The sequence below is a fragment of the Nelumbo nucifera genome, chromosome 8, assembly GCF_055504915.1.
Source record: "Nelumbo nucifera cultivar China Antique chromosome 8, China Antique-T2T, whole genome shotgun sequence".
NCBI lineage: Eukaryota > Viridiplantae > Streptophyta > Magnoliopsida > Proteales > Nelumbonaceae > Nelumbo > Nelumbo nucifera.
The window spans coordinates 4,920,126-4,981,297 of NC_142656.1; the positions used below are offsets into that span (position 1 = coordinate 4,920,126).

General features: G+C 38.4%; 2 protein-coding genes and 1 long non-coding RNA gene across 4 annotated transcripts; 1 reads left to right on the forward strand and 2 right to left on the reverse strand.

The window, feature by feature from the left end:
- The first annotated feature begins 3,965 nt into the window (after nucleotides 1–3,965).
- Nucleotides 3,966–44,083, forward strand: FTSH4 (FTSH protease 4). 2 transcript variants are annotated; one of them, XM_088892812.1, is made up of 8 exons: nucleotides 3,967–4,313; nucleotides 5,068–5,155; nucleotides 28,197–28,463; nucleotides 30,865–31,110; nucleotides 31,212–31,336; nucleotides 40,634–41,110; nucleotides 41,843–42,786; nucleotides 43,258–44,083. In XM_088892812.1, exons 1-7 carry the CDS (start codon nucleotides 4,287–4,289, stop codon nucleotides 42,770–42,772), a joined length of 2,160 nt encoding a protein of 719 aa, XP_088748938.1. In that variant the 5' UTR covers nucleotides 3,967–4,286; the 3' UTR covers nucleotides 42,773–42,786; nucleotides 43,258–44,083. The 2 variants fall into 2 exon arrangements, with proteins under 2 accessions (XP_010262088.1, XP_088748938.1); XM_010263786.3 differs by lacking the exon at nucleotides 43,258–44,083 and having other exon boundaries at nucleotides 3,966–4,313; nucleotides 41,843–43,013.
- Nucleotides 44,084–44,985: 902 nt separating this feature from the next.
- Nucleotides 44,986–47,269, reverse strand: LOC148789577 (uncharacterized). Its single transcript, XR_016079373.1, has 3 exons — nucleotides 46,445–47,269; nucleotides 46,097–46,223; nucleotides 44,986–46,009 (listed from the first exon to the last, which is right to left on the reverse strand). It is a non-coding gene; the product is annotated as an uncharacterized LOC148789577 (long non-coding RNA).
- Nucleotides 47,270–50,723: 3,454 nt separating this feature from the next.
- LOC104600698 (putative transcription factor bHLH041) lies at nucleotides 50,724–53,955 on the reverse strand. Its single transcript, XM_010263788.3, has 8 exons — nucleotides 53,685–53,955; nucleotides 53,491–53,613; nucleotides 53,297–53,402; nucleotides 53,159–53,173; nucleotides 52,997–53,062; nucleotides 52,165–52,869; nucleotides 51,653–52,039; nucleotides 50,724–51,237 (listed from the first exon to the last, which is right to left on the reverse strand). Exons 1-8 carry the CDS (start codon nucleotides 53,798–53,800, stop codon nucleotides 51,169–51,171), a joined length of 1,587 nt encoding a protein of 528 aa, XP_010262090.1. The 5' UTR covers nucleotides 53,801–53,955; the 3' UTR covers nucleotides 50,724–51,168.
- Between the last annotated feature and the right edge of the window lie 7,217 nt (nucleotides 53,956–61,172).

Sequence of the window (61,172 nt, forward strand, 5' to 3'; positions counted from 1 at the left end):
TTGCAAAAGAGAAACCAGAGCACTAAAATGACTAAATACAAAAAACAAGTGACAAAAGCAGAAGTCAGAAAAACGATACACTTAACAAACTTTTTGACTGAGCAAGACTACATAATCTTTCTTTTCTAAAATTTTTAGGGGGTGTTTTGTTTTTGAAAAAAAAGGGTCAAAATTTGTATTGTTTTTGCTGACATGGCAGCTGTTTTTATTTTAAAAAACAAAGCCAACCATGTTTTCCAGTTCCCACTTAGGGGGCATTCTTTTTTTGGAATTTGAGAGGGGGAAAGTTGGTCAATGGGATTTTTGTTCCCATTGACCAAGAATCTCATGTTCTCTTTTCAGATTTATGTGGGGACTAGGGAAAGTTTATTTTCTTGGGTACCACTTACTCGAGTAAGTGATACCCATCTCCTAGGTGGGTAAATAACTTTCTCACATAGGGGGAAAGTTGCCAATCTTTAAATGAGACAAAAATGCCCCTTTTAATAATGGAATTTTATGGATAAAATGGTCATTGTCTTATTTACATGAGAAAAAAAAGAACATGGGTAAATGCACTTACCTGGGTAGGTGTTTTCCAGGAAAAACTTACCCAGGTAACTGCATTTACCCGGATAAGTAAGTTACCGAAAAGCGAACAAGGCCTTAGTATGAGGGTGTTTGTTTTCATGTCGTGGGCGTTTATTCAATAAACGCTGCCACATAGGTACCACTTCAGCAATTTCTCTCTTGCGCTTTCGTATGCATCGAAAATGATAAAAGTTAACTTTGGTTTTTGTGCATGCTAATCATTTGTGGAAGTTATTTTTTAAAGCTTCCACAAATAGTCAGCCGTTTTTTCACTATTACACTAATGTGGAGCCTAGTGGCGCCTTTTTGTCATAAATGGTTGTAATTATTACATTTCTCGGTTTTACCAACAAATAAAGTACAAATGTTTATTCAATAAATGTAAACGGAACCAAACACATTGTTGAGTTTCAACAATTTTTTCCCCCGGAATGATAGGTAATCAGGTTGGAACCTGATTTTTTAGCAGCTGACTTTCAACAAATCCTTTAGAAGCAAAGGGTGAACAACATAGTCTCTTTCCTTGTTTATATGGATAAATGTTGCTTCCAGCACCATACCTAATTTAATGATACATTTTATTGTAAAACACATTGTTTTCAAAACCGGAATGGATCGGACAGTCGGACCGGGAAAACTGGAACTAGTTCTATTTTGCCTCAAAACTGTTATTTCACCAAAAACTGTTGATTTGATTAGCAAACTACTGACCCAGGTGGTCGAACCATTCAATGATTTTGACCATTTTTTATTTTTTATTTTTTGTTAGAGTAGGCCGTCCATTCGGTTCGAACAATCGGACCATTCAACAACCGGACCCTGACTGATTCGATTTTAAAAACTTTTATAAAACAATCCATCGTTTTAAAGCATTTATTTTATTAGGTTGGAACCACATCAATGAGCATTTTTTGTGTGTTTAGGAAAAATAAGTCGAATAAGTGCTTATTCCAATTAGCCATTTTGAAGAAGTCAGACTTTTAGGCTTATTTAAGCGCTTTTCGAAAAAAATGATTATCGTGTTTTTGGTCCATCTTGACCTGCCACCTACTTTTCAAAATGCATATACAGATATACTATCCCTATTTGAAAGAAATGTTTTTTCGACCAAACAATCATAAATACTTATTAAGATAAATAAATACTTGTCCTATAAGCACGTACTTATCCTATAAGTACATCAAAACCAGGGCTAAGTGATAAGTTCGACCATTTATGCAATCTCTAACCCATTAGAGATCGGATCTGCTCCTCACATAGGGCGCTTCACACACACATCCAACCATGAGAACATTTCCCATACTTTTAAATTATTATTCACGGGAGATGTTCCCAATGCATGATAGATGTGCATGTGAGGTGCCCAAGTGTGAGGAGCAGATCCCGTTCCAACCCATTGACAATCACTCTCTAAAACCAATCGAGACCATCATTTTCTTAAGTCACAATTTTACTGCCATTGCTTCAGCTTTCTAGTCCAAAAAACCATATTCACCTGCTTACACCCTATTTGTTTCAAATAACATGCCAAAGTTGGGGCCTCGCTGCTATAGTGTTGAAAAATAAAAAGTTTTCACACTATAAGAGAAAAACCTTGGCCACTAGACCTGTTCATGGCCGTATTCGGCTTGACTTTTTGTCAAAATTTGAATAAACCCAGTGGGAAGCCCAAACCCAATATAATGTAAATTCATACCCATGTGAACATGTCTATCGGCCATTCACTTTCATGGGAGTTGACGTCATAAAATGGGATGCAAGCCAATACAAATGGAGGGGAGTGCATGGCTCACAGTTCATTTCATTTATATTATATAAACGGGATGCTTGCCTTAAGTTCCACTTATGTCATAAAAATTAAATCATATACAATAAATCTTATATATGATTACTACTTACAAACAAGCATAGCACATGTTGCTGTCTAATGTAAGGAGGAGAAAAAATAAGCTTGTGGATGAGGGTAGATTTGGCCCTCCAATGATATTATAACACCTTGTCACGGGGGTAGTTCTACAGCGGAAAAAACTCATGCGGCGTCCAGGCCAAGGTAGGCCAGGACAAGCCGTGATGCGCTTAGAGGCTAGGAGTTGCCCGTTGGGATGGCTCCACCAAAGTCAGTTGCACTGGATCATGACCTCAAGTCCAATGGCCGGGGCACTCTTCTGGCTCAAACCGGTCCATGGGAGGCGCCGCTTACGTGTTAAAGGGGGACGACCATAAAGCCAAGCGACCATGCATTGGAGAGGTGACTTGGCACCGATGTGAATTGCTCCACCTAACCCACGAGGACTCCAGTATATAAAGACCTCACCCCCCAGGGGCAAAAGAAGGCAAATGCTAAGATATAAAAAGGGATGGCCTCTAAAAGAGCAACAAAGCTCATTAAGGTAGCTCACCATCAAGGCAGCTCATCAAGATAGCTCACCACCAGGTAGCTCATCAAGGTAGCTCACCTCCAAGCAGCTCATCAAGGCAGCTCGGCACCAGGTAGTTCGCCACTAGGTAGCTCACCATCAGGGAGCTTCACTTCAGCCTTTGAGTCACCAACCACATGGGAGCAGACGAAATGATAAGGTACTTAAACAAAAAATTTGATATGTGACCGGAAATGGTAACATCACTTGTGAACCAAGACCATTTAATTTTATACATCTTTACTCCAAAGGCTGTGTTTGGTTGCAGTGCAAATTCACTTGCACTGATGCAAAATTATGGTAGTGCAAATGATTTGGCTGCTAGTTTTGATTTATTTTTTTTTTGTTTTAAATTTTATCTTATTTTGTTTGATTGCATTAAAAATGAATTAAAAAAGATATAAATCAGAATAAAATAAAATCTAAAACAAAATTAAAATAAAATTTGCATTTGCACTCCCATACATTTTGTATTACTACAAATAAAATTGCACTGCAACCAAATACTAAATTAAGATGGAAGTATATAAATCTAAATGTATTCGTCATATTTTTATATTTCTATCTTTACTTGTGACATACTGAACATGCCATATAGGGTCAACGGTTCAACAAGATGTACCATTGACCGAGTCAAGGGATTTTTGTAAAATAACGGGTTGAAGGTTGATCCGAACCGGTACTCTGACCAGATTATTAAAATATCGGTCTGATCAATCGGTTCAACAGCGAGTCGGAAAAAAATATGATTACGGTGTATGGCGCTAAAAAAAGTAGGATGTGCCCTAATCACTAAGTAAATAATCAGACGGTAATTATCAAATTTATAAGCAAGGAACAGGTATTTCAGTATTTCACTCAAAAAATGTGAGGTGCCCAGCAACACTACGCGTCGTTTAAATTTTGGAACAGAGTCGCCGTTTGTGTTGTTGAATAACAAATAAATAAAAATTATTAAACAAAAGGCATTTTCTATGATGCCGGAATGGCGAGGTACCAAATAGCTAAAAGAACTTTGACCAATCGCTCGGCCATCACAATTCACAACCCTACCTGAATTTTGATTAATACCAGTTGAATAATACCGGTTGATTGGCCAACAATTTTAAGTTATTGTACATTTTCGGTATCATAGACAAAATAAAATATCTTTCAATTTCATCAAGTCGAGGTTAAGATTTTCACGAAATCCGTCGTTTCTTTTCTTTTTCCTTCTTTCTTCATTTCTCCTGTCTTCAATTACCTGTCTACGCCATACGCAGAGAGGCGAAGAGATTTTCGTTGGTCTCTTAAGAGGAGATGGCTTGGAGGCGCCTTCTCACGCAGGTCAGTTCAATTTTCTTGTTAAGTCCGAATTAAAAGATTTATGAGTTGTTTTCTTTTTGTTTCCACTTCTCATTTGTTTGATGGGTTCTTTGACAGTGAATCTCAGAATCCTCTTCTCTTATTTTTTTTATTTCATCTTCTTATCAATGTTTCAAGAACCCTAGTTTTGACATCTGTAAGTGTTTTTTGTTTTTTTTTTTTCCTATAAACCTATTTTGCTTTCCTTTCTTTCTTATTCAAATCGATACCTTATGGGTTTTCAGTCAAGGGAAAGTCGCAGCGTTTGTCTTGGGACGTAATATGTAACATTATCAGTTTGAATGGGGTGTTAGTGATTTTTCTATTTGATTCCCTGGCTGTGTACTTAGTGCTTAGTTTGATGCCGTGGTGATGTTTATTGGCTGTTCTCGATCAAGAAATGTGTGTTGCTGGTTCCTTTTCAATAGGCCCATCTGTTTGTTCTCTTTCACATGAGCATGGTAAATGAGCTATAGATAAAACATCCCTGGATAGAAAGTATGCTTATTGCCGAGAGTTTCACCCAAATCCAATGTTAGGGAGCATTAAAAATGTGAGGGAGATCCGGGGGCAGTGTGAGTTCAATTCCACTTTTACAATTACGAATAAACTTGTGAGGAAAACTGGTTTTGAAAACCACGTCAGTATCCAGATTCCAGACACTTTCATGAACCAGTTTATGTTTCTGTATTTATTCTATTCATCTGTTGTAATCCTGAACCGGTTACTGAAACAGGTTTCCAGGCAGCAACCAGAGTTGCAGCAATTCAGTTATCTCTATGCTAGACATAATCCCCTTGTACAGAAGCTTACTGGTGCTGGAGGTATGTTTATGTGGTGGGAAATTATTTGCGTTGCCATGTATTTTTTGTTTTAATTTTTAATCTCTTTGAAGGTAATGATTTTGTATATACCACTGCTTCTATCTGTTATTCTTCTTTCACAAATTGGAAGCATCCATATTCACTTCACTGAACTACCTTTGTTCAGTATGTGTTCAATTTTAATTTCTTATATCACGTTAAATGCTTTCAACTGGCACAGCTTTTACTCATAATTTTCAGATGGATTGAAGTTATTCTTCACTCATTTTATGCATTTTTTTTGCTACAATGTAGGTAATACCTCTAGTTGTGACTTCTTTTTATAAAGAAAGATGACAGGATTATAGTGTTAGAATCTAGAAGATGATTATGTAAATTGATGTTACAAAGTGTATGGATATGACCCCCTCCAAAAAGTAAAAAGAAAACTGAAATATGTAGTAATAGAGATACCTTTTGAGAAAAAAAGACCCATTGATGCCTGATCTAGGAAGTCTGTTCACAATAGAGTTTACCTCCCTGGTAAGAGTTGAGAGTCTTGGGTTCATTTTCTAAGCGCAGAGTCTATAATCAATCCCATCATCTAGACCAAAACATAAGCGATTTTTTTTTGAGAAAATGATAGCTTTCATGAAAAAACAGAGGATGTACAAAACACCAGCCAGAACAAACCCAAAACCCAAAAAATGAAATTACCAAGGATTTACTAAGGCATTGAGGATTCACTATGCAAAAAATTCCTCCCCACTCCAGGGTTAGCTAAATAGTTGGCCATTCTATTCAGCTTCCTAGTAATCCATCTAAAATGACAAAAACAGAGGGATTTCATAAAGAAGAAGCTGAATCTCCAAGGTCCATCTTTTAAATCCTTCATCCAAGTTGATGACCATTTTTGAATCTCCTTCCACCACCAAATCAGTGAGATTCAAATTAACTGCAGCTCTCAAACCCACAAGCAAGGCACAAATTTCTTCTTTTGCTGAGTCTATTATACGAATTGGCCCACTAAATGCCCAAAGCAGTTCACCATTAGTTTTAATAATTTTACACCCAATCCCAGCCTGGCCCTTGTGGCTCAATACTATTCTGCAACTGCCATCAAAATGAAGAATGATGTCCACTGGAGGTCTGGGAGAAAGGCTGGGGGGACTAGAGGGCACGGAGCAAGAGGAGTTTAGAACCTGCCATAGATTTTTGTCCAAGTCTCCAAAAGAAATGTCTCTAAACCAGTGATTTAAAAGGCGTGCCTGAGGCATGCCTAGGCGCATAGGTGATGCACATTTTAGGGTAGGCGCCTCACCTAGGTCCTAGGCGCAACCCTTTCAAAAGGCGCACACCTGGTGCGCCTTGTGCCTTAGCCCAGGCGTGCGCCTTTCGAAGCTTTGAGAACCCTCGATTTGGTAATGTTGTTCATTCATTCATCCTAATAAATATCTTCTTAAAAAGCAATTTAAACTATAAAATCATTATTTTTTTGTGTGGGAACTAAGAATTTAAGACCTAAGGTGGACTTGTTTGGGCTTGCCTCGAGGGGTGTGGCGCAAAGGCGGCTCGTAGAATCAGGAACGTAATATGTTTTACATTACATTAGCTACTTGAAGTAATGCAATTGAGAAAAAAAGAGATTGTGGGTTTTGTATGCTTGACTTTATTTTTAAATTCTCATTTGAATATGCTTTACATGTTATATTTATGTATTTTAATTTTAGATAATAGGTTTTTTAAAGCATTTATTTTAAAATTTAAGTTTATTTTTTATTGATATTATGTTCAATAATCTTTTGATTTTTTACCTTTTTCTAACACTGTTCTAAACAACTTGTGATCTTTCAACCAGCCATTGATTAGGAAAATGATTCTCGCTTTCAAGTCTTCCAAGGGAGAGCATTTCCCTTCAAAAGCTCTTTTACTTCTCTCCTCCTAGATGCTCTAGATTACAGCATGAGTCACCACCTTCCCAAACAATCTATCTCTATTTTCCAACCTACAACCCGGCCTTGTTTGAGAAAATCTTCAACTTCAAGAGGTGGAGCCCAGGAGAAAGAGCTATTACAGAAGAGGTTGAGGAAAAATTGCCAAAGGCTATGATCTACATCTACTTCACAATTGATAAGAAGAGGACCACGAGATTCTCCTTCCTTTAGGCATAATAAACACATGTGAGGGGCCAAATATAGATGACCTATTCTCTTCCTTAAGATTTTGTCAAAAGTATTTATGTTGCCTCTAACTGCCTCCCATATAAAGAAGCAAACTCTAGGGGGAGCCATGGAGGGCCAAATTCTCTTAAAAGGAAAAGAGGAGTTAATGGACCCTACCACCAACCTTATATAAAAGGTTGTTAAGAAGCTCTGGGACAATAAAGACACCGAAGAGAGAGGAAAGGAGGGAGGAGATGGGTTGAGATTCGGTGTTAATTAGAGATCTACAAATGTTGAAATTGAAGGAGAGGCCTTGTTCTCCTCTAGAGATGTTTGATGAGACGAGGGCATCCTTATCTTGGGAGAGTCTAAAGAGGTCGGGGAAAGAGAGACAAAGGGGTTGTTGTCCTAGCCAAAGGTCTATCTAGAATTTTCTGCAATTACCGTTTCCTACAATATATCTCAAGAAGGGCACAAAAAGATCAAAGTGTGAGACAATACCTCTTTCCAAGGGCTGAAGGTGGAGGCTCTATTAAGAGATAAGTTGCTATCCTAACCATTTCTATTCCTTCAATATTTACTCCAAATGACATAAGCCCAAAGACTATCATGCTCCGGAGGGAATCTCCACAACCAATTACCCAAAAAGCAATATTTCTCTCCAAAAAGTGCCCCAAACCCAATCCTTCCTTTGGCTTCAGCTTGCACACCTCTTGCTAATTAATTAAATGGTCTCTCTTGTCACCTCCACCATCCCAGAGGAAGTCTCGTTGCGTTTTTTCAATTTGATTCTTGACTTTAATCGAAATCTTAAAGACAAACAAAAAGTGGGAACCAGTGATTTAAAAGGTGTGCCTAGGCACACAGGCGAGGCACACAGGCGCCTCGCCCAGGTCTGCACTCGGGGCCCGGCCACTAGGTTCAAAAAAAGCAAAAAATGTACAATTTTCAAATTGCTAATGTTGTTCATTCATTCATCTTGATAAAATATCTTCTTAAAAGGCAATTAAAATTATAAAATCATTATTTTTTGTGTGAGAATTAAGAATTTAAGACCCAGACATGGACTTGTTTGGGCTTGCCTCAAGGGGCGTGGCACAAAGGCGACTCTTAGAATCAGGAATGTAATATGTTTTACATCACATTAGCTACTTAAAGTAATGCAATTGAGGAGAAAAAGAGATTGTGGGTATTTACATGCTTGAAAATGTTTTATATGTTTGATTTTATTTTTAAATTTTCATTTGAATATGCTTTACATGTTATGTTTATGTAGTTTCATTTTAGATAATCGGTTTTTTTAACCATTAATTTTAAAATTTAAGTTTGTATTTCTTATTAATATTATGTTTAATATTTTTTTTTGCATTTTTGGATTTTTTTTTCCAATTTTTTAGCTTTTTTTTTTATTTTTTTTGTATTTTTGCGCCTTGCTTCAAAAAGGTGTGCACCTTGCCTTCGGTGCAAATTGGCCCTTGCGCTTTTAAAACACTGGTGGGAAGGCAAATTTGACAAGGTTGCCTTAATGAGTGTAAGCCTACCTTCTTTGGAAGGATAATTTCTCTTCCACACATCCAGTCTTCTTTCACATCTCTCAAGGTCAGGATACCAAAAACTAGTGGATCTTGGATTTCCACCCAAAGGCAGCCCAAATACTTAATTGGCTAGTTCTCCACTTTGCAATCTAGAATGCTTCTTAACTCTTCCAACTTTTCTTGAGAAAGATGAAGCCCCACGATGCTGCTTTTGGCCATGTTACATTTAAGACCCGTAACCTCCTCCAAGTATCCTTGAGAAGATCCATTAAAAAGAATAGTGAACCAAGCTGACTTGATGCAACCTTATATCCATCTAATCCATCTATCACCAAAACCTTTTAGCCTCAACCAGATTATAGAATAGGGATGGATTCTTGAATCCATAATACATATACAACTAGATTTTAGAATGCATGCTTTATGATCCTTACCAATTTAGTTGATTGATTATGATTCTATGAATCCCCAACTCATTGGTTAGTTGACCTATTAATTATTTTTGGTATTTTATCCTCAATGGTATAATCAGAATTTTAATGTTGTTCATATGCCTAGAATTTTTTTATCAATATGCCTGAAAATATTGAACTCATTGAAAAACATAGAAGTCACTGCTAGAGTTGAAAAAAAAAACTCTTATGTCTTATCAATAAGTCTGAAATCATCCAATAGTACAAAACATTATGCCCCAAGTTTTAGTTGAAAGTTAATCTCTTATTCTTCTCTCTGAACACAAAGGCATATGCTTGAGAAAGAGTCATACTTTCTCTAGAAAGGATGTGCTGTCTGACAATATCAAATTCAGGGTTTAGCCCAACCAACAACTCAAAAACTTTATTCTTCTCTACCAATTTTTGATAGGTTGTTGCATCCTTAGTGCTCTCTCAAACAATAGTCTCTAAGTGGTCTATCTCTTGCCAAAGTGTCTTCAACATAGAGAAATACATAGCAAGAGGTCTATCTCTTTGTTTTGTATTAATCACCTGGTTCCTCAACTGATAGGCTTTGGCTACATTTTGTTTTTGGGAATAGGTCTCAGTTATACCATCACAAATCTCCTTTGTAGTATTAGCCTACAAAAAGCTTTTACCAATGTGAGGTAACATAGAAGTTCACAGCCAAGACATCACCATGTAATTCTCTTGCACCCACTAGGAAGAATTTGTATCAGGCTTCTTTTCCTCCCCAGTAATGTACCCCAGTTTTCCATGAGCATCAGTAGCCATTTTGGCTGATTGTGCCCATTCTAAATAGTTTGTACCATCCAATTTAACTGTGGTAATAATCCCAGATCCCAAAGGATCACTAGCACTTCCTACACCTAGGCCTAGGTCACCTGCTGACTTCTGTTTAGCACTTCAACATATCAACTCAATCAGCTTAAAATAACAAAAGGATCAGGTGGAAACACTCCAAGATCAGATCAATCTCACAAAAAGAGAGCGCTTTTCCGGAAGAAGAAAACCCTACCTGGAGAGTAATCTCCCTTCCCACATATTGAGAGAAGAAGGAGAACAGGGTGTTGATCTCTCCAGGAGGCTCAGAAAAGCTCAGAAACTGAATCGACCCCTATAAAAACTCCAAGATGTCTAGAAAGGTTTGAGCGCCCAACACCAGGCCAAAAACAAAGAGTCCAACTTGACCAGGACTCTTCCATGCATTCCATTTCTTCCTGATTTTGATGTCAAACCACAAATCACCTTCTTGATGACTGAAATCCACAAGAAAAATCCAAGAACTGGGCAATCTAAAGCAGATTGATCAGCGTTCTATTCCCTCATGCAGTCGACTGATCTAGGACTGCATGGATCAGCCATAAGGAAGCCTGACTAGGCTCTGATACCATGTAGAAATCTATAGAAATTAAAAAACTATAGAAAGAAGAGAAAGAGATGAAAAGTTTTGTGAGAGAAGAGAAGAAGAAGGGAAAGGATGGAGAAAGGAAGAGAAGGCAATCTAATACGGCCACTCTCTTCCATTAGTATTTATACTTTTAAGTAAAAAATATGTACAATGACAGACATGCCCTTAATAGGGTGGCTGATGCAAACAACTTAAAAGAAACACAAAAAATCACTGTTCTAACAACTACTAAATAATGGGCTGTTGTTCCAACTTAGTAATTAAACAAATAATAAATAAAAAAAGCCAAAAAACTGTAACATCCTCAACAAAAATGTCATTTTTTTGTTGGATAATTAAGTGACATAATTTGTAGTTTATGGTTTATAATTAGCATGTAGCATGTAGGTGGTGTTTGTCATGACATCCTAAATGGACTTTTTCTTTATAAAAGGGCTTCTCCAGAACATAAGAAGCCAGAAGCTCAAATTTTTGGCTTCTTTTAAATGTGCCTTTTTAGCTATTTAGGGGTTAAAGAGTGCTTTTATGTTTTTTTTTAATCAAACACCATTTCCATGTGCTTTTGGCTTCTAATAATCAATAAGCCGCGGAGGCACTTATTAGAAGCCATCCCGAACACAGTCATAATTACATAACATGTACATACTACATAAATACGTGTCTGTGTATAAAACACCTGGAAAAACCTGGCTGCTTTATCATACTTAACTTACAAAGAGAGATCCATCTGCCCTTTAACTTTGATAAATGGATTGATAATAGTGGGAGGACTGAAATGTGCCTAATTTCTTATTACCTTATACAGAAAATGGCACTGGTCAATTAGTTATGTCCTGATTTTTTAAGGCAATTTTCCCCATCCAAAACAATAATATTATTTCGATTCTCCTAGATGTTTTCCCTTGAAGTAAATTATACATTAAACAACATATTGTTTATTAGTTTAATAATTGATTGACCTTATAAATTTGTACTATTGTTTCTCTCAAAGTAAATTGCAAAGTAAATGCCATTTTTCCGAAGAATACATATAATTGGTTCTCTCTCATTAATAAAATTTAAGGTTTATTGATAAAAAAGATTCCATATAACTGGGATCATGTTGGGTAATGGCCCCTTTGAGATGAGTCAGTCTTGTAGCCTTGTTGCTATTTATCTTGTTTCCTGTTTTTGATAGGAAACATTAACTTGCATGATTTATTTGAAGTCTTTAAGGAATTCTCAAACACACATATTGTTGGACCTAGAGTTAATGCAACTTTCTTGGCCTTGATCCCATAAAAACTTGATGCTAGCCATCCAAAGGACTTCTGTCCCATTAGTTTGGTTACTAGTGTCTACATTCTACTAGATAATTGCAAAAGTTCTATCGTTGAGGATAAAAGTAATATAAGGGGAGATTTCAATATTACCTGTTTTCTAGACGAAATGAATGGGAGTAGGGGAAGGGTCACTACAAGCATGAGAAAATTCAATGAGTTCATAGAGGCCTTTGAACTAAAAGATTTTCCTCTTGGGCACTCTAGTTTTACTTTGTCTAACCTTCAGGCTAATCCAATATTGGGAAGAGCACTGGATAGACTTGATGGAAAGAACCTTGCCTAGAATTACCTTAGATCATTGGCCAATATGCTTGTTTCAGAGGAGAATTGATGGGGGCCCATCCCTTTTTAGATTTGAAAACATGTGGCTTACCCACCTAAAATTTAAAGCTGAGGTTCGGGAGTGGTGGGATTCTCAGGCCCAACCTTCAATTTGGGAAGGCCAAAAGTTTCTAAAGAAATTGCAAATGGCCAAAGAGAAAATAAGAGTGGAACAAATTGAAACTTGGGAGATTGGAAGAAAAGAAAGCAAGATTGATTTCTTAGGTCGAGGAGATTGATAGGAAGGAATTGGAAGGATCCCTCTTTGATTGTGATTAGACCTGTTCACGGGTTGGGCTTTGGGCCCAACTTTACATTGTCTTGGGCTTGAGCTTTGGGTCAGGCCCATTAGGATTTTGACAAAAGCCAAGCCCAAGCCTGACCCATGAACAAGTCTAATAGTGATAGAGACATGAGATGGTCTTTGAAGGAGTTAGAGGCAACTCTCCTATAGGTAGGAGTACAAGTCGGGCGGGTTGGGTTGGGTTTATGGTCAACCTAGGTGCTGCCCTAAAATTTGATGCACTCAGATTGGACTCGGATTTTCCCAACCCGAGCCGAGGCCGCATTGTAATTTGATGCACTCGGATTGGACTCGGGCTTAGGCCGGGCTCGGGTTGGTCAATGAACCCAATCTAAAATTATACATATACAAATGTATTTATGCAAATATATATACATATATTCGTGTATATATGTAAATATGTATACAAATGTTATATATACAAATATGTATGTAATATATATGTATGTATGCAACATTTACATATATACACATATTATGTATAAATGTATATAGTTAGGTCGGGTTCGGGCTACCTAAGGGCTAGGCTCGAGCCCAGCCCGAAAAATAAAATAAAACCCAACTTCTTGGGCCCAAGCCTAGCCTGAGGACCAAAAATCCAAGCTTAGCTTGTGTAAAATTTAGGGCTGGGCCGCTTCGGGCTCGGTTTGGGCCCGCCCAAGTTGCACCCCTACCTACGGGAGGAAGTTTGCTAGAAGCAAAAATCCAAAGAGAAATGGATCAAGGAGGGCGATGGTAATACGAGATTCTTTCATGCCATTGAAAATGGTTAGAGAAGGAAGAGCCTAATCACTTCTTTAAGTTTGGGGGAGACTGTGATCATAGACCAAAATAAGATACCCATGACTTTTGTAGAACATTTTAGATCAATTTTTCAATGACCTTTGAATGAAAGATGGTCAATTGATGGCCTTGATTGGGAGGCTTGTTAGATAGTGTATGCCCTTAGCTTCAATCAGATTGATGTACTTATTGTCATTTATTGTAAATGAATAAAGTACATAATTGATTCATGTTATATTGGTGTGTTTCTGTGTAATACCCTTAAACTGGACACTTATGAGACTCGTGTTAGTTTAGAATATTCACAGTCGTCGGATAGATCTGGGGAGATTTATCTTGCCAAGGATGACACTGATGTGTCGCCAAGTTGGTTGGGTTGGCTTGTCTCAGCTGCTAGGGTGAGACCTGAGGTACATGCAGTGTGGGTTTTCTTGAAACCCAGAACTGGACCAATTTCCAGTATTGCCCTGGACCTTAGAGATAGATGGGCAAAATTGGAATGTTACACTTGACCCCTAGACTCGATTATGATACTGCACTAGGTGTCGAATTGGGCTGTCTTTGATATGCCAATCAGTGAGATCTTTAGAGGGGGTCAAAACCTGGGTATGTTGGTACTGTCCGAGAATTCACTTGAGTGGGTGATCATAGTGACAGGATCAACCCCTTTGTTGGACAAAGTGAATGATCGGGGAATGCACTCTTTCTGATGGAAACCTAAACTGCCGACAGTGGATTTCAAGTGTGTTTGAAATTTGTTTTGCAAAATATATTTATATAGAGATATACATATATATATATATTATGGTTTCAAATTGTTTGCAAAATGTTTTAATTCCCGGGATCCATGTGAGTAGAGAGTGCAACACCATTGAGGGTAATACCTGATGGGCTAATCTTGCATATGCTCACAGTCCTTGGGCCTTCATAAGATGGCTGGACCCAAGGACCATTTAGTGTAAATGTTGGGCCCATTAAGAGCCCATGGTGATGGACTTAGGGGTTCACTATGTCCTATAGTGAATTCGGCCAGGCCTTGTAACAGAGGCTGGATTGAACCCATGTGGCTGATGTGTAGATCAATGCTAGGGCCCCACGCCATACAAAGAGAGCCAAGTTAGCCAACATATTAAAGGGTAAGTGAACTTTGTGACTTAATGGGCATAAAGCCCATTTCGAACTGGGCTTAAGCCAGTTAATTAAAAGGGGGCAAAATCTGATTTATAACCTGATTAGGATTAGCTGAAGGATAAGATAAGTCTTATCCATTTGAGTGTCCAGATCCAAATATCAGATTTGGATCAAGAAACTCTCTCCTAATTGGATTAGGAGGCTGATCCAAAGTAGGCTATAAAGAGGGGGCGAATTCCTCAGTTTAGACACACTCAACAACCTGCAGAATTCTTAGTTCTTGCCGCCCCTACCCAGTTCGATTTCCACATTGGAGCTGATCAAGAAAGGTTCTTGATATTGTTTATTGCTGGAAGAAACAATTCAAAGTCGTGCTCACCAGCCCTTGTTTGATTCTTGTTGAAGAATTTAGGTTGTTGCTGAAGAACCATCCTGCTGATCCTGCCTCACCATATGCTATGTCATTTTCAGTAGAGGCGGGGTTTGGTCTTCTCTTTGGGCGTGAACACCTACGTTGGGAGTTATTGTTACTTCTTATCAGGTATATCTCTCTCTTTCCTTTTGGTTTCAGATCTGGTCTAGTTTTGATTCAAGAATGAACTTTGAAAATGCAGTTTTCTAAATCAGAGAATACGATTCCCGGATGGGAGAGAGAAATTTTTGAAATTTCGCCCAACCTTCCTGCAGGGTTCGACCATCCATATGATGGATCTCCCATCCCTTCAAGGTTTTGGGGAATGATCAAGTAGAGCTCCTAGAAAGAAGCTTTGAGGAGGAAATTAAGGAAGCCATTTTTTCAATGGATAGATCAAAAGCTCTAGGCCTTGATGGTTTCACAATGGCCTTTTATCAGGATTCTTTGGAGATAATTAAAGCTGATTTGGTTAGAGTCTTCAGGGAATTCCATGGATTTTGTCAGTTCAAGAATGAACTCTACTTTCATAGCTTTGGTCCCTAAGAAAATTGGTGCTGCTCACCCTAAGGATTTCCATCCTACCAGTCTAGTTACGAGCATTTACAAGATAATTGCTAAGGTCCTGTCCCTTAGAGTGTAGAACGTCATTCCCTTTATTATCTTTTAGTTTTAAAGGGCCTTTGTTCAGGATAGGCAATTTGTGGATCAAATTTTAATTGCTAATTAGTGTGTGGAGACCCAGAAGAGATTAAGGAAGAAAAGAGTAGTGGTTAAATTGGATATGGAGAAAAGCCTGCGATCTTGTGGATTGGGAGTTCTTAATTCATATCATGAGAAGCTGTGGCTTTTGATAGTTGTGATGTAAATGGATTAGAGGTTGCTTACAATCTAGTCACTACTCAATTCTTGTCAATGGTTCAGTGGTTGATTTTTTCGAAGGGTTTCAAGGTCTTAGACAAGGTGATCTACTTTCACCCTTCTTGCATACTTTGGTTGCTAAGGTTCTTAGTAAATTGATCTCTAGAGCCAATGGTTTGTGGTTGATTAAGGGCTGGTCAGTTGGGAGGGATGGAATTCAGGTAACTCATCTACAATTTGCAGACGATATCTTAGTTTTTTTTTTGTGATGGGGACTGTAGTGAGGGGGTGGAAAATTTGATGTTGGTAGTGAATCTCTTTGAGAGGGTTTCTAATTTGATGATCAATTGGGGTAAAAGTTTATTGGTTGACATTAATATGTAAAAAGATGTTTTAGGGGACTTGGTAGGCCATTTGGGATGTGAGAAAGGAAACTGGCCTATCAAGTATCTAGAGTTACCCCTTGGTGACAACCCCAATTCTTTGAGGTTTTGGACTCTAGTGGTGGAAAGGTTTGAAAAGAGATTAGCTGGGTGGAAGAGAAACTACATTTATCTGGGTGGGAGAATTACTTTGATCAAATCTACCTTAGCTAGTATTCCTGTCTACTATATGTCGGTTTTTAGAGTAAGCTGTTGTGAGAAAATTGGAAAAGATTATGAGAGATTTTTTTGTGGGAACCTGGGGAAGGGAAGAAAGATCATTTGCTGAGTTGGAAGGTGACAATATCAGAGAGAGAGAGAGAGCAACAATTTGGTGGGTGTGTCAAAAGTGATAGTTGACACCCAAGGAGTGATATTTATATTAATAAGATGGACAAATCTGCCATTAGTATACAAAAGATAGTGTACAACACAAACTACTGTACAAGAAAGAAAGTAAAAGTACAAAAATAGCCCTCATCTAACTCTCTTTATCTCTACAGACGAAGCTAAAGACAGAAGGAGATTGGGAATTTCAGAATGAAAAATATGGCTTTGTTGAGCAAATGGCTATGGAGATTCCCGTTAGAAAGTGAAAGGCTTTGGTTCAAAGTAGTAGCAAGTATTCATGGGCTGTCAAGTAATGGATGTGATGCTGGATGTCTTCATAGAGCTACTTTGGCTATCCCCTGGAAAGCTATCCATGATTGTCTTTCTACCTTCCTCAGTTGCATCAGGTATAACTTGGTTTCAGGTCAGAATATTAGGTTCTGGGAAGACATTTGGATTGGGGAGTCCCCTTTGATGGAGAACTTCCCCTCTCTTTATGCTCTTTCCAATCTCAAGGGTAAAGCTGTGTCTGAGTTCATTTGCCCCCCTCCTCATTCTAATTTAAACTGGAATTTGGGCTTCACTAGGAATCTCTGAGAGTCTGAAATCCCCTTAGTGTCTGCTTTGCTTCCTTTGCTAAATCATGTGGTTCTTGGGGATGGGGGTGTGGATAGTAGGGTTTGGACCCTCAATTCAGTTGGGTCCTTCACTTGGAACTCCTTTTTTTACTTCCTTGTATCTTCCTTACCCTCCCCTTCTCATACCTTTTCTATTAAGGAAATTTGGTGCTCATCCAACCCTCCTAGAGTTGGTGCTTTTTGCCGGGAAGTGTATCATGGCTGCATTAATACCTGTGACAAACTTCAAAAGAAGAGGCCAAACTGGTGTTTGTCCCCCTGACTGGTGCTGCTTATGCAAGCTTAACAGTGAGACTGGAGTTCATCTCCTTCTTTCCTGCCCATTTGTTGGTTGCAGTTGGATTCCTCCTGTTAACTTGGGGAGAGTTGTTTAGCCCTTCTGCTTGTGGCTGTCCCTACTAGGAGGGGCAGATTGATGTGGAAATGCACAAGGGCAGCAGTGGTTTGGACAGTTTGGGAGGAAAGAAACTCTAGAATTTTTGGGGAGAAGGAAAGAACCAAGGAGTCATTGATTGAGGTCATAACCCTAAGAGTTGCTCAATGGGCCAAGACCTCGGATCTTTTCTCAAATTTTAAAGTTGATGATTTCTTCAGATCTTGGGGGGCGATAGTTGCCTCTTCTACTAGAAGACAGATTGCAGTAGTGGATTGGTCACCTCCAGCTTGTGGCTGGTTGAAACTAAATTTTGATGGAGTTGGTTGGGCAACCCAGGTCCCTTTGGAATTGGAGGGGTGTTTAGGAACGAGGAAAGTAATATTTGTGCCTTATTTTCAGGTCCAGTTTTTTTTTTTTTTGGTATTTAATACAACACATTAACAATTCATAGAGGTAAGTGGTGTTAGCGGGATTTGTATTTTCAGGTCCAGTTGAGGAAAATTATTAGCTACAGCAGAATTTTTAGCTGCTGTCTATGGTGTTGAGAAAGCCAAGGAATTGGGTTTTGAAAGGTTAATCCTTGAAGGGTGTTCCAAAGTAGTGGTGGATTGGTAAAGAAAGGGGATGAAGTCTCTTGCCATCTAAGGAATGACCTTAGGAGGTACAAATGGCTTTCTAGGGACATGTCTATTCAAGTCCAATGGGTTGGAAGATCTGCCAATTGTTTGGTGTATGGTCTTGCTAAGCAAGAAGTGCAAAGACAGTCTATGTTTTAGGCTTAGTTGTAATGCTTGGGGTTTAGACATAGGGTGTCTATTTGTATCCTTGACAACTTCTTGTTGTACTTCATTATATTTTCTTAATGAATTCATTTTCTGAGTTGCTGAAAAAAAAAGGCATTTCTCCCCTCCCTCATCAGCCAGTTTCAAGGTGTAGGTACATGTTGATCACCACAACCGCAATAGCGTAGAAGGTGCTAAACCAATGCTATTGAGACACCTGTGACGAGTTCACAACTCGACACAAAGCTTCGACGAGATCAAAGCCTACACAGAGTTGTGTTGAGCTCAAAGCCTAAAACGAGCTTGCGATGAGCTCAGGGTCACCACGGACCTGCAAAAGACTCAAAGCTAAGGTGCCGAAGATGAATCCGAAGTTGCCAGGGATCTGCGATGAGCACAAAACCATCGCGAGCCTGCAATGAGCTCAGAGCCATCGCGAACTTGTGATGAGCTCACGACCATCACAGGTTAGTAACAAACGAAGAAACACGATGACTGGCCGATGTCACTCGTGACAAGATGCCCAATAAGATTAAAAGAGACACGTAAGACTAGTATTGACATCAACCATGCCACATCAGCTTAGGAGACTTGCAAAAGGAAGTAGCATACGTGTATTATGAGAATCCTCATATGAAAGGAAACCTCATGCTGGAGAGATCTCATAAAACACATGGCGAAACCTTAGTAGTGTCCCCCTGACAACTAACATCGAATCAAAGATTCCCATTCCAAGTGGGAGTCAAACTCTTTTGGCTCCTTCCTTTCGGGACCTCGAGATCTCTACCTATAAAGGGAGACGTAAATCATAACGAACTTAACATTCTACCAATTAGAGCCCTTAGCCTACCCTTTGCCCTCAACCTTCCTTCGTCGACCTCCGTACGTAGCCTTACCACCACACTTACACAGGGAGCATTTGTGCAAGGAAAACAAATAATTGATCAAATCCTAATAGCTAATGAATGTGTAGAGGGGATGAAGAGGTCTAGAAAGGAAGGATTTGTGTGTAACCTTACCCTATGCCATAGTGGACTTGAAATTTCTTATAGAAGTATTGCAACAACGAGGGTTTAGAGAAATATGGTGCAACTGGATGTTTGGTTGTGTACGATCTTGTCATTTCTCTATCCTTGTTAATTGAGTGGTGAAAGACTTTTTCCCCGCTTGCAGAGGGTTAAGGCAAGGTGATCCCTTCTCACCTTTCCTTTTTACTTTAGTGTTGAATATCTTTGGTAGACTTCTCTCTAAGGCAGATAGGGAAGATGAATTTAGTGGTTGGAGAGTGGGAAGAGATAATGTTCCAATTACTCATCTTCAGTTCGTAGATGATATCATACTACTCTATGAAGGGGGAGACATTAAGAGAGTGAGGAGATTGAAAGATTTGATTAAGAAGTTTGAAAAAGTATCAATTCTTAAAATCAACCTAGATAAAAGTTGCACAGTAGGGGTTAATATGGAGGAGAATGACCTGAACTTGGTAGCAAATTGCTTAGAATGTCATATCACCCCTTGGCCTTTGACCTATCTAGGGCTACCTCTAGGTGGCTAGGTGCAAACCTGAAGGAAAGCAACTTTTGGAACCCAGTTGTAGAAAGATGTAAAAAGAGATTGGCTGCTTGGAAGATAAATTATATCTCTTTGGGAGGTAGGATTACTCTGATAAGATCAACATTGGATAACTACCCATCTACTCCCTTTTCGTTTTTAGGTTTCCACCAAGGGAAGAAAAGAAACTGGAAAAAATTATGAGAGATTTCCTTTGAGAGCCGGAAGAGACCGTGAAAGGTCACTTAATAATTTGGGAGGTTGTGTGTAGAAGCAAGGAAGAGGGTGCTTTAGGTCTTGGGAATGTAAGAAAGAAGAATACAATTCTCTTAGGGAAATGGTTATGGAGAGGGCCTTTAGAAAGGGAAAATTTGTGGGTTGAGATAGTGGCTAGCATACATGAGAGATCGGAGAATGGTTGGGATGTTGGTGTATCATGAAGGGCTACCTTGGCAGCATCTTGGAAGGCAATCCATAGCCTCCTCCCTTAATTCCTCAGGTATATCAGGTATGATTTTTGCTTAGGGAATTTAATTTGTTTTTGGGAAGACATTTGGTTTGGTAACTGCATTTAAAGGTGTCCTTCCCTCTTTGTTTTCTATCTCTTTGTATAAAAATGAGGTGATCTCCAATTTTCTTGTCCTTACTTCTTTGCTTTTGAGTCTTAATTTGGATCTTGGGTTTCGACGGGGGTTGAGGGATGAGGAGGCCACTTGTTTGTCAGAGCTTCTACTTCTTCTTGATAATGTTTGCTTGGAGCTTTCTAAACCAGATAGAAGAATTTGGTGCCCAAGTCCTAAAGGTTTATTCTCTTGTGCATCCTTTTTTAAAGCTCTTTCTGGGCCCTCTTCCTTTTTATCCTTTCCTTGGAAAGAAGTTTGGTTTTATCCGATTCCCCTTAAAATTAAGGTTTTTTTTTTGGGAAGTGGCTCTTGGGAAAATTAACACTCTGTATTCATTGCAAAAGAAAAGACCTCTGTGTATTTCCCTGAATTGGTGCACTCTATGTAAATCTGATGGTGAATCTTGTTACCACTTACTAATCTCCTGCTCATTTGCTAAAGAAATCTGGGATTGGTTTTTCTCTTTGTTTGGGTGCAGGTGGAATATGCCAATGGGGATTAAAATGCTGTTTGATCAATCTACCTTTGTTTTTCCGAAGAGAAGGGGAAAAATAATGTGGAGGTGCACTAGAGCAGCAATAGTCTGGACATTATGGGAAGAAAGAAATGCCAGAACCTTCCAAGAGAAGGAAAGAAGTAAACAACAAATTATGGACTATGGAGTGTATAATGACCAAGGTTATACATTGGCTACAACTTTGGACCTAATCAAAGCTTTATCCTTTGATGATATTTAGAGGAATTGGAGTTTGGTAGCTTTTAGCTCAGTGCATAAAGTTAAAGCAATGATGGTTTGGACACCTCCAATTGAAGATTGTTTGAAATTAAACTTTGATGGGAGCAGTCAAGGCAACCTAGGTCCATCTGGAATAGGAGGGGTTATAAGAGACAAGGAAGGAAATTTAAGGGCCATCTTTTCATGACCAATGGGAAATGGAGCCCTACAAGGCACCTAGATTGCAAAAGAGTTAGCTGTGGAGAAATTGGTGATAGAAGGGGACTCCAAGGTGGTGGTGGGTTGGCTAAAAGACCCAGATTCAGTGATTTGGTGTTACAGAAATGAAATGAAGAAATTCAAATGGGTAACACAACATATGAATTTAAGTATTTAACTACACAATGGGTGGGAAGGGAGGCTAATGCACTTGCTGATTCTCTAGCTAATCAAGGGGAAACTAGGGATCAGATGTACTGGGCCCATTTGTAAATCTGTAGTATTTCTTTGTTAAAGAGGGGGGTTGCACCTCGCACCTCCCATTGGGATGCTTTTAACAGACTGCTATCCTTTGCTTCTAATGAAATTTAATGAATTTTATTTATAAAAAAATTATAGAATATTAGAATTACAGCTGTTACCTTCCTTAATAAGGTGGCCCCTCGTAACATAATAAAATTACAAACATGCCCAAAATAAAGTCTCCCTATTAACCCCTTTCTTTGCTAAAGCATCAGCCAAATCATTTGCTGACCTCCTAACCCAATTAAACTGTGCTCCAAGTTCCCTTGTCAAGTTCATTATTTCCCTTACACGCTGTCTAAGGGACCAAGTGCCCAAATTATTTGTTTGCATCAAGCCTACGACCAATTTTGAATTCCCCCCCACTTTATACTGTTAAAATCCCAATTGTTTAGCCAATTTGAGTCCTCGAAGGAGTGCCATTAGTTCTCTTAGTGAGTAACCCATCCCTGTTGGGCGAGAGAAAAGGGCCAAGACTGAACTTTATTAAAGATTATAAACAGATAAAAAGGAAGACATGGGGAGAGGTAAATACTCTTAATCCTCCCCAGCAAATGCTTAATTGCAACAAAGCCTTCCCACCCCTTGTTTTGCAAGTGTATCTGCAAAGGAATTAGCAGTCCTCTTTACCCACAATAGTTTTATTTGCATGTCCCTAGTCAACCACCTAAACTTCTTTTTTCATTGGCAAATTTCCATATTTCATTCTCCTCCCATTGCAGCCAGCTTATAACCAGTTTAGAGTTGCCTTTTTTTTTATCAATAACAGAAATCAATTTATTAATGGATAATAAAGTTACAAATCCGGGTAGAGGTAAAGAGGCTTAACTCTCCTGAAAAAGAAAAAAGAAAAGAGGATTACAATGCAGCCCAAAACATCTGTTCCCTTCCCACCCCTTGTTTCGCCAATGTATCCGCAAAAGTATTTGCAGTCCTCTTCACCCATTGAAAGAACTTCCATCCCCCTAGTTAACCAGCTTAGAACCAACTTTGAGTCTCCTTCAGCAATTAGCCTATTAATATTCATCTCCTTTGTTTTTTGTAAACCTTCCATTAAAGCACATATCTCAGCTTTGAGAGAGTCACCTTTTCCAATGGGGCCTGAAAACAAAGCAATCACCTTTCCATTCTCATCTTTGAACACCCCACCAACACTTGAGGGCCCAGGATTACCTTCACTACTGCCATCAAAATTTAATTTTACACACCATGGGCCTGGTGGAGGCCATAAGGGAGAGGCAACTGATGAAAGAGGAGCAGAATTTGCCACTTCTAGCCAACTATTCAGTAGCATAACTGTAGAGACTTCAGCCAATGCATCACCCTAACCAATATTACCTCAATGATACCTTCTTTGTTACTTGCCTTATCAGAAAAGGTCCTAGAGTTCCTCTCTTCCCATATAGTCCAGCAAATGGCAGCCCTCACACACCTCCACATAACCTTACCCCTTTTCTTAGGCCATTTAAGGAAAGGGGTGGCAAACAAGCTTCGTATGGTGGAGGGGTCCACCTGCAACCAAATAAAGAAATAAACCATTCCCATATATCAGAAACAAAAGGACAGGAAGTTAGTAAGTGGTAGGAGCTTTCACCATTAGCCTTGCAGAGGGTGCACTGATTTGGGGACAAGCACCAATTTGGTCTTTTCTTCTGGAGTAAATCACATGTGTTACATCTTTCAGGAATGCCTCCCAACAAAAAGCTCCAACCCTTGGAGGGATTGGCTTACCCCATATTTCTTTAACCGGGAAAGATTGGATAGAATTTTTGGTCTGTTGTGCCAAGGACTTAAAGAAAGAAGCACAAGGAAAAGCCTAGAGGGGGACAAAGTCCAAATTCTACTATCCCTTTTTGAAGAGTCCAAAACAACCCCAGTTTAGAGTTGCCTTCAACAATCAACTTTTTGATATTCAAAATTCAATTTATTGCAACCAACATACATTAGGGACTGAATTGGACATGCCACAGACTTAAAGGGAGCTGAATTAGCCACTTCCTTCCAATTCTTGAACAAATCATTTGGAGATATACACTTAAATAATTCTAAAGACATCACTAATGAACATAACATTGATGGTTTCAATGGTTAAAGCTCTACTTCTTTCCTTTCATAGTTTTCAAGGTGCTAAGGCGAGGCTAGGCGACAGGGGGGCGCCTTGTCGCCTACTCGCCTAGGCAGGCCTAGGCGATGGATTTCTTTAAGTAAAAACATGTATCCTATGGTAGTTCCCTAGGTTCCATAATCATATTTCTTTAATAAATATCCATAATTTTCATAAGAAAAGTATAAACTTCATGTTAAAGTATAGAAAATCAACATATTCATGAAAAGAAAAAGAAGAAAGAAAAGAAAATTAAAAAAATATAGGGGCTGAACCCCTATTTCTGTTATAGGGGTCGCCTTGACAACTATGTTTACTTTATAGAGAAAATTCTTTGGTTCCTTTCCTCCCATAGTGTTTATCAAATATCAGCCCTTGTGCACCTCCACAATACTCTATCCCTCTTCTTTGACCCCTTGACGGAAACATAAGTAAACAAACTTTGTACATTTGGTGGGTGGGGGGGGGGTTGAGGTTAATGAGCAACCTTAAGGATCTAATAACTAGTTTTGAGAGTGTCTCCAACCTTAAGGCAGTGTTTAGTTTGAAGGAAAAGGTAGAAAAACTTTACAAACCTTATATAGATTTCCTTGTCTTTCCCTTCCTTTCCCTACCTTTTCCTTCAAACCAAACATTGCCTAAAGTCAAAAAGAGTTGTGTTGTAGGTGTCAATTTGAAGGATAGTGAGGTTGACTCCATTGTTGCTTGCTTGGAGTGCTCTGTTGCCTCTTGGCCCATGACTTATTTGGGTTTACCTTTGGGTGGGAATCCCAAGGAAAATAGTTTTTGGAATCAAGTTGTGGAGAAATTTGTAAAAAGACTGGCAACATGGAAAAGGAATTACATTTACTTGGGGGGAAGGGTGACTTTGATCAGGGCCACGCTTACCAATCTTTCGATGTACTTCCTTTTTGTTTTTAGGATCCCCTCTAGGGAGGCTAGAAAATTGGAAAAGTTGATGAGGGATTTTTTGTGGGAAGTAGGTGGTGAAAAAAAGGACCATTTAATTAGTTGGGAGATAGTTAGTCGTAGCAAAAAGGGAGGGGAGCTAGGTTTAGGGAATTTGGTTATTAAAAATGAAGCCTTGTTGGGGAAATGGTTGTGGAGATGGCCGGTGGAGAGAGAGAGTTTGTGGCATAGGGTGGTGGTTAGCATTCATGATTGTTCTGACCCAGTTTGGGATGCTGGAGTATCTTGTCGGGCTACCCTATCAACTCCTTGGAAGGCAATACATGGCATTCTTCCCAAATTTCTCCAATATTGTAAGGTATGATGTTTTTTTGGGCAATCTAGTTCTTTTTTTGGGAAGATACCTGGGTGGGTAATTTGCTTCTCAAAGATCTTTTCCCCTCTCTTTACTCTCTTTCCCTTTATAAAAAAGAGCCTATTTTCTCTTTCCTCTCCCCTCCACCTTCCTCTTTCTTTGAATTGGGATTTTGGATTTCCTAGAGTTTTGCAGGAGGCTGAGCTTCCTTGTGTCACTGAGTTGTTTTCTTCTCTTGGCAATATTTGTTTAGACCCTTCTTCTTTTGATAAAAGAGTGTGGGCCCCTGATTCCCAAGGATCTTTTACTTGTGCTTCTTTTTTCAAATCCCTGTGTTCTAGTAATGTTCCTGGGTCTTTCCCTGTGTGAGAAGTTTTGTACCAAGCCTATTCCTCCCAAAATAGCTTTCTTTTGCTAGGAGGTGTATCATGGAAAGATTGATACTTTGGAAAACTTGCAAAAGAAAGGCCTTTTTTTGTGTCTATCCTCAAACTGGTGCATATTGTGTAAAACCCATAGTGAGGACTGCTACCACTTACTGATTTCCTGTCCCTTTGCTGCAGTTTTGTGGGATTGGATGTCTGATTTGTTTGGTTATAGGTGGATTCTGCCATTAGAAGTAAAATTGTTGTTTAGCTCGTCTACCTTTGTTGGCCAACAAGAAAAGGGAGGTGCATGTGGAAATGCCTCAAAGCAGCCATGCTGTGGACTATTTGGGAAGAATGGAATTCTAGAATCTTTCTTGACTAGGAGAGAACCCTTTCAGCAGTGAATGAGTGTATATTAACTAGAGCTATATATTGGTTAAGAACCCTAGACTCCTTTACTTCCTTTTCCTTCGCTGACTTTTGGAGAAGCTGGACTGTAATAGCTAATATGTCCTCTAAAAAAATTAAATCTGCAGTAGTTTAGGGACCTCCTCCGGAAGGTTTTATGAAACTGAATTTTGATGGGAGCAGCTAAGGCAATCCAGGATTGTCAAGGATTGGAGGAGTCTTGAGAATTGAGGAGAGCAATATATTTATTGTTTTCAGGCCCAGTGGGAGTAGGGGATTCTACAAGGGCTGAGCTGTTGGCTGCTGTACAAGGAATTCAGATTGCCAATCAACTTTGGGTAGAAAAATTACTGATTGAAGGGGACTCTAAGGTGATTGTGGGTTGGTTGCTGAACCCAAATTCAGTTACTTGGAGTCACAGGGATCTTACGAAAAAAATTAAATGGTTCAAGACACATGACAATTAGAGTCCAATGGGTGAGTAGGTTGGCAAATGCTTTCGCTGACTTTCTTGCCAAACAAGGGGTATCTAGGGAAGAGCTATTTTGGGCAACTTTGTAACTTTTTTCTTGTTTCTCTTGTTTCACTATAATGTTTAGGAGAGGCTGCACCTCACGCCTCTCCAAGGGATGCATGTAACAGCTTATCTTCTTTGATAAAAAAAGTGAAAGCAGTTCTTACCATTAGCTTTACAAAGAATGCACCAATTAGGAGATAAACGCCAATTAGTTCTTTTTCTTTGAAGATCACAAATGTTGCACCTTTTTAGTATAGCTTTCCAACAGAAAGCTCCTATCCTAGGAGGGATTGGTTTATTGTGTTTCCCTTCCTTAAGAAATATAATATAGGGATCTTCCTTATTCTATTATGATCACAATAAAATCATTGGATGATGGTTACTGATAGAAAACTTTTTTCAAATAAAAATAAGGTAAGGCTCATTGCATTTTTATTTGAAAACATATATCATCATTGGCATGGATGATGATGATGATGATATATAAAAATACAATGAGCCCCTTTACATGTTTGCATGTAGAAGGCTTAACTAGTATTGCCATGAAAACACTCTGATTTAAATGATTACTTTGGTCATTAATATCAGAGATATTTTATCTGTCTCTCTGTATATAGAAATTAGGCTGTGCATATAGATATTGTGTATCTGTCCCTCCCCAAATCTGCATTGGCAGGAGCCTAGTGCATTGGGCTGCCTTTTTATACAGATATTATTTAATTACCTTAGTGTTTCTTATTGTTGTCCTTCTTTTAAAAGTTTCTTAATGGTGTAGATCATTACCATAGTTTTCAAGGCGCCAAGGTGAGGCTAGGCGACAGGGGAGTGCCTTGCTGCCTAGTTGCCTAGGTGTCGCGTAGGCGATGGATTTTTTTAAGTAATAACATATATCCTAGGGTAGTTCCTTAGGTTCCATAACCATATTTCCTTAATAATTATCCATAATTTTCGTATGGAAGTATAGACTTCATGTTAAAGTATAGAAAATCAACATACTCATAAGTGAAAGAAGAAAGAAAAGAAAATTCAAAAATATGGGGGCTGAACCCCTATTTTGTTATAGGAAGCATTTTGCAATTTTGTGTTGAATAAACCCTAACAAATAAGAAAATAATAAAAAAATTAGTATATAAACACACAAAATGAATATTTTAGTTTAAAAATGTCTATTTTATATTTATAATCTCAAAAAATTAAGAATATAAAGGTATTTTATAAAACAATGCACAAAACTGCTTGGCGATTAGGCAAGGCAAGCCTCCAAGGGTGCCTTGTCGCCTAGGTGTTGCCTTGACAACTATGATCATTACTACTTTATGGAAATTGGAACTTATTTTCAATTGAATCCTGTCCTCCCACATATTATGAAGTAAATGGGATTTAATTTGCTTCCAAAAGGTGACTTTTTCTTCAAAGAAGGCAATCATGCTTTGATTTGTAACTGTAGATGGTTACCAAGATGTTTGAATCCCACTGCACAGATGCCTTAAGCTAATTCAGGATCAGGAATGGTTTTTTGTATAGGGCAAATACTTTGCCTTGTTAATAGCTGACTGGCTTCTTGGTTCTTTTTGTTTACCAAGGCTGCTTCTTTTGCTTGAGGTCTTTGAGTTGGTTATTTTTTCTTAAACCAGTTTTTTGGTGTTTCTTTATGAGTCATTTTAGCAAGATATCCACAACACATAATACTGTCACTGTGTTATGCTAGTTACCCTTCTCTGATGCCATTTTCATTGTGTCTGCAGGGAAGAGGCTTACATCATCTCTCCAAGAAAGATTTCAGTCAAGCTATGTTGGTAATTTAGCTCGCAGAGTACGTGATTCAGATGGAGGTAATGATGCCACACTACTGAAGGAGCTTTATCGGCGAAATGACCCAGAAGGAGTTATAAGACTTTTTGAAAGTCAGCCTTCGCTACATTCTCATCCATCAGCACTTGCTGAATATGTAAAGGCATTGGTGAAAGTTGATAGGCTTGGTGAAAGTGAACTGCTTAGGACATTGCAGAGAGGTGAGTGGAAAACATTACCGCGTTTTTGGTAACATGAATCTGAATCCTTGACATAGTTACACGTGTGATTGATTTTAGAAGATGGTCTGGGTTGTTACCTTTTATATGAATATATGTTCAACAAATGGTGTGCGTACTCTATGAACTGGTATAGCTACTTGGTTGCTTGTGATCTTTCTCTCTAGATGTCATAGGTAAATTGGTTTCAAATAGATGCTTTTAAAAGAGACCTAAAGGTTGTACTGTGATCATTGGATTCTCAAGATGCCTTGCATGGGAAGTGGTTTGAAGTAAGATTTTAGGTAAAGAATGGCAATAGTTTCATATGGGATTGGTCTTTAACCCAAAAAAAGGAAAAGATATGGGATGAGTTACCACCCAATATCCTACTGAACTTACTCCATCCCTTGCCTGGTCTACATAGAAAGGGGTAGGGCCTGAAGATCCTTGTTTTAATACTTTTTTATTGGGGTTTTAGGAAAAATATGTCAGCTACATGGGAAATGACGTACCAATAAACCTAATTTTTAACCCATCATTAGGAGCAGGGAGGAATGTGTACAAAATCCTCTTCCTTTGGCTTTCCTGTATACCTTATATAAGATTTGTTCAAATGGATGCCGAATTACTTATTAGTTATTAATTAACTTATCGTATCTGTGTTTCATAGCTTTGATTGGTGCATTTTTATCCTTATTCATGAGATTAGAGATTAGAGCTTTTGGTGAATGAAGGTTGATGAGGGCGGATTTGGCCCTCCAATGATATTGTGACACATGGCACCTCGGAACAACTTAGGCAACAACTTGCCTTAGCCAAGTTGATGGTGTCCCACCTGGCGGCCTGACCCAGACGCGAATTCGTGGCCTAGCCCAGGCACGACCTGGCGGCTTGGCCCTGGCGCGACGTGGCGGCCTAGCTCGGCCCAGTCAGCTCGTCACCTAACCTACCTAGATCGGCACAGTCAGTTCGGCACCTAACCTGCCTAGCTTGGCTCAGTTAACTCGGGACCTAATCTGCCCCCAACTCGGCCTGGTCAGCTCGGTATCCAGGTCCTCATCTAGCAAAAGTTCACTTCGGTCTCTAAGTCATCGACCACTTGGAAGCAGACCAAATGACGAGGTACTTGGCACCAAAAATTGATCCATCACAAAAAATTGATCCATCAAAGGTTATGTGACACATACTTTCCTTTTAAGTGATATCAGTATCAGGGTTCTATGTGTTTTGTTAGAGATAACGTTTCATGGCATAGAAAGAGGGCTTTATCGGTGTTCCTTTTCCTGACTAGTGACTTGGGTTGTATAGGGTGGATGTGTTTTGGGTGGGCCTTGGGATTTCATGATATGTTTTTTGTTTTAGTCCTGAGACCTTTTCGGCTTATTCTCTCCAAGTAAAGAATTCTAATCCCACTATTATGATAAAAAGGAAAGAATAAGGTTATGTGACTATTCATTGGAGAATTTCACCCCCTTCTCTCTCTCATACACACAGCCATGTTTACTTGAGTGCTGTCCAGTATTTTTATTGGTGTGCTTGAAGTCTTGGGCAAAGTTTCCACCCATGTTAGATGCAGGCCATGTGGCAAATATACAACATGGACATGGTGTTGGAGACAAAATATATTAAAAACTGAACACAGCCTCAGGGAACCCGTTTTGAAGTGTCCATGCTTCATAGGTTTCTACTTTTTGATCATTCTATGGATCATTCAATGAGATTGGCTTGGTCTGCTAACTTGAATGGGAGAGACAAGGTGAGGAAACAATGAAATATTTTTTTTTTGATAATTAGGAAACAATGAAATATTGATCTATGCTATTCTATTTTTCTGTTCAGGGAGTACCAGTTTGGTATCCTTTTTGTCAATGTTCAATCTTCAGTGAAGATAAAATTGGAATTTACATAATCCTGTCGGAACTGCTGTTGGAAAATCTAGAATCCATTTGCAAAAACAATTAACCTGCATTTTTTTTGTTTCAATAAAAATGTTTATTTTATAGGGGAGCTTTTAGGATTGATTTCTACAGGCCATCTCTACTAGGTTGGAACCCCTAGAACTTTATTATTGGTTATAGGTATCTTTTACAAAATGCTTAATTTTTTTAATGTAAGTTTGGATTGTTTTCTCTTACTGTAGCAGGAAGTTGGTCCTGGAGGTTTTTGTTTTCATCTTGTTAATTGCTTTTTATAGCTTGCTTCTTACAGGTTCTGTTATTGGTTTCACATGCAAAGAGAAATTTAATTTATTTTTGAACTTCTCTTTCTCCCTTTTTTCCTCTCTGGGTTTTTCTGTGACTCTGTCTTTGTTCTTTTTTTCCCTCTTCTTCTTTGCCCCTTTTGTCATGGTTTTTAATTGAAACCTTTTAGGATGACTAAACAAGAATAGCATTGCATGCAGGTATTACTGGAACTGTTAATTCAGCAAGGGAAGAAGAAGGTATCGGCAGCCTTTCAGCTTTGAGGAATGTTGGAAGGTCTACAAAAGAGGGAGTCCTTGGAACTGCTAGTGCACCCATTCATATGGTGACAGCAGAAGGTGGGCATTTCAAAGAGCAATTGTGGCGTACATTCCGTACTATTGCACTAGCCTTCCTTCTAATATCTGGTGTTGGAGCGCTGATAGAGGATAGAGGAATCAGTAAAGGTATTATAATTGCTTGCTGCTTCTTTTATTCTTATTTGAAGTAATTCAGATACTTTGAAATTCTATGATTTTTTTCCCTTTTGGTATTTTACTCTTTCCAGGGCTTGGACTAAATGAAGAGGTGCAACCTAGCATGGAATCAAACACAAAATTCAGTGATGTAAAGGGTGTTGATGAGGCCAAATCTGAGCTAGAAGAGATTGTTCATTATCTCCGGGATCCTAAGGTAACTGCTTTGTTGAATGAATGCATCAATTAGAATCCTGTGATCATGTAGTCAAGACGATGCCTAAGCTATCACCCTTTTCAAATTCATTGCCTAAGCACAAAACAAGCAGTCAACATTGTTGATTCTGACACTAGTAGTGGATGACTGGCTATCACCTAGTGATATGCATCATCTGCATACACAAACACACAACTTAGATGCTTTTTTTTTTCCAGAAAGTTGAGGGGCTGAACCTCTAATTTTTGTCATAGGAAAGCAAAAAAAGAAAAAAGAAAAGAAAAGAAAGGAATAATCAATATGTGTCATTCATCAAAAAAAATTATCAATATGTCTTGATTGGACAAAATTTTGAGTTCTTCCATTCATATCAGTTCAGGTTTTGAAGTCTTCGAGGGTTCAAGATGCTATACATGTTGACTGAACCCTAATAAATAAGAAAAATAATAAAAAGAAACTAGTATCGTAACTTAATAATTTTTTGAGGAAAGAATTACTTTTATTGCAAAAGAAATGGGAAGGATGTACAAAAGCTTTAGCAAGGCTGTCCACACACTATTAAGCTCTTAGAAAGGTCTTTCGAGATTAGATGTTTTCTCAAGGAAATTGTAAAGATCTCAGCAAGTGTTATTTGTAGTATCAACAAGAGTCAAATAGAATGATTTAGTTTAATAATGTTTGTTTTAATATTATAATCTCAAAAGCTTAAGAAAATAAAAGTATCCAAGAGCACTCTATAAAAAAATATCTTAGTGATTAAGCAAGGCATCCCTTCATGAGCACCTTATTGCTTAGGCATTGCCTTGACAACTATGATTAGAGGTAGTCTCTTTTTCATATAAAATAGGGGGTTCTTTAAGTGGTTGACCCAGAATACGGAAGTGAGGCTTTGGTGAGTGAAGAGAAGTGCTAATACATTTGCTGATGTACTTGCTAAACAAGGGGTGGGAAGGGGTAACATGGAGTTCGGGCAGCAGTTGACATGGAGAAGGTTTTTGAAGGCTGAAGCGAAAAATCTGATTTTCAAAAAGACTAAAGTGAGTGTAAAACCTTGTATTTTCTATTATTTTGCATGTATCTGATTTTCAAAAAGAATAACAAGGGAAAATTCTTGGTTCCGGTTGAGTGCTTTGGAGAAAAGAAAAGACAGTTTGGAAGGAGTACAAATACAAAATATGTAGAGTGTAAAACCTTGTATTTTTTATTATTTTGCATGTATTTGTACTGTACATATTTGTATTTGTACTCTTTCCAAACTGAGCCAAAGGGATTAATCTGGGCGGAGATTAACAATTTGTTGCAGGAGTTCTTGAGCTTGAAGAAGGAAGAGAGTCTTGGAACAACCCATAGTAGAAAAGGAGATTATTGCTTCTGAGAAAGAACAGGAAGCAACAGGTATGCTGGTTAATGCTTTCGGTGTTGGGAAATTGTCTTATAGAGAGGATAAGGCAGATTGGGGAAAGAAGATTGGGGGAGTGTTCAGGACTGAGGATGGGGTTATCACTGCCATGTTCTCAGGCCCAATTGGAGAAGGAGACTCTCTTAGGGCTGAGATTTCTGCAGCCCTAGAAGGTATCCAAAGAGCAAGAGATTTGAACATCAGATGTTTGGTCCTTGAAGGTGATTCAGAGGTGGTGATTAGGTGGCTAAAGGAAGAAAACAGTGGGTTGTGGAGTTATAACAATGAGAATAAAAAATTCAAATGACTGAGTAGGGATATTGTGGTGCATTACAGCTGGTGAAGAGGACTGCTAACTCATTTGCTGATGGGTTAGCCAAGCAAGGGGTGAATAGGGAATCTATATTTTGGGCTAACTTTTGACTTTCTTCCAATGTATTTGTTGGTGCGGAGTTAAGACATTTTACCTCCCCCCTTGTACATAAAGTTTCACATAGTTTCATATCATTAATAAAGTTTCTTGTTACTGATAAAAAAAGGCAGATTGGGGAAAGAAACTAATAGCAGTAGTAGAAAAGGAACCAGGGGCAGGAGCAGGACCTATGCCCAAGCTTTGACAGATGGAGCATTTAATGAGCCAAATGTTAAAAGATCTGGTAGAGTGGTGTAGAGTTTGAATAACATCAGGCCAAGTGTTGAGCTGGTTAAATCGATGAGGGTTGCGCCTGGTTCGCATAGTGACAGATGGAGCATTTAATGAGCCAAACGTTAAAAGATCTGGTAGAGTGGTGTAGAGTTTGAATAACATCAGGCCAAGTGTTGAGCTGGTTAAATCGATGAGGGTTGCGCCTGGTTCGCATAGTGGGGACGAGGGATTTTTGATAAATCATGTGGCAGCTGGGAGTGGCCCTTTAGACAAACCAAAGGCAGCTTGAAATGGGCCATTACCAAATGTTACAAGAAGTAAGATCGGGGCTGGGCCGAAGGAACACAGGAAATCAAGTGACTACTTAAGTGGTCACGTGACCAAGGCAGGGCCGAAGGTGATAGACCATTGTTTAGGTCTATCATCTTCCAGTTCAAGACCTGGTTCGAAGAAAGGTCAGTCAAACGCAACAGCGATGGGGATTTTCAACTGGAGACCGAGGCTAGGCTCCTATTCCACAACTCTGGAGCATACAAATCCAAAGTTTGATTGGCAGAAGGTTGATGAAGATGGTTTTGACTTAGAGTGGGTAAACTGTGAAGAAGAAAAGGAAGAAGATGATGCTTTCCTTGAGGAATCCAACATAGGAAGTGTGAGAAGTAGATGCTAGAAAAGCTCTTCTTTGGCGGACATAAACTTTGGAAGAGTTTGGGAATGGGAGGCAGTACTTCAGGTAAGGTGAACATCTTGGCCAAAACAGAGAAGAACCTGTCACAGGTCCAGAACAAGGTCAAGGTGTCTTGTAGATTGAGTACGTCGTCATCCAATTTGAATGGCAAAGAAACAGACATCCCCTTCTACCCAGTTAGTGCAACGCAGTTTGATCCTAAGGCTGTGTTTGTTTGTAGTGCAATTTTATTTGCACTAGTACAAATGCATGGGAGTGCAAATGTAAAAAAAATGCAAATTCTCATTTAGAGTTGTTTTGGATTTTACTTTATTTTGCTTCATGTCTTATTTTACTTCATTTGTATTGTAATCAAACAAAACAAGTTAAAATTTGAAACAAAAATGGGTCAGTATTTACACTTAAATCATTTGCACTACCATGATTTTGCATCAGTGCAAATTTATTTGCATTGCAACCAAATACAGCCTATCGGGAGACTTCCCCCCAGCAAACTCTCTTTGAACTTAGGCAGGATTGAAGACACTTCAGGTATTGGTGATTCTGGTATGGATTGTCATTTTTCTAGTTTTCCTTGCGTTTTTGGTGCTAATATCTCCCTTTCCTCAGTTGTTTTTTCGTCATAGCCTACAGGTGAAGTCGGTTCTCACCCAAAAATTGCCTGTCCTAGTGATTCACTAGAAGTAACAGCCTAACAGGGATGTTAGAGGATTTGGAGGCTTTGCATGAATTTGTGGAGGAAGGGGAAAGGATTTGTGGATTAATCTTGCAGCCCTTTAGACTTCTAGTAGAGGAGGAACTAGGGGCTAGGGGTGTTTACGGGTCGGGTTGGGTCGGTTTATTGGGGTTTTCCCAACCGACCCAACTTGGTCGGGTTACCTGAGGTGGAAACCAAAACCAACCCACTGATAGGCCAAACCGACCTGGTCGGTTTGAGTCGGGTTGGGTCGGTTTGGGTCGGTTTCGATTTTGCTCCTGTACAAAAGGACACCTAATTGAATTCTATTTGTAATTGCCTAATGGGTTGCCTATTTGGTGTAAAAGATTATAGTTAAGTAGGAAGTTACTCAAACTAGGAATTACCGAACTATTAGAAGACTAGTTCGGTTCGGGTTGGGTTGGTTTCAGTTTTCACACAATAAAACTGAAACTGACCCGATATATCGGTTTATATATTTGCCCAACCCGAAACTGACCGATACTGATGAAAACCCGACCGACTCGGGTTGGGTCGGTCCGGATTGATCAGTTTGGTCGGGTTGGGCATTCTTATGAACAGCCCTACTAGGGGCTAGCCTTGAAAAGGAATAGGAGGGTGGTATTCCAATTTCTAGTACTCGGGAAAGGGAAAGGGAAAGGGAGGGTGAAGGGACAACTACAGGTGAAAAAACATCAAAGAGGAAGAATAGGTGGAGTCAGAAAAAGAAAAGAGTTGTAGACCAAGAGAAACCTAAGAATAAGCTTGAAGGAGGGACACCTAAAAGGAGAAAGAAGAAATTTAGTGAAGTGGAGAAATTGAAATGTGAATTGGACTATGACAAGGGATGGTACTGGGAGAAAGAGAAGGTAGTTAGGTTAGCAAAAGGGGTCGTTAGGGTTTGACCATAAAGTTGTTTCTCAATGAAGATTATTAGTTGGAATGTAAGGGGCTTGGGGAGCTCTAGGAAAAGAAGAGTGATAAGGGAAGTCCTTAGAAAAGACAAGCCGGATGTTGTATTAATTCAAGAATCAAAAGTATTAGAAATGGACAGAAGATGGGTGAAAAGTATTTGATCAGCTAGAGGACTGAGTTGGGCTTTTGCACAGTCTTGGGGTGCCTTAGGGGGAATTCTTACAAGCTGGAAAATTGAGGAATTGGATTGTATAGAAGAATTAATTGGTAACTTTATGGTTATAATCAAGTTAAGAAGAAGAGATGATGGGCTGGAATGGGCTTTAACAAATGTTTATAGGCCAAACTCGTATAGTGAAAGGAAGGAGCTTTGGGAGGAGTTAGTAGATATAAGGGGATGTGGGAGGGTCTATGGTGCTTGGGAGGGGATTTCAATGTCATTAGGTTTGTCAATGAAGCAAATAAACCTAACCATAGGGTCGCCTAAAGTATGAGGAAGTTTTCAACTCTTTTTGTGGAATCTTTTGAATTGAGGGAGTTTTTAATGCTTGGGAGGGGATTTCACTATGGCATTTTATCAAGATTGCTGCGATATTTTAGGTAATGACTTGGTGGAGGTTTTCTTGGAGTTCTTTGAAAGAGGAAAAATAAATTTGGGTGCAAATGCTACTTTTATAGCCCTGATCCCCATGAAGGTGTCTGCAAGTCATCCTAAGGACTTTAGACCGGTTAGCTTGATTGGGAGTTTGTATGAGATCATCTTTAAATATCTTGCCCTAAAAATCAAGAAAGTTCTCCCCTCTTTAATCTCTCCGAACCAAGTCGATCATATCTTAATAGCCAAAGAATGTGTGGATTACAAAAAAAAAAAATAAAAGAAAAGGAGAGAAGGGTCTGATTTGTAAGCTTGACCTAGAAAAGACATACAACTTGGTGGATTGGGATTTCTTGCTAGAAGCGTTGAGGAACATAGGTTTCAAAGAGAGGTGGTGTAAATGGATTAAGGGTTGTAGTAGTATATTACCTCTTGCCACTTTTCAATCTTAGTAAATTGATTATCTAGGGACTTCTTTCCTGCTAAGAGGGGCTTGGACAAGGAGACCCGCTGTCACCTTTCCTCTTCACCTTAATAGTGGATGTTTTAAGTGTCTTGATTTCTAGGGCTGATTCAAGGAATCTAATCAAAGGATAAAGAGTTCGGTGGCAACAAGTGGTTGTCACTCACTTAGAATTTTTTGATGATATCATACTTTTTTGTGAAGGGGAACCAAAGGAGATGGATAATTTTAGATTGGTGATGACACACTTTGAGAGAGTCTCCAATTTCAAAGTCAATTGGAATAAGAGTTGTGTAGCGGGAGTAAACAAATGGGAAGACGAGTTGCAATTGGTGGCTAGGTCTTTAGGCTACGAGGTAAGTGGTTGGCCTTTGGTGTATTTAGGTTTGCCCTTGGGGGGAAATCCTAGATCAGAAAGATTTTGGTACCCAATTTTGGAAAACTTCACTAAGAAGCTAGCAGGGTGGAAGAGAAATTATATCTTGCTAGGGGGAAGAATCACATTAATCAAGTCCACTTTGGCCAACCTCCCAGTGTATCTTTTGTCTACCTTTAAATTACCTATAAAGGTTGCCAATAAGATAGAAAAGTTTATGAGTGATTTTTTGTGGGAACCCGGAGACTTAAAAAAGGACCATCTAGTGAAGTGGGAAGTAGTTTTTAGGAAAAAAGGAATCAGGGGTCTAGGCATTTGCAATATTAAATTAAGAAATGTAGCACTATTAGGGAAGTGATTGTGGAGGTTTCCCCTAGAGCAAGACAGTTTGTGGCACTTGGTGGTGGAAAGTATTACAGCATTGCAGCAAATGGATGGGATGCTGGTCTCGACCCTATGGCTTCTCATTTCTCCCCTTGGAAAGCCATTGCTGGAGGTAACAAACTTTTGTTTTGGCCTCCTCTTGCTCCTCTTGCTTCTCTTTTTTTTTAATGCCCTAATTCAGCCTTTTGTTGCACTTGTTTCTTTTCTTGCTAAAGAAGTGTGGTGTACCCTTGTTTCACCAAAGGTTAGGGCTTTTTGCTGGGAAGTGGCTCTCCAAAAGATCTTTACTATGGATGTACTTTAAAGAAAAAGGCCAGATTGGTGCCTTTCCTCACATGTTTGTTGCCCTTGCTTAAGAAATGGTGAGATAGTGACTCATCTTTTGATTTCTTGTCCTTTTGCTTTTTAGTTCTTACTTGTGGGATTGGTTCTCCTCTTTTTGGTTGTAGGTGGGATCCTCCCTTGTGTGTGCTGAACCTTTTTTACTCTAGCTTCTTCCAACAACCAAAGAAAAGAGGCAGGGTAATGTGGAGAATAACAAGAGCAATTGTCCTTTGGGCGATTTGGGAAGAGAGAAATAATAGGATTTTCCAAGGGCAAGAAAAATCCAAGGAAGCACTTGTTGAGGGCATTACCGTTAAGATTCTACATTGGCTAAAAGTGCAGTAACTTTTCAAGGACTTCTCCTCAGCTGATTTAATTAGAAGTTGGAGTTCTATAGCTGTTTCCTTTCTCTCTTCCCCTGTAGTTCAAGAGAGTTGGTCACCACAGCCTTAATCCAGGGTGAAATTAAATTTTGAGGGAAGCTCCTTAGGTAATCCAGGTCCTTTGGGAGTTGGGGGTGTTTTTAGAAATGAGGAAGGAAGAGTTTTGGCCCTGTTCATCGGGCCCGATTGGGGAGGGAGATTCCTTAAGGGTAGAAGCCTTGACCTTACTCCAAGGCCTGAGATTAGCAAAACAATGGGGAATGCAACACTTAGAAGTGGAAGGGGACTCCAAGCTGGTAATAGGGTGGATGCAATCTAGAAACCTGGGAGTGTGGCCACTTAGCCTCTAAGAGAGTTTGTAAACTTAGCAAGGGAGCTTGGGGTGCAATTTAAATGGGTAAGAAGGTCAGCAAATGGATGGCTGACGATTTACTCCAAGTGGAAGGAGACTCCTTTTAGGAACAATAATTGTCTTCTGTTGCTCTTCGGAACAATAGCTTCAATACAAGTGATATGATCGTATCTGCAGATTTTACCAAAAAAAGTATGACTGTAGAAGGGAAAAAAGTCAGGACAATTCAGGTTACTAAAATACCATTTGAGTCCTTCACACGTTAGTCTAGAAGAGCTCCAGCCTCAAATGGAGTGAAAAACAACTTTTCATGGAGAGAGAGAGAGAGAGAGACGTTTGAACTTTGGGTGAGCGAGGCTAAATTTTACTTATTAGAATAAAATTCTATTTATATACTTTTTTGTCTTCTAATACTAGACAACTATATATGCCAACACAGTAGGTTCGGGTCGGTTATTTTTGGTTTACAAACTTAACTGAACTGATTTCTTTCTTTTGTTTAATGAAATTTCTCTTTTTACTCTTCAAAAAAAAAAAAAAAACTGAAACCGATCATTTGGGTTATACTCATTGATGAACTGAAACCGACCCAAAAACTTTGAAAACCAGCCATATTGGATCAAGTCGGGCTGGTTTGGTGGTTTTTTTAACAGCCTAATGCTTATCAGTTCAAGTTTTGAAGTTTAAGAGGGTTCAAGGTAGTATACATGTTAATTGAACCCTAACAAATGAATAACATGTTTTTTTAACAGCCCTAGTATTTTTAACTTAAACTGAATAATTTAGTTTATAAATCTTAAAAAGTTAAGAATATAAATGTGTATCTAAGAGCACTGTGTAAAAAGTATCTTAGCGATTAAGCAAGGCGACCCTCCATGAGTGCCTTATTGCCTGCCTAGGCATTGCTTTTACAACTTTGGAAATAGTTCTTGGCATACCAAACACTTTACATGCATGTATATGGACACATCGAGGCATATGCATTTTTTTCCCTTAAAAGTGATTTATGTCTCTTTTTACATTTTTTGGTAATAAATGGAAAAGAAAATATACTGATAAAAGAAAGCAGTACATCTAATAGTGATGAGATATCACCAGAAAAACAAAGATACAAAATAGAGCGAAACAAACAAAAAGGAGACAATAGAAATAGAAAAAATAGATACATAAACCAAACAAAAGGAAGACTTTTAAGCCAGCTCCAGAATGCTCCAAAAACCAGAACCAAGGTCTCCTTATTACTTTATTTATTATATTTTAGCCTTTGTGCTCCTGCATGGTTATGTTAATTGTTAGTATGTGGATATATTTGGCATATTTTTCTGTATTATTTAGGCATTGTCCAGGCCATGCTTAAGTTCTTGATCTAGGAGGTCGAGATATGTCTTGGGTATCACCTAGTTGCCTTGACTACTACATTGCCTGCTAATTATGTCTAATTATTTAGAAGGTCTTGGACTGCATATGTGTCTTCACATGGTAAGCCACTGAAGCTGTAGAAGAGTCTATAACAGTTGAGTTGAATGTACTTCCAATTAATAATCTCGTACTTGTTTCTGAATTGATCTCTACTTAGCATATATAGTTTTCCATCTCTCTCTCTCTCTCTCTCTCTCTCTCCCTCTCCCTTGATTCATTCTCAGAGAAAGCCACATCCAGAGGACAGTTCTGTATAAAAAAGCTATTATTGATGTTTTATCCCAAGATATTTTCTTTTCTGGAACTTTCTGTGTAACCTTGAGGGACAATACCTTGTGAATTGGCATAAATAAGAAGAGACTTCAAAGATTGTTTTCCCTTCTAATACTCTTCCATAAAGGGTGTGTCATTGTCAAATTGAAACTACTGGTTCCTATAAGCACTCTGAGTCTTTGGTATTTTATGTTTTATACTTGTATTTAATTTTTCAATGACGAAATGTGAGAAATATTGTTTGTCTAGCACTCTGAATTATTTTATCTACCATTAAGGTGCTTAATTGAAATTAATTATTGAGTTCATTTCTCTATGCTTTAGAGCCTCTTGGCCATCCCAGAGGGTTCAGCTGTTCTTATTGTACAATTCTGTTATTGCAGCGCTTCACTCGTTTAGGAGGCAAGCTCCCAAAAGGTGTTTTGCTTGTTGGTCCACCTGGTACAGGTAAGACTATGTTGGCAAGAGCCATTGCAGGAGAAGCTGGAGTGCCTTTCTTCTCATGCAGTGGGAGTGAATTTGAGGAGATGTTTGTGGGTGTTGGAGCCAGGAGAGTGAGAGATCTTTTTGCTGCAGCTAAGAAGCGATCTCCCTGTATAATATTCATTGATGAGATAGATGCAATAGGAGGGAGTCGTAACCCTAAGGACCAACAGTACATGAAGATGACTTTGAACCAGTTGCTTGTTGAATTAGATGGCTTTAAACAAAATGAAGGGATTATTGTGATTGCTGCAACAAACTTCCCAGAATCATTGGACAAAGCACTAGTGAGACCTGGACGGTTTGACCGCCACATTGTTGTTCCAAATCCAGATGTGGAAGGACGGAGACAGATCATGGAATCCCACATGTCGAAGGTACTAAGATATACAATTTTATGTAGCACAAAAGACCTTGAGGACTGCATCAATTAGTAAACTGGTACATTCTTCTAACAGGTGTGGAAACCCAACATCTGAGAGGGTCCAGAATCTCCAGATTAGGTGATATACTGGAGCAAAGGAAAACCCATGTTTGGATGATGACAAGCATTTTGTTGATGCATACTTTGTGTGTGAGTGTGTGACAACATTTCCCTGTGTGTGGCACAGTTTGGTGTCTTGTTCTGCCACTATAGCAACTCTTGGCTCTTAGATTCACATAGAAAGATCAGCATGTTTTGTGATTTTTAGCTATTCAAACTTGAGCTTTCCATTCACAGCATGGACCTGTTGAATAACTGAAACAGTTCTTGTAATGAGCTGTACGGACAGTTGCAATGTCCATGTTGCAAATTAGAACAATTGAGTCAACCATGTGCCAAGTGAATAATTTTACTATTTTAATGGTCATCTTATCAGGTTGATTTTGTCTTTCTATCTGGACAGAGTTGTAAAGGCATTATCATGTTCTAGGCATGTGAGAACAGCAATAACATGCTTTACCAGCTGAACCAGCTGTTCCCTTTCTCTTCTAGGCATCACATTCATGAACTCGCTATATCTTTTAAGATCCAAGGAAATAAACTCCACCTTTTAGCTTCTTTCTCACCTGAATTACAAAGGAAATTAGATACAATATTGTCTTAAGTATCATTGGAAATTTTGCAGGTTCTTAAGGCAGACGATGTTGATTTGATGATCATTGCCAGGGGAACACCTGGATTTTCAGGTGCTGACCTTGCAAATTTGGTCAATATTGCTGCCCTCAAAGCAGCAATGGATGGGGCAAAAGCAGTGAGCATGGCTGATCTGGAGTATGCAAAGGACAAAATCATGATGGGAAGTGAGCGGAAATCGGCTGTAATATCTGAGGAGTCACGAAGGCTCACTGCATTCCATGAGGGTGGCCATGCCCTTGTTGCCATTCATACTGATGGGGCTCTTTCTGTTCACAAGGCAACAATTGTTCCACGAGGGATGTCTCTTGGAATGGTTGCCCAATTGCCAGACAAGGATGAAACAAGCATATCTCGCAAGCAGATGCTAGCTCGGTTGGATGTGTGCATGGGTGGCAGGGTAGCGGAGGAGCTCATCTTTGGAGAAAATGAAGTTACATCTGGTGCATCTTCGGATATCCAACAGGCAACATCTCTAGCTAGAGCTATGGTTACGAAGTATGGGATGAGCAAGGAGGTTGGGTTGGTTTCTCATGATTATGATGACAATGGAAAGAGCATGAGTACAGAGACGAGACTTCTTATTGAGAAGGAGGTGAGAGAATTCGTGGAGAGGGCCTACAACAATGCAAAATCTATTTTGACAACCCACAGCAAGGAGCTTCATGCACTAGCCAATGCCCTCCTTGAGCATGAAACATTGACGGGGAGTCAGATTAAGGCTCTGCTTGCCCAAGTAAACTCCCAGCAGCAACATCATCATCAGCAGCTGCAACAGCAACCTGTTTCTCAGGACAGTTCACAGTCTGCACCTGTCCCACCTGCTGGACCAAATGCAGCAGCATCAGCTGCGGCAGCAGCAGCAGCTGCTGCTGCGACGGCTGCTGCGAAGGCCAAAGGCATTGCTCCTGTTGGATCTTAAGTAGAAGTGGGCTGGTAAGATCTTGGTTGACCCTTTTCTATATATTGGATTTACTGTGCATATAGCAATTTAACCTACAGGTTCCTTTCGAGAAAGAAAAATGGAAAGCTTTAAAACTGTATGTGCTGCCAATGCAGTTCCATTAATGTAATTTTCATTCCATGAGTGTTAGCTGTTAAGAAGAACGCAATGTGTAGAAATTAATGGCAGTAACATTACCATGTTAGTATTTCTGAGTCAACCACCATGAAACTAGAAAGTTTTAGGCAGAATCCATTGTCATCTATAGTATATGCTATTGCTGACACAGCCAAAACCAGAATACCTGCAACCTTCCGTCCCCTTAAATTGATGCTTGCCTTTTCAAGTTTGTATTTTCTTTTAGACCCTGGAACTTGTCCTACCTGCTTAGACGTATGGTCTAGAACTGGTTATTTTCATCAGTATTGGTCTGTTAACGTTTATTTTTTTTTTTTATGCAAAAGAAAGAGATCTTCATCAACTGTTCGTAGAAAGAGTTGCATGATTAGATCGTCTAGTTCATATTGGATACGTAACTGCCCCATGCATGACATGTAAGCAAAAAAATGGGCAGCTTGGTTGTGCTGTCAATTAATATGTACAAAATTTATAGACAAAAAGTCAGATCTAGCATGTCTTAGACTGCAGCGATGAAGTTGATCCACCCAATGCTTCGCTGGTCGATCTGTATTCACAAGGTCTATTAGGTCTGCGTTATCATAAAAGACTAGAAGATGCCTGATGTTGTTCGAGCTTGCGGCTTTGAAGCCCATTAAAAGGGCTTGTATTTTGACATCATAACTGTTGATGGCCCAGCATGGGCCGCCTCCTGCAATTTGGAATGCATCAGTGGTGTTCTTGATGATGAATCCTCGTCCTGCACTTCCTGTAACTGGATTAAAAGAGCCATCAATAAACATGGAGGGGATGGATGAGTCGAGTGGTAATGCATGATGAGGGGAGAGGTGTGATAGCGATCTGATGCAAGGTGAATCATCTTGAAAACAGTGCTGTAGAGCCTTTTGCACTACCATTAGTGGTTCGGTGGTGGTGCTCTCGAAGAGTAACTTGTTGCGTGCTTTCCAAATGTAGTAGGTGATCAAGCTAAACTTGCTTAGACATGATGAGGCTTGTTCTTTATCAAACTGATTTTTCATTGCAATGTACCAACCTAATATGATGATGTGAGCTGGTTGAGCTGTAAGTGAACTGGGGTCGAATCCAATTTGAGAGCTCCACCAGACTGCTCTTGCATGGTGACATTGAAAGAATAAGTGAAAGATTGTCTCTTATCTTTCCTTGCAGAAACTATAGAGCTGATCTGGGCCTCTTAACCACTTTTGACATTTATCCATCGTGAGTAGTCTGTCCCATAATAATTTCCAAAGAAATAATTGGAAGCGATAGGGAACCTTGAGTTTTCATAATATTTTCCAATTGAAATGAATGGTTGGGGTTGAACTTTCTGCATAGCTATATAGCTGGTATGCTGATTTAACGGTTGTGATTGCCTCATGTTATGGGGCATTTCGATTAGGGAAAATTACCTTGGTCGTTTTTTTTTGAAAGATGAGATTTTTAAGGAAGAGGAAGCAAAGAAGGAACAAGCACCCAAAAACTTACCTTGATCTGCTTTAACCGTTGAAAATAGCATGTTGTTGTTTCTCAAGAAAGACAGATGCCATTTTTTTAAAAGGGCGAAGATGTTCTTATCTACTTGATTTTGTTTTCCGAAAATATCCAATGAAAGTAGTTTTTAATGACAAAATTACCCTTCAACTTAAACGTCTTATTACCCAAAGGAAGATTCTTAGACTTTAGACATCTTCCACGGTAGGTGCTTTTGCTATTCCAATGTATTGTAATACAGAACCGTCGGACAAGATTGATGCGATCAACCAAAGCACTCCGTGTTATTTGACAAGCTATTTTTGGCATAGGCCTCTCTCTCTCTCTCTCTCTAAACAAACACGCATAAATAGTTAACATATTAATGAACCAGCCCTCAGTTGGTCATAGATCTTTCTCTCGGGGATATGCATTTTTGTGTGTTGCATACTGCTTTATGTAGATGCACATAGCCTTTCTTTCATTTCCACTGAAGAAATAGCTACATGTAAGATCCCCAGAGCAGGACCTCATGTTCAGAGATTTGAAGATGACGACTTCGGAGGAAAAAAAAGCAGTGGAATTCTATCCATCGATGAAAGCATAGGTACATGCACATTTTTAAGGGCGAGAACATTGGAGGTCCCAAGAAAACCTTGACTAGTGCAAAGAACTAAAGCATTGCTACTAAGCTCATGAATCAAATGAATGGGGGATCACGAAACAGAGAAATATTGCTGATTGAGATTCACTGGAGGATTGTAGTTGTAATCTAGACCTCTTTTATCTAGTCAAAATGTCAAATTAAGCCAACGGAACACCAAATGTGCTGATTAACTCTCTACCCATCAACTCAAGTTCTATGAAGGGTAGTCTCGTGCTCAGATGAGTTACTATATTTTCATCCTCTCCAGAACAAGGATATGCTAAATCTATTTGCGTTGCAAAGCTAATGAAATTCTTGTTTTCTCCTCCTCCTCCTCCTCATCATCATAGATAAACAACGTATAATGGTTGACAATAAATACGAACCTCCATGGCTCCTTCCTAACGTTCTCCTAGATCTGAGTTCAACCTACAGTAAACTATACAAGTTGTATTCTCTACCTATGTAATTATCAACCATATTGTACAAAGAACCTGTCAATCCACAATAAGGGAAGAACATATCAGCAATCAAATTTCAAAGCATCAATCAAATGTCATAAGTGGGTTTAGCATACGTGGGGTTTTGGGACAATATATTCAGAAAACCAATTATAAATTTCCCTAAATAATAAGAGTTGGTTTCAATTGTTTTAAATGATAATAACCGACGTGACATGTCTACCAAACAAAAAAAAAAAAAGAGTTTCAATAGAACTAATTCTTAATACGTGAATTTTGTGTATCAAGAATATTAATGCGATGAGCCTTATCGGCAATTATTGTTAAACTGAGTTTTGGATTCATCCACAGCCTTTACATGGTGATTGTTTTGAAGAAAACCTGCAATTGTTGCAAAATATTCCAAGTAACCAAATCAGCAACAGATCCTTTCTTCATTTCAGAGGAGTATTAAGCTCCATAACAATCTCATCTGAGACTGATTGTCGCTGTAAGCAATACCTAAAAAGTAAGAACAAGATGAAAAAACAATGGAGAGGAGGGAATCTTGAAGAAGAGACTGGGTTGTTGTTGTCATTCAAAATTTACCTAATTTTCATAAATCTGGATTGCTAGAATGGAGCTTTGTCCGGGATGTTGAATGTTGAAGTGAAGAATCCATCTTCAGGCGGTGCCAAATTACATCATGGGCTCGTCCATCCTTCCATGCTCCACTCTAAAAAAGTTAGAACAAAACCAGGTTTGTTTGGATATCAGCTTCTGTGGGCATAAATCCAGATCAAATTTAAAACAAAGCTCTACATGCCTTCATTTCTGAATGGATAGAATCCAAGTTAAAAGAATTAAACAAAGAGGAAAAGCAGGTTTTCATCGCCAAGTTCTTTGTCCTCTTCAGACTTATTTGGGATGTGGGGAATGCAACTTTGCATAACAAACCTGTTTTGAATCCAGTTCAGCCGATAGAAACTATGCATCGTTTCTTGCCAGCGAGCCCGGTTTTTCAGAACTCTCACCCATGTTTCATGCATTCTCATATAAACACATCAACAAAATACAGACTATTCATTGATGGTTCGTTCATATCAACATCTGTAATGACAAGAATGGGAGCAGAAATTCAATCAGCAGATGATGTTACGATATTCTCAGGAAGCAGAAGAGTTGCAGCATCCAATTCACTCCAAGCTGAATGGTGGGCCCTCCTACATGGCATACAATATGCCCACCATCTGAGTTTAAAATCTCTATCCATCTTTTCTGACTCAGAAAGCTTAGTCAACAACTTCTACAGGGACGATGAAGATGACTGACTATCCAGCCTATAAAGCAGAAAGCTCTATATCTGTTGCCTTTTTTTGATATAGTTTGTGTAAACCATGTAAATAGAAACATGAATAAGCTGCTCATGAACTAGCATATAATGCATGTAAATATAACATAACAGTAGAAAATGAGAGCAGCCCAAGACCCTCTTGTAATGAAGTTTCTTGATCAATGCCAGCTTTCTGAGTTCTTTTGGCAAAAACAAATAAATAAATAAGTGGGGCAGGGTTTAGGAACAAAATTTGGAACCAAAAACCTCCTGGTAATATTTCATTTTCGTTATTCCAACTGCATTGAATAGGTTCAGAATCTGGTGTCAGGACTTCTTTTTGAATCAAGCTACTACTGAAATTAAAGGATGATTTATTTATGGGAGCTGGTTTGCCACTTGAGTCATTTAGCATGACTCCCTAAATAATTTTTCTAGTGGCAAGATGGTTAGAAGCTCCAAATTAAGAAGCTCACTTGCCCCTCTCTGTACCTATCTATTCATGGTGTAGTTCCAGACTGAAAAACTTGGTCACATGCCCACAATAAGGGCTTGTTTTTTGTGTATGTTTGTCTTTAAAAAAAATTAGAACTTCGATCTGTTAATATTAGTTGAAATCTGGAAAGAAAAGAAGAATGATGTGGACTAAGGATTCAGAAAAGTAATTAATCCATAAGGTCCTCTACCTGGTGGATGGCTTGGATTAGGGTAGGTGGCATTGGAAAACACTTATAACCTGATTATAAAACATTTTTCGTTTGCTTATTTAGTGGTTAATTGGTTCCTTGTAGAAAGTAAATTTGAAAGAAGTGGGTTTTGACTCATAACATCAGTATGTGCTGGCGCCTGGCGGCTTTTATGTTGAATTGCAGTAGTTATGGTTCTCTCTCTCACACACACAGCAATTCTATGTGCAATTAATACTAATGAGAATCCCTGACATTTGTGGCCTGGATTTAGTAGAAGAGATAGAAAATGAAAAGTTAAAAAAAAATTAAAAAAAGAAGAAGAAAAGAAGCGGCCTGTAATGGACCGAGAAAGGTGTAGTTATTCTGGTCAATGGTCAATGAAGGTGGATACTAATTCCTCTCACTCTCTCTGAGGCAACTAATGGTTATAACTTTGAACTGATTACTAGTGGTGCTGCTAAACGGTTGACTTTAGATGCTATTTTGCAAGGTTTTTAAAACCGATTCGGAGGTTCGGTTCTCGGGTTGAATAGTTTGATTGTTTAAATTGAATTGTTAGTTCGTTCTGATAATAAAATAAAAAATAAAAAAAATAAAAATAAAAAAGGTTAAAATCGTTTGAATGGTTCAAACAATTAATCGTCTAAGTCAGTGATTTGTTGACCAAAATCAACGATTTTTTAGAAAAATCTAATTTTAGAAAAAAATAAATCAATTCCCAATTTTTCCGATCCAACCATCCGATCTGATCCAATTTTAAAGACCATACTATTTTGGGTTCCAGGTTCGGAGGTTCCTGCCCTTTACCTTTAGGCTGTGTCTTGTGGAAGAAAATAATGAGAGAAATAAAAAATTGTGGGGCAAAGTTTCCTTACTTTCCTTGAACCTTCTATTTCTTTTTAATTTTTCATCAAGCCAAACATATACTTAGGTTTGATAGTTGAATTCATGTTACTTCTTTTGTTTGCAGGGGCCGGTGGATGGATCCCTTCTAGAAGATTCTCCAACACAGAAAGGGTATCCGTATTTGTGAGGCTGTGATGACATCTTCTCTATGAGTGGGACCTACAAATTCTCACGCTACAATACAAGGGATCATTGTCTTTGGTAGAAAGTTGGAACAACCTTACAATGCATATATATTAGTTTTTTTGTGTTAACTCCACAAATTGGAGTAAGAATAATAAGTCAAAATTGCCGGTCTTTGGCCAATTTATGAAGCTGACATGGCATGTTATTATTGGCTCAACTTCCTCCGGTTCCTCATGTGGTGTAACATGACCAGTCCACTACTAACTACTGTAGATGTTTTGAATTCTTTTCTTCATCTGAAAGACTGCTGTTTTGTAGTGCTTTTTTGTGATAATTTTAGGCATTTAAAGTTTTAATTTATTATTACTAGTGAAAGAGCAGCACGTATATAAATAAATATTAGTCATATAAGATACATGATATTTGGACTCAGGCAAGTATTATAGAGAGTTTTGTAAGACATATATATTGTTGACATGTGATTGGGGTTTTTATTGAGTTAAAATTTACTCATCTTAATAAATATCCAAATCTTATAAAGAAAATCATTCAAAACCTCCTACCCACAAATTGTTCTTATATCCATACCCATAAGACACTATTATTGTATATTGGGAACATTTCCTCATGAATGATAAGGGAGGAACAAATCAGATCTCACAAGGGAGATATAGGGATATGGGAACAGTTTGTGGGTGGGAAATTCAAACAGATCATGATACTCCATGTCATGTTGATGAGAGGAACTTGTGGGGCCTCTTTGAAAGCTTAATTGATTTTGTCATGGTAAGGTTTCCAAGTTGTTTAGGGAGTGCAAAAAAAGCAAAAAACTTGCTAACATTTTGATATCAGAGCAGGGCATCCAACCACACATCAGCAAGCAATGTTTACTTTAAAAAAGTGAAAAAAAAGGTTATTACCTGAAATCTGAAACTCATCTTCACTTTTCTAAGATTCTCTTAAACTTGCCCTTACTTTTTGTCACCTATGCACATTTATTTATAAATATAATTTCTATCAAGTCAATGTTAATGATCATAACAGAATAGGTCCATATCTACCATTTTTTATTTTTAATTAATAACAATACTAACCTTGACCAACTAGTCTATCCTACTAATTAATTAATTTGTATATAATAAAAACATCCTTGTTTTATTTCTCTCCCTTGTTTCCTTCACTATTTGACTATTTCATGTTCGCTCATCTCACAATCCATTAATGGTTCCATTGCCCATCAAGAGTTCCCTTTTTATTCTTGGGGCTACGGGCGGGGTAATCCATCCCCCAAATCCTGGTGGCAATAGAATTTGATCCATTGATGTGGATGGAAGAATTTATTTTTGGACTTTTAATTTGAATAAAAGGGCATCGTTATAATATTGTAAACACTGTGAATGGTTTGGAGACATAATAAAGTTGGTAAGATGGGTGGTTCTGATTATAGAGTCTGGATCTATTCCTCACACCAATCTCACGATACATCTCAGCCACACATCTGGAACATCTCTCATATTTGTGTATTGTTATTCAAGAAATAAGTTCTTAATACACGGTGGAATGTGCTGTGAGGAGCGCTATGTGAGGAAAAAATCCTGATTCCTGATAATAATCTCGAGAAAAAAGGGTTATTTACTAAACACCCTCTATAGTTCACAAATTTATTTAAATCTACTCTATAGTTTTCATTTTTCTAAAACACCCTTATAGTTTGCAACCTATTTACTTAATTGATCTTTCACTAAATAGTGTTTGTTTTGCCTCCTAAAAATGATAATATTGTCACCTAAAATGAGTGGAAAATGTTCAAGGACATGGGCCATGATTGTTTATTCCATAAATACCCTTAATACTTTTTTGTAGAAAAAAAACAAATTTGACCAAATAAAATCAAATAGAATGGTTGTTCGTGTCTTACTAAAGAAAAATTGATATTTTTATTTTTATTTTTAATTAAATTTATTCAACATTAAGGTCAAAACTGTCATTTTCAATTATCGAAAGATAGATTAAGTAAATCAATTTCAAACTATATGAGTTAGTTTAGTAAATGACTTAAAAAAGAGAAAAGATAGGGATTTGGATATGCCGGTTCAATTCACATCTTGAATTAAGACACGTGTGCTAAGGACTTGATAGTTGATACCATTCAATTTCGTTTACGGCACACAAATACAATGTGTTGGACAGATGTCTGTTGATTGTGCATACTGTACCGTGTGTTGTACGGCAAGCAAGCAAGCAAGCAAGCCAAGCAAGCTATGTACAGTGGATCGGGGCTCCTCAAAACTCAAAAGAACACAATAAAAGGAATACAATGATAAGCAGACTGTCCGTGGGTTTAGTAAACGTTGAAGCCCAGACCCATGTTAATTTTTTGAGGGGGTCATCATCTGTGTAGGTAGCCAGAATTGAACATATCTGGGCATTTCTAACGTTCCCCATCTTTGAATATGATGCACGCATGATTTCCCCCCAAAACAAAAGAAACAAAGCCCAGTCAATATGGGCCGGCGACATCACTATATATATCATAAAACAAAATTGATTATATATATCTGCATCCAGACTGGTTGACGACTGTTGGCTGGCTGTTGCTTTAGCAAAAAAGAAAATCCGTCCACTTGTTATGGTGCCACGTCAGCAACAACCTTGTCTATGGCTTCCCGGAAGGCTGACTCGTCCCATTCGCTCCCCTACGATTACAAACAACAAAATGACAAGAGTGTCAAATTGTCATCATCTCCTTCCTTAATTATAATTAATTTCCAATAATTAATGGCATCATGTATCATCATCACACTATCATATGCATAATACATGCATGGCTCATAAAAAACTTTTCTGATGCTTCAGCCTGAATGTAGTGATCGATCACAAAAATGGCGAAACAGGATTCATGTCATTGCGCTACCGCGTATAATTGGAATAAGGTTCAGATGAAGATGATGATGATAACTCTCTCTTTCTAGCTCTTACACACATGCACGCATTTTATGATTGTGATGCGATGAAGAAGAAGTAATGAAGTGAATAGAGATGGTTTCACTGTCATCAATATGATCGAATGTGCATTTCTGTTATTGTATCTTAATTCATTTCCTTCATTACCTTGATGTTCAGCCTCAAGGTTACTCGGTTGTATGAACCCGTTTGCTGCATCTGCGTGTGGGCTTCCATTGACACCAGGCTAACGTCCGTGATTTGTTTAAGAGATTCTAGTAGGCGGATGGACAGCTCCAACAAATCACAGTCTTGTAAAACAGTCACTTGCAGATCAATCTCTCGCTCTTCCGATGCTGATTCAGCTGCATGTGTAACTCGTATGTCTACTCTTCTGCCTGGAGAACCAGTTACTGTATTACCTTCTTCACTAACTTCTTTTTCAGGCGAAAGCCGCGCCTCCAGTAGCTGGTTCTTTTGCTGGAGTTCCAGAACTTGAGCTTTCAGAGCATTCAAGTATTCCCTGGTGCTAGAAAGCACCGATGCCTTGTCTTTCTGTCGAACAAAAATCAAGTAGAGTTATATATATATATATATATATATATATATATTGATTTTAGTAGTCGCATGTTCAAGTTAAGAAGCTAGGTCGCACTCAACTACTCATCAATATATCATACCTTGAACCCTGGAGGAAGCAGAGATCTCAATGCATGAAAGCTTTCGTTAAGCTTCTCTCGCCGCTTGCGCTCTGATATCATATGATGTAGCTGATTGCTAGTCGTGCGGATTCCTTGCATTTGTTCTTGGACCCTCTTTAGCTCTAAGCTTTTAAGAAACGCAATTGCACGCTTCAGCATATTTTTCCTGCCCAAGTTGTCTCTTCTTAGGACATTGGGCTGGAGAGCCGACTGCCGGTACCTCTTGAACGCACTCCATCTTTGGTTCATCACTTTGTAATTATAAGGTGGTGGTTGTTGTTGTTGTTGGGATTGATAAGATGAGGATGATGATGGAGAAGAAATAACGGCGAGCATGGCTCTAGTCATTGCCGCATCGTCGCTCTCTGGAGTTGGGTGTTGAATGCTGCGAAGCCATGGGAAGGCTTGGCCGGTTTGCTGGTGTGGCAGAATTCCGGTGGATATTGACTTGATTGCTTTCTGATCAATTGGTACTTCCTTGAGGGTTTCTCCAGGCATGCTGCTAGTACTTGGCATATTGAATAAAATGGATGAGTACTCAGGGCTATTCACGGATAGTGATCTCAATGACGATGAAGATGATGAAGGGTGGCTCTGATCATGTTGGTGAGGGAGCTCTCTGAAGTGAGGCAGTTGATGGAGCTCTGCAGGGAAAAATTTTCTCATCTCCATTTCCATGTTAATCTGCTCAATAATTAAGAAACCCCATTAGAAAAGAGTAATTAGGATCTACATCGATCTTCAACAACAAGGAGTTGTTTTAATAATAAAAGAAGACTAATTAACAAGGAATTATTAATTTTCTATGTACCTCAGTTGGATCAGTTGAAGTTCCTATCTCAATCTCTCCACTTTTGCAGCCCATGAATGCTGCAGTCTGTCGAAAAAAAAAAATCACCATCATCCATTTACTTAACTGTTACATGTCTGGAAACTCGAGAAACGAAAAGCAGAGTTGTGCGTTTCGACGAACCTTAATCCTGGCTTCCTGTAACAATCACAAGGAAACAATACACAACATAAGCATCTCTTTGTCCATAAGGCCTGACCCAACTTAATAAAAGGCAGTCTTTGTTTTCTCCTGAGTGTATACCCATCCGTAATTAATTACCTGATAGAATCGCCGCTGGGTAGCAGATGAAGCTCGGCTTAGAAGCTCCGATTCATTTAGCTGTATATAGGAGAGACCTTCCTTGAAAGCAAGTCCTGGGACATGGCTGAGAGTACAGTATAAAGAATGCATTACAGACAAAGCCAAAAACGGAACTTGAGCTGGTAATCAAACACAAGAAAGCTCCACCTTACCCATTGTCCACGTTGTAGAGTGCTAATCGATAATCTTCAAAGAACCTCTGGGATAGACTTCCAGAAGAGGAGATGGGCTGGCTGGTTTCTTCATTGTACCAGCCATCCATGGACATTAAACAGCTGCCGATCGATGAAAAACACAATATTAGTTGGAGAGAGAGAGAGAGAGAGAGAGAGAGAGAGATTCATACTTGGATGGATGGGGATAATAAGCCCACAAGCAACAGTAGGAACAGCCAACAGATTGAGCTATGTTCCGAATAAGGCGGGCACGGTCTTCTTCGTTGAGGAAGAAGACTGAGTCCATTCAGTGGAGGAGGCGTTAGCTCTCCTACTAGAAATCCTTGATCTCTTATTTGGGTCCTTATTCTATTCTTTTATGTCCCTGATTTAGATTTTTACTTTCTTCTTTCTTGTGGAAAAGATAGTTGGAAATTATGGGTTGGTAGGAGAATCCAGAGACATTTAGAAAGGAAGGAACTATTATTATTATTATTTGATAGATGAAAGCTAGGAAAGAATAATTTATTTAATTTTTTTATGGGCAGAGGGAGGAATAGTTGGAGTACTCTTGAAAAGCAATAGATGAACTAATCAAGCCTGTCAACTGCCGGTCGAACTATGACTGGTCATTCCGGGTCAAGTTTATGAAGGTGATCACTATCTCAAGTTCTTAACCCGAATTTGGGTTTGATAGTCGTATGAATAGTCAATAAAAAGGGGTTTCTTGCCCAAAGCAGGTTGTATTAAGTCAATTGATGGGTTGAAGTGGTTGGGAATTAGCCAATCCAATAACCCAATGAAAATAAAAAAAAAAACAAGCAAAAGAAGAAAATGAAGAAGAGAGACAGTTAGCGGGTCGGATCCAAAAACTGAGACTGTTTAGAGAGGATCAAGAAAATTATAAGCTTGGCGGGACCAAAGAAGATGAAAACATTGAACGTAGCCAAGAGCCAACGGAGGAGGAGGAATTGAAGTCTACGTTGGCGATGCAAGTGCAAGGAAGAAGGAAATCTTGAAAAGCGTCAAAGGAGGAGGGCAATGTGTCATTTTCTCCTCTCTTATTTTATTTAATATTTATTCCTTTGTCTTTCTTCCGCCTTTCCTTCTCCTCTGGCGCCCACCGCTGGCGATGCAAGTGCAAGGCGGAGAGGGGGACCAAGCAACGGACACGGACCATCCAGGAATCCACTAAGGTTCCTATCGAATGCGAGGGCACTGGGCAGCGATAGCGAAAGCCAGGGACCCAGAAGAGAGAAAATTACAGTGAGGTGTGAAGACCGAAAGACTGAGGACATTGTCATCGTTGTGTGAACGTCCAAACATATCCCTCATTTTTCTGATTATTTAATTTAATACTTCTAGGTACTACGGTCACGTAGACATAAATCGTAATAGCAGTTAAGCAGATGGCCTGACCTAATTGTTTGGTCTTGACCAAATTGAATGAATATGCATGGCTTTCCATCACCATTCTTTATAGGAATGTCCATTGCCTTCCAGCTTGTCCTTCTGATTTCTTTTCAAAATCTTTGGATGAACAATGTGTACATGCTTTTGTTCACATTAGCCGCAAGTAGACCTGTTCATGGGCCGGGTGGCCCGACGGGCCGGCCCGGCTCCCGGACGGGCTTGAACGTGGTTATAGGCCCGTGGGCTTAAATTCGGGCCAAAAAGCCCGGCCCGCAATAAATTTGAGCCGGGCTCGGGTTTTGTCAAAATAGCTCGGCCCGAGTCCGGCCCGGCCTAACCTAATATTAGACTTAAAGTGAGTAATGTGATTATGACCATTTGAATAAATTTTTTGATTTAAGAATGTAAAACTGTGTTTTAAAATATAAAAGAAAGGGGAAAAAACCATCTTATAGGCCCATTGTTCATTTAAATAGGAAAAAAACTATCTGAATTTTTAATTCTAATTTGAATAGGAAAAATTGTTTTTTTTTATTAGGTCGGGCTTCGAGCTCGGGCTCGGGCTCGGGCTTCGGCTTTTTATCAGGGCCGGGCTCAAGCCCAAGTTATAGGTCCGTTGGTCGGGCCAGGCTCAGGCTCGAACCTAGCATATTTCCCTTAATGACAAATGAAAATCCGGCTCGAGCCCGACCCGGCATGGCCCATGAACAGGTCTAGCCGCAAGTATTGTACTTTTCAAATAGGCGGTCTGGGCCAGGCCAATCCTGGGCTATGATATTGGCCTCATTTATACAAGCCTGTTTATTAAATGGTCCGAATCTCAGGTGAGGTGACTGGTCAATGGTGGGGTGAGATCTATCCGACCTAATGGGACCATGTATATTTCTAAGAAAATAGCCCATTCCACCCTAGCCCTTATTATCTAGTGTGGCACCTCAGCCAAGGAATCGAAACATTGGGCCCCATGGTTAGTCCCTTAAAATGAAATAACAATAATTGTGTACACTTATAAAAGAACATTTTGTCTTCACCTCCCCTTTTCTTCTCTCTTTCTTACTATTCATTTCTTTTTCCTTTTTAATTTCAAACACCAGAGAGCAATAAACGACTAAGCATCAAAGACAAGATGAGTAATTAATTTGGAATGGAGGCCTTCTTTCCTAGAAGAAAATCTAAACTTTTCTAGGATCTAATCATATACTAATAATTTTAATAATTTTTAATATTGATATAAACCCACTAGAGTTTTTTAAGACCATTTACATTTGAGGCAACATAGCTAAAAAATGAAACATTAGAGCAAGTGCAGGAAAGGTGTGACAAGAAAATATAAATGGTTCAATAGGTGGACAACTAGTAAGGAATTGCCATGGCCCGTTTGGTTCGCAGTCAGAATCGGAATTAGAATCCTCTAGAATTAGAATTGGAATAGTCCATTCCCATAATATGTTTGATTCAGACAGGAATGGGAATAGAAATTAGAATCAGCAGGAATTGGATTTCATTCATAAGGGAAGGGCAGGAAATGGTTATTCCCTTAAATGGGGGAATGTCATTTCATCAGAAATTGGAATAGGATTTCGACTCCACCCAACCAAACTGTTGGAATCGAAATAGCCCATTCTGGTTCCGATTCCATACCCCTATTCCCGCAAACCAAATGAGGCCTAAGAATCTGGTCCAAAAATCAAACATTTTGGTAATATCCATGAAATAAATAAATAAATAAAAGAGATGGTTGATTCACTACTAGAAGTGAACCAAAAAAAAAACTGAATAGCCCTAAGAATAAAAGTTCAAAAATGAGGAAAATGACCTAAGAAAAGGACTAAGGGGCCTTTTGATAGCAGTTGAAGCGGCTGAACTGAATGGCTTATTGCTTTTGTCTTTTAGTGCATTCTCAGCTCCTTTTAACGGCTGAAACTGAAGTTTAATTGATTATTATAGATTAAAATATTTTATTATTTAAATTCAATTCAGGTACTTCAATTGTTATCAAACTATTTTAGCTGTCGTTCGCTCGTTCCCTACTTCCCTCTTATAACATTCCAACTAAGGGTGTTAATGGGCCGGGCCCAAGCCAAACTTTCGGGCTTGTAAGTTTAAATATATTAATATTAAATAAACTATGGATTGATTTGGTTCACGGGAATAAGGGTTTAGAAGAACTAGAATCCCATTTTCATTTCTGGTAGAATGGTATTCCCCATTTGAAGGAATGGCCCTTTCTTTCCTTTTCTTTGAGAATGAGAATCCATTTTAGTTGATTCTGATTCTTATCTGAACCAAACAGGTAGTAGGAAACTAGGGATAGATTATTCCAATTTGACTATGATAGATTTTGATTCTGATTCCGACTGTAAACTAAACTTAACGTGCTTATATGCTAAAAGTGATCACCCCTATGCTTATATGTCCAACCATCCAGTTTGAGTCTGGCATTGAATCCAACATCATTATTCATTAATCTTGTAATTTTGTAGGTTTCCTTGGGATGTGGGAATCCTCTTAAACCAACAGTAACAAATAGTGACTGAAATGAAGTAAAAACTTATCAGAAAAATAAAGATGTATAAAATATGTTAGATCTAGAATATCCTATTCATATAAATTAGTGTTTTCAAAACCGGGTCAGACAGGATGGTTGGACCAAAAAAACTGGGAACCAGTCAACTGAATGATTCCATTTCACTCCAAAACCGTTTTTTTTTTCTCAAAAATTATTGATTTGGTCAGCAAACCATTGATCCGAGCGATCAAACCATTGAACCCAGTCAATAATTTTTGGCCTTTTTTATAATTTTTTTTGTCAGAGTGGGCTGTCCATTCGGACCAGACAATCGGATTGTCAGAGTGGTTGCGCTTGGCTCACCCAGGAATATAGGGTATTTCTGTATTTTGCTTATGGGGGTTGAAAAAATGACAAAAATGCCCCCCAACAGCTATATAACAACTAGTTTAGGGGGGGCATTTTGAGTAAAGTTATAAGTAACTTTACAATGACCAAAATACCCCTTCCAACAACTAAATAACAGATAGTTTTTTGGGTATTTTGGGCAATTGAATTATGTTCAATTCCTATAAATAGCCCTACCCTCCACCATTCTCATCACACCAATTCAACAATTCTCTTAATTCTCTCTCTCTCATACTCATACATTCTCAATTATCTACAATCTGAGAAATTCTGATTAGCTGATTGTCTGTTCTGCATTCTCCAATTCTCAAGTCTCAATTTTATCGAAGTTTCGACTTTCAACAAGAAGAAGGCTTGCTCAACCAGCTCAAGTATCTCAATTCGGAAAGCTTGGACGTTGAAAGGCTTCAACCGTTGAAATCAAGTTGGGATTTTGAACTGGCAATTCTGGTAAGTTGAATTAGACTAATTTTTATGTTTTTAAAATAAAAAAAAAGGTTGGCCCTTCTCAAAACCGATTCCCCAACATATTCCCCATGGATGACATTCAATCGCATCACGATAGTATTAGTGCTAACATTGATGCTGATGCATTTGATGTCGATGGAAGTGGAACTTTCACCCCCGGTAGTAGTGATACTAGGGGAAAAAGGAGGGCTTCTAAGCTGAGTACCCCGATTTGGAAAGTTTTCAAAGTAGAGGATATTGAGGGGAAGGGGAAAAGGGTCGTTTGCCAAAAATGTAGGAAAGACTTTAGTTATTGTAGCAAGGGTGGTATGGGTCATTTGAGTAGACGTCTGCTCACACATGAGCGAGAGGAAGATGAAGGGAGAGAAACAACCCAAACACATACTGGGAGGGGGACTAGTTTTGGTACTTTTAGATATTCTCAAGAAAAAAATGAGACAAGAACTTGCTAAGTATATTGTACATGTAGAACAACCATTTATGTTAGCTGAAGATCCAAAGCTAGAAAAATGATTGCGTAGTTCTATAAACCCACAATATAAAAAGTTTGTAGGAATATTATAAGAACTGATGCTTTAAAAATTTTTTATTCATATAAACAAAATTTAATTTCTTTGTTAGCAAATCTTAATTCTAAAGTTGCAATTACTTCGGATGTTTGGACATTCAAATTTAATATTAGTTATATTTGTGTTACTGGCCATTTCATTGATGAAAATTTGTTTTTGAATAAAAGAATTTTAAGTTTTACTAGGCTTGAATGGCCACATAGTGGCCCAACTATTGCTGCAAGTATTTTAAATACTTTGCATGCTTATGAAATTGTTTTCTATTAGTTTTGATAATTCTAGCAATAATGATTCTGCAATAAATATTTTAAAATCTCAATTAAAACCATGCTTAAATGGTAAATTATTTCATATTAGATGTGCATGTTACATCTTAAATTTATGTATTCAAGATGCCTTGAATATTATTTCAAATCATATTTCAAAAATTAGAAATTGTATTATATATATAAAAAGTTAAAGGGCAAGAAAACAAGAATTTAAATATTGATGCCAAAATTATGGTTTAAAATATAAACATTTTATATTAGATGTAAAACATAGGTGGAGTTCTACTTATGCTATGTTATAAAGTTGTATCTCATAAACAAATTCTTTCTGATTTTTGTAATTCAAAAATGCCTAATGATATGATATTTGAGGAAGACTGGGAAATGACAATTTGTATAAGATATTTTTTAAAATATTTTTATGATGCAATAAATGAATTATTTGGAATTTATTATTCAACTAGTTGTAATTTACCGTATCAATTAATGGTGATTAGTGATTGTTTTTCCAAATATAGAAATAATCCACAATTTCAATGTATTGTTGAAATTATAGAAAATAAATTTAAAAAATATTGGGAGAACATTTCTCCCCTTTATTGTTTAGTTACAATATTAGACCCTAGGATTAGGAAAGATGGTTTAGATATTTTACTTGAAACATATTATAAAAATATGAATATTAATATAGAAAATAAAAAAAAGAAATTAATAATTTATTATTTGAAATGTACAGTTTGTATGAATTTGAAGTTGTAGTTCATCTTATTTTTCTTTTCTTCTGACTTTGAGCCCAGTAGTAGAAGAGAAAAGTTGTTTTATTTAATAAGTAGAAGGCAAAAATCTGCTGGTTCTACAACAAGTTCATTTATTGAACTTAATTTTTATTTGCAAGCAAATTTTTCTAATTTAGGTGAAGTATCAAATAATTTTGATATTTTAGCCTGGTGGAGTGAACACTCGAAAAATTATCCGGTTCTCGCCGCCATGGCACGTGATCTATTAGCCCTTCTGGTGTCTACAATTCCATCGGAGTCTTGTTTTAGTGCAGGTATTAGGGTGTTGGATGACAAAAGAAATTGCATGAACGATGAGAGCATAGAGATATGCATCTGCTTCAAGGATTGGCTAGATGCAGAAGATAGATTACAAGACAAGGGAGGCCATGATACAACATCGGACATTTCACCCAAAGAAGATGATGAAAGTCATGAATGATGATTCATGAATTTGACTACTTGTAGAATTTTTCATTTTTTCAAATTATTGTAAAATTTTTAAATTTTATTTAATTTATTTGACATATATATATTTTTAATTTTCTAACAATGTAATTTTGTATTTTCAATTTGTAACCATATTGTATTTTTTATATTTTACTAATTTATTCCATTTTTATATTTCATTCATCCAAGTATGCAATGATCTAATCATTGTATTTGTAATTCACTAATTTGTGTCATTCAAATTTAAATGAAATAAAATTCCTAATTTTCTTCCAATTTGTTATTCCATCATTCTTATTTCAATTTGGTTAAGTATTTTTTTTTCATTTATGTATTAAATAACTTAGATTTCTCATTTCTTAAATTTTTAAATAGTTCCTAATTCGCAAAGTTCATAGGAAAGTTAAATATTTTAGTTACAATTTTACTTAGAAAAGAAATCAAATCTTTCAAAAAAAAAATAAAAATAAAACAGTGTAACCTGGCTCGGCCTAGGCCCAAGGCCCGCCCTGTGGCCCAGCCTGGCACGGTCCAAGCCCACAGCACGGCCTGCAGCCCGTCCCGACCCTGGCTCGCATGCCAGCACGGCACGGCATGAGCCCGCTTGAACTTGAACCATGGGCCATGTCGGGCCGACCCTCAAAATTTCCACCGGAAAAGACAGCACGGCCCGTGGCAACTCACGGGCCAACACGGCCGCCCACGGGTTTACACCTCTAGTTTTGACCAAAGATAAGAAAAAACATGCAAGGGGAGAAGAGAAAGAATGTAATTTTTGTCACACTCAACAAGAAACAACTCATCATTTATTTTTCTC

Bases quoted from the DNA above. Each gene is read 5' to 3' on its own strand.
- FTSH4 (XM_010263786.3), top strand. From the start codon at position 4,287: ATGGCTTGGAGGCGCCTTCTCACGCAG. The intron at 5,156-28,196 runs GTATGTTTATGT...TTGTGTCTGCAG, and splicing joins GAAGCTTACTGGTGCTGGAG to GGAAGAGGCTTACATCATCT. The intron at 28,464-30,864 runs GTGAGTGGAAAA...CATTGCATGCAG, and splicing joins GCTTAGGACATTGCAGAGAG to GTATTACTGGAACTGTTAAT.
- LOC104600698 (XM_010263788.3), bottom strand. From the start codon at position 53,800: ATGGACTCAGTCTTCTTCCTCAACGAAGAAGACCGTGCCCGCCTTATT. The intron at 53,403-53,490 runs GTAAGGTGGAGC...CTGTACTCTCAG, and splicing joins CTCTACAACGTGGACAATGG to CCATGTCCCAGGACTTGCTT. The intron at 52,870-52,996 runs GTACATAGAAAA...ATTATTGAGCAG, and splicing joins CTTCAACTGATCCAACTGAG to ATTAACATGGAAATGGAGAT.